Source organism: Amborella trichopoda, chromosome 12 (assembly GCF_054954075.1).
Source record: "Amborella trichopoda isolate Santa Cruz 75 chromosome 12, AtrichopodaSantaCruz75HAP2 v2.0, whole genome shotgun sequence".
NCBI classification, from domain to species: Eukaryota; Viridiplantae; Streptophyta; class Magnoliopsida; order Amborellales; family Amborellaceae; genus Amborella; species Amborella trichopoda.
This window is the reverse complement of record NC_142347.1, coordinates 28,716,627-28,788,715: the sequence shown is the minus strand read 5'-3', so window position 1 is coordinate 28,788,715 and position 72,089 is coordinate 28,716,627. Positions and strand designations below refer to the sequence as shown.

The window sequence follows — 72,089 nt, the reverse complement described above, 5'->3', positions numbered from 1 at the left end:
ATGGTAGGCTAGGATCAAACATCGCTTTGTAGCCATGGATGTTGGACTTTAAGGGCCAAGGTTAAAGCACATCTAAAGCAGCACTAAAGTCAACACTATAAATAACTCTTTTAAATCTTTACACTTGAATATATGAGTTCACTCTCTCTCTCCCTCTAAATGGCATGCCACTCTCTCTCTACCCATCAAAGTGGCACATCCCTAGGCCTTTTCCTCTTCCTTTCTCGTTTTAAAAAACTGATCTTTGCAAATTCTTTCATGGTTCAAGTATATATCAGTAGATTGATTTACTCTCTAATTGATTATTTTGGTAAGATTTTAAAAGGAAGACTTATATCTTAATTTCCATGCTCATGCTATTGATTTTTTCGCCAAATTGAGAAATATTCGGGCCTCCTTTCCTCCACTTTTTCCCATGGTTTTGAATCTATCGTATTAATCTCTCTCATATGTAATAATGTACCATGAAAGTGTAGATGTATAATGCTTATAGGCATCCTTATTTGATGATGCTATTGGCCTGTGCGATTGTACTATTGCAAGTCCTCCCATAATACATAGCTAAGACCTAAGCCGTAAATCGGGCCAAATGAGTCTATGATTGGCTTTCCATGATCAAACACTATGCACACATTAAATACTTGTTTTTTGGTGGATAAATGAGTTTGAATTTAAAGTATATAATGTAATTCTAACGTTATATATAATTTGACAATATAGTTATACATTTTTATATTTTTTATATCATGTGTATAATCATGCGCTTAATCAATCTCCTTGATGTATATTGTGTCATGGACTAAGGCAAGGGACCAATTAGAGTCTTATTTTGTTTTATAGTGTATTTGAGGCCAAGTTTAGTGGATAGAATTGCATTTGGTGGTGTAAAATTTAATGTAATTGAATTTTGTAGTATTCAAGAGAAATTTTATGTTGTGTCACTTGGACTTGGTATCTATACACCTTCATCTTTAAGGCTAATTTATACTCAAACTTTGACAGAACTTGGGGAAATGATAGAGCTAAGATATTAAACAATGGAGAGCTCCTTCAACTCTCACTCGATATGTTCTTAGGCTCTGGTAAGAATGAATACCACTTTGATAATATTCATATGCGTTTGAAGCTCATTCCAGTGAACTCTATTGCCATTGTTATTGCCTATTACGTATTCCTCCCCTCCCCCTCTCTCTCTCTCTAAATCAAGCAAGGCCTTCTACATGTAACTTCCATTTCTCTAAATGTGTTTTTGAGAGGGGGGGATTCTAAACAAATAGAGAGAGGGCAACGTGAATGGATTTTTAGAAAGAGAGAGGGGGCGTTGGTGGTGGGGAATGAGGTGGGTGAGTGGCCACATGTCTCTACCCCTTTTCCCAATACTTTTCATTTGTCAATATTATTTTTGGCTTTTAAATATATTTTTTTAATATTTTAGTTTAATTTTTTTATAGAATTTTTTTTTTCTTACAAATAAAATTTTTTGAAGAGAGATTTAAAAAAAGAAGAAGAAGAGGCTTCTAATTGGGCCGGGCCAGGCATATATTTGGGCCAGCCCACGCCCTGCCCAAAATGCCCTTTTCTGGGTTGGTGGACGGGAGGGTCAAGCCAAATATTTTCTGGACTTTTAATGGGCCCAGGCTAGCCTGAACTCGGCCTAGTGGTAGTCCTATGGTTATTGGTGTGCTTATGTGCTTGCATAGTTGTTGTTTACTTATATACGTATTTATAAAAATGTTTATTGCGTTACACTTTGGTTTATAAGGTGATTTGGCAACCATATAAGGAGCCTCGAGAAAGTATTACAACATATTAAACATTGTTAGTAAGGAAACCACACTTCACTAGACGTACTAAATCAGTTTCAACATCGTCGAGTATTACATGCTTGATCATGTGCTTCGACAGCTTAGGAAGGCACAATGGATTCCTGTTGAGCCTCCTGAGTGGGATATGAGAGAGAAATATGGCATACACCTTATAAATTGGATGGATGAATTGAGTGCATATATAATAAACTGGAGCCAACGGCAAAACAATATTGTTGAAGCTGATACATATATGAATGGTGGAGTGCTTACAACATAGTACATGGCATAGCACAACCGTTTTTCACATAGATACAGGGGTTCATAAGATTACTTGGGGTGTTTGCGCTTGAGTTCACCTAAATAATGCCCCATTGGCCATGATGATGATAGAAGATCGGTAAACAATTGTCCTTATGTATTTCATTATGTGATTATGTTTTAATATGTATATAATCTATTTTTTCATTCCACATTTATGTTGTCACTATATAACTGCTATTGTACATGAAGCAACATACTTGTATAGATATGCTCGATGCCGCACTTGATAGTGGAGAACTAACTAGGGAATCCTGGTGTTAACTACTCGCAGCTTGTGATTTAATAATGAAGAACACGTCGGTAGAGATAGGTATCGAGGATATAACGGATGGTGATGAGAGGGGTGGAAGAGAGGATGACAGTGAAAGTAGAAAATGTGAACTAGCATGGTTTATGCAATTTTAAAATTTTCTTTTTTCAAACTGGCTAGGACACTTACATAAGTCTAAAGATTACAATATTAACTCAAATAAAAATAAGACTCCAAAACAGATTATCACTTCTTGCCACTTTAACAACTTTTTATTTCATAAACAAAAATTATATAACCATTAACTTGGGAACAAGAAACATAGACTGCAATAACGTAAAAGAAGATACCAAAAAATTCCCTCAATTGGACTTAATATACCCCACTTCGAGTGTCCTCTACCTATAGCGCATGGGATCAAGGTCTTTTTTAGATCTCACAACTACAAGAAACCTTGGCTAGAAACCCCTCAAGAATATGAGAGCAAGTGGAACAATAACATAGGGCCTTCTCTTCTTTTCTATAAGTGGGGCGTGCCCCCTCCAATGATCTAGCAAGTATGGGGCATGCCCCTTTTTAGGTTTAGAGTGTATGAGAGATAGGGAGAGAATGATAGAGAGATGAGAGAGAGGATGGCTGCAACCTTGAGGAGAGGTAGAGAGTTAGGGTTAGGGTTTTTAGGGTTTAGCCATTAGTTGCGAAAATATGTGTTAGGGAAACATGCTTAAGATATTATAACTCCAATAGATAAATAAACTAGAGGAGTAACACAATCGAGGCCAAATTCTCCATTAAGTTTCATATCATGGAAACAAAAAGGGCTTTTTTTTTTACATTTATACTAGGTGCATGAGGAGTTCCAGGAACTTACAATTCCTGTTACAATTTACATCACACCATTATGATTCAAGCCTTGAAGCTTATACATTCACAGTTCTAAAAGGCAAAACTACAAACGAGTAGATTACATAAATACCAAGGGATATATGGGCTTGTATACCTGACTATATACAAGGGTATTGTCCACCGATTTTCTCTTTCTCTAGTTGAGGCTTCAAATGAGTCGAGATCAACAACTTTTTTCTCTCTCTCTTAATGATTTCTACACCACATATTAGAAGATGACAATATCTGAGCCTATTTATTGATTGTCGGTGCAATGGGTATAGGCACTCTCTTGTTTCTCTCTCTTGCTCTGTTACCCACAAAATGGGGAAATGGATGCATATCAATTTTTGTCCTCCCTTCTCTCAGTGAGAAGTGAGTTTAAATAGACCTCTTGGAATGATAAGGATGAGAATCCATAAAGTATATCCAAATCATTGACCATATCACCTGTCTCTCACTATTTGATTTGAAGTGCTAAACTTATATATTTGTTTAAAGGAGATATGTGATGTGAGAGATCTTAGTCATACAATCTATAGATCAACCATCATGATCTAATGAAAGGTACTCAAACTTTATCCCTCGGCTTCCTTAACCTAATCCTATTAAATATTTAATGTATGAAAAATATAATGCACATTTCTTTTATTTCCATTCATTCTCTACACATGCCTCTTTTGAAAAATAAATTAGCCTCTTTCAAAAGGTTTCCTACCTTGATTCAATCAAATATTGGCTCATGACAAGCCATTTTCAAAATAGAAAGAAAGGGAGAGATGTGGGGCGTGCCACCCATGGAGACATTAATAGGCCCCACAACCTCATTAAGAGAGTTAGATAAGTGGGGCCCATGAAGTATAATGGGCCCCCATTGTTTGAACACATTTTTCAGCACCTTGGTCTATGATGCAGAATAAAGAGAAAGTAGGTCAATAAAGCCTCGACATATAGTGGAAATTTTGACAGTCTCAGAATGACTCAAGAACTATATCTTCATAAGAACTTCAAAAAGCCACTTGTCAAGTTTCATCACAATCAGACATATTTAAGGCAATGAACACAAATAAATAATTTCGGCAAAATCGGCCTCTAGCACTCTGAAATAGAACATGTAACTAGAATTACATTTTTGGTGCATCAAACAGCTGTGGAACTACCGCCATTGAATAAAGCATGGTCAAAAACTCCTATGGGTCAAGTTTCGGCTTACTCGGGCATTCCAAAAAAACGTTATGGGTAAAATATCGAAAAGGGGTCCGTGTGACCACCCTGCACCAAAATACCATTAAAGGTGGTTGTTTTCACAGTTACATGCAGTGAATTTCAGAGCCCATATCTTACTCATTCCAAGTCGGATCGTGCTCAAATTTTGTGAGCGTGTTCATATCATCAAGACGAACGTTTCGATGTGTGGTACGCCTCGTACGATGCCCGAGCAGGGAGAAAAACTAGATAGAAATTGTTGATCTGTGAAGAAAATTACAGAAAAATCAGCACCATCATGCTTCATTCGAGCGGCCAAATCACGATGCGTGCATACCCATTCGACGCGAAACCAATTGCATTATGTGTGTAAGGTCCGAGTCCATCTCTGGTTTGAACCCCATGTACGATGAATGGTTGGGTTTCACACACAGGGGCAGCGAAGCTGCTGTAAATTCTAGTCGCCAAATTTCAAGATTCCGGCTAAAACTCAAGACGATGAAATCTTCGTTTGGATACAAAATCGAGCTGCGTTTGTTGCCACGCCATCGTGATGGCATGCTCAGTGCAGAACTACAACGAATAAATCAAGGAAAACGTCAAGGAAAGAGGGTACTATCGATCCGAAATTTTCAAGATTTATCCAAAATTCAAGTCTCAAGATCATGGCTTAAAAACATGATTCATGGCTCAAAGTTGGTATCAAATCGATCGCCATGCAGAGCCCTATAAGAAAACAATTATCTTTCAATCAAACGGGCATCAAAGCAACCCCAGATCAGTCATGGAAGATTACGTAAGTTCTTGAGCAGCAGTAGGGACTGTTTTGGAATTCCACATATTGTTAGGCTAGGACAAAATAGTCCTTTTGCACCCAATTTTAGAATTTCTTTGAATTTAATTAAATTATCGTTATCTTCAATTTTAGGTAATTTTTTAGAATCCACCCATGTTTGGGCCCAATTCGATATAAACATGCAAAGCCCAATTGTAAAAAGGGGGGATGAGTTCATTCTTCAATCATTCAATGAAGATTTCAATTTTTGCTTAAACTCAAGGGTGCCTCTTGAAGAGAGAGAGAGAGGAGAGAGAATAAAAGTGCCAGTACCCTTTGATAAGGTAAGTTTTTCTCTCCTCTTTTCACATCTCTATCTCTCTCCTCTTTTCTCATCTTTATCTCTCTCTCTCTCCTCCCCTCTTTCTCTCTCCTCTTTTCTCATCTCTCTCTCTCTTTCTCTCTCTTCTTGTCTCTCATCTCTCCCTTTCTCTTTCCTTCTTTCATCTTTATCTCTTTATCTCTCTTCCTCCTCTGATCTATCATGTCTCTCTTTCCCTACTTTTCTTTGTTTCTCCATTCACACATGACGGACCTATCGTATGGTGTGATGCCTTCCTATTCATGAGACATGAATAGTGAGCCGGGCCTTTATCATAGTTCTCTCTCTTTCTGCTCTTCTATCACAAATGAGGCAAGCCTATCACTGCATGTGCTTTCTCTCTCTTCTCTCTTCTATCACAGACGGTGCAAGCCTATCGATGTATGTGCTTTCTCTCTCTTCTCTCTTTTGTCATAGACAGTGTAAGCTTATCGCCGCCTGTGTTTTCTCTATCTTCTCTCTTCTGTCACAGACGATGTAAGCCTAGCGCCATCTGTGTTTTCCATTCTGGTTCTTCTATCACAGACAACGGAAACCTATTGCCGCCTGTGTTTTTTCTCCCTCCTCTTTCTTCTGACACAACCGGTGCAAGCCTATTGCCGTGTGTGTTCCTTCTTCTCTCTTTTGTCACAAACGACGGAAGCACATCGTCACCTGTGTTCTTTCTCTCTCTTCTCTTCTTATGTCATGGCCGACGGAAGCCTGTTGCCGCCTATGTTTCCTCCTCATTCTTCTTCCTCACGTCATAGTCGGCGGAAGCCATTGCCGTCTGAGCCATTGCCGCCCGTGTTTCCTCCTCATGCAATAGAAGCGGTTGAAAAAGACAGGCAGCTGGATTCTTAATGGATGTTGATGCCCTGGCAACTAAAGCAAAGGCAGAGCCACCTTATTCAAAGAAGCACAAAAAGTCAAAGCCAAAGAAATCCTAGTGGCCCCCTGAGCCCGACTTTGAGCAGAGACTGAAAGAAACAAGTGGGCAAAGCTTTTATTCTCAGGACGCTTGTCATATGGTACAAATATCTAGAGCATCACCCAGCACGAGGCAAATGAGCCTCAGATCGGGGAAGACGCTGCAATAACCACCACAGAAGTCAGGCATTTTGAAGTTTCCTGGTTCGCTACTTCACCCTAATCCAAATACTAGTTTGCATATCCTCCAGCTCCCTGGACTCCTTCCTAATCCAAATACCCCAAACAATCCACCTATTCTCTGATTCCCTGAGATACCGCTTACTTAATCGCTTCCAAAATTCAAACCTCCATCACCCAAACCATGCACGTTGTGCGGTCAAGTTAGCCAGTAGGCCAAAATAAACCTCTTCCACCCAAACCTTCTCCTCAACCCTACATACTACCCAAATCAGTGGCAAGATTAGAAGCACAAAACCTTAACCATGAAAGGGTGAAATATGATGTGATAGGGCATCTGAGGAAGCTTCCAGCCCTTCTCAGCATCTATGATGCCCTCATGCTTTCAAAGGATTACCGAATGGCATTGGTTCAGGCTCTCTCTAACCCAAAGGTGTACGAGACCGAAGTAGAACCTATTGGGTGGACCCGGCGATTTTAGGAGGATGTATGCCAATCACCTTTTAGAGGACGATCTGCAATGGGGAGAAATTTTCACAATCGCCTCTCTTTATGATTGGCGAATTACATGTGTACCCCATTAATCAAATTATGTTAGATGGAGGGTCGGCAATCAACCTTATTCATTCTAGCATCCCCACAATTATCCTTGAAAAACTCCATCTTCACTTAGAGATGAGTCCTCGCCCTTTGCCCCCAATTTTGAACCGCCTTGGCCAGAAGATGAACCAAATGTTATTCCTGAGATTGAGCAGGTCATGGGGATAGAATTCCCAGCTTCGAAGATTACCTATACGTCGGACCATCAAAAAGTCCTGCATATCCCTATTGTACTCTTGAAAGCAGAAGTGGTCCACCAACCGTTGCGAAAGATTTTTCAAAATCTGGTTGCTATAAGCATAGAGGATGCTCCACATCCCACAACAGGGTTAGTACATACCAGTTACTAGCCACAAGTTCTGCACTTCTCTAGCTTCGCGGGAGGACAACCGTTTGAGAAAGGACAGTCTTCTTCCCCTCAAGAGAAGGATCCCCTAGCAAAGTTAAGAAGCGAAGTTCGCAGTCTCTAGAGCCAATTGGAGGTTATGCATATTGCTTCAAAACATCTCAAGGAGTTCATGCCTGAGATCACAAGCTATGATGGATTTGAAGTGAATGCACCACTAATGGAAGCCAACGCCCCTCCTGAGTGGACTATCTATAATGAGCAGGCTCACAAAATGATGAGGAAAATGAATTATGAGCCCTTGGCCATTCAAATGTTAAGAGGAGAAAAAACAATGACTCCCCATTTCGAAGTCATTGAAGCCACAACAGCTCGTCACGGGATTAAACAAGGCCTTGGATATTAGTCCCTTTAGACAAAAAATATTTCGAGAGGCATTCAAGCCCAAAGAGAGCACATGAGGTGCATCAAAGTAAGAGGAGAATGAAATCATGCAGCAAAGTCAGCTAGAAAAGAAAAAGAAGCATTTTATTCATGAGTTCAAACTTTTTACAAGTGATGGTAGAAGAAAAGACATATTAAAAAATGATCAATTATCTTATTGATCTTTCCTCTGCATGCTGCAGAAGAAGTCTCGGTGTCTTGGACACGTTCCTTCAGTTCGGCAACCATTTGAGTCTCGTCCTCCATCGCCATAGCTTCGGAGTCAATGGTGCGAGTGAGTTCGGATAAATCCGCAATCAAAGAGGCCTCCATGGCCCTTCTCTAAATCATCGCCTTCTCAAGTTTAACGAATTTCTGCCTTAATATTCGCATCTCCTCTCTTATTTTGACCATCCTCTTGAAGCAAGCTTGAGCCTCCCTCTTAAGATCCAGCTGACGGCCAGTCATAGTCGCCTTCTACTCAATGCAGGAATCTATCTCCTCACGACGACACAAGATTGATGCCTCCAAGGAGGCCAGCCTGCTAGTTTCCATCTCATGTTGCAGTATTCCCGACCGCTAGCTCTCCAACTCATTTAGGGTTACATCAAAATGGGAAAGGACTTCTGGCGCACTCTCAACAACAGTAGTCGTGACAAAAAATTCCCTAAGCTTGGTCAAAGCCTCACCCAAATCATTGAAAGCAGCTCCCTTAAGCCTTGAAGGCCTGCACGAAACATGCTTACAATTATACCTGAAACCCCGCTAAAAATGGGCGTAGACGATGCTGCGCCATTGCTACAGCTGAAGATACTTTTGCTTCGAGGACTGAGCTTGCAGAAGTGATACCCATCTGAGCCACTGGCCTCCCTGAAACGATGGCAAAGTACAGAGCTTCTTGCGCCTCCGATCCAGAGGCAGCCCCAGCCTCAACCTGCCTGGATTCTTCAATATTAGTCTCGTCGCCTTGACCCTCGCGTATGGGGGCTACCACTTCTATTTCAACATTTTCTAAAGAAGCCTCCTCCCCTTGTTTCCCACCCTCCTGAACTGCCACATCAGCATTGGCAAGTTTAGGAACTGCCTCTTCCCTTTGGCCTTCGTCGATAACTGATTCAGCCTCAGCCATGGTTCCTTCCATCTGGCCTACACCCTCAACAGCCAGAACCTCAGCCACAAAATGCTCAACCCCTTCATCTTCATGATCTGTGCCCTCGGGGGCAGTAGCGTCTTGACACTCATAAGCATCATGAACCATATGCCCTTCCTCTTGAATCACCATCCCTGCCTCAGTCGGGGCACTAAACCCCTGAAGAACAGAGGCCACATCATTATCAGATTCCCTTCCTAGAGCAATTTCTCCTGGGGCTTCAGCCTCGTTGGTCTCCATGTGAGTTGGATCTGACTCAGGAATTACCCTTGGACTTAGGGGCTCCTCCCCAAGTACCGGAGTCATTTCCCAGTCAGAAGCAATAACAATGGGCTCGGAAGGGCCAAAGTTGCTCACCTTAGTCGCTAAAGAAGAAGAAGAAGACAATTCAGGAGAGACAAAAGATGGTGGAGAAAATGCAAAAGGAGACACTGAGGGGGTTGCTAAAGAATTAGTGGAGGAAGAGCTACCTCAGGGTTCTAAAATCACAGGAAGTTTGACACCCCTACGTGTTTGAGTATGCCCACCAACTTGCGGATCGGGGTAAATCATTTCCTTTTCTTTCCCCTTGCCGAAGGATGAGCAGCTACCTCAGAACTCCCTCCTTGAGAAGGACCCGCAGCCAGTCTACTATGAGGACCGCTCTCGATCAGTGCGTTCAAGTCCTAAATGGGAAACCCCTCATGACATAGAACCTTTCGGCCCTCACTCCATTCAAATACAGAACTAAGTTTATTAAAGATGCTCCCAGTTCTCTTCGTCATGGCGAGAAATTGCAACGAGGTATCATCAGCCGCTATCTTTTGAGGAATCCCTAAAGCTTGCCAGTTCGAGGGATATCCAAGACAAAGACCTCGCCAAGGGCAGGAGTATCCACCAGTCTCCTATGTCTAGTATCCTGACACCAATTACCATTTTCCTCTTTCCAGGGGTGATCAGCATCCAAGTATCACTGGTCAATAATTCTCCACCGAAGTGAGGTAACACATACTTGCTAATCTTGGTCATTTTGAGACATGTGGACCAAGTTATCTGTATGTGGCCTCGCAACCAACACTCACAAAGAGTCCCAAGCTCTTCTGTCTTCCCTACGTTTACTTTGCCCCGACGCTTTTTGAAAAATACAAAGAAGGGGTGGCTCTGATCAAGCCCATTCTGATGGGCGAAGTAGTGAGGGAAATACCCTTCCAATCTGGCACTGTGCGGGCTCCGATAGGGTAAAACTCCCCCTCTAACACTTAGGATGAACATGAGCTCCCTAATAGTAGTAGGAATGCCGTCCAACTCCTTCCCCAGTTTGTCAATAAAAGCACGATCGGTGAAGCTACCAACCGGAAATGGGACCCGTCGCATATTTAAGGAGTCATTCCCAAACAAGCCCCTGGCTTCCCCTGGGCTATGAAAGATAGCTTTTTGGCCAACAATCCTCATCAAGAAGGGCCATATCTTATCCCCCGTGCCTTGGCTTCTGACATAAGTAGTAGGGAAATATGCCCCTAGCCACCCATATACGTAATGGATGGGGAATGGAGTCTTAAAGTCCCCAGGAAATGCCTCTCCTCCGACAAGGCCATTCCCTCCCTCGTTGCCTTTGTAAGCCTTTCCACAAGAGATGGAAAAGGCATACTCATGCCCTCCTGCCATGTCGCAAGCTACATAGAAGGTACCTGGATGAATGTCATCTGCCCCTCCAGGGAGCACGAACTTGCATAAAAATAAGGCCAAATATGCAGCCAAGAAGACGTAGTCGTCGCTGATCTAGGGTTGATAGATGGGAGGCGTCCCCTTTACAACTGCCTTCCCTTTCCCTCTTGGAGTACCTTGAGTACCTTCAGGATAGTCCCCACAAAAGAATTTCACCCATTCAGTGAAGGTTACCCGACCATTACTAGATTGGGTATGGAGCAATTGGTAGACCTTGAAAACCTTTCAAAGACTAGTAGGTGCTCTTCTCTCCCCAACCTAGCACCACCAAAGATGACAGAGTTCTGCGATACGAACTTGTCATACATGGCCCCAATCAGCAGAAGGCCCCCGGTGAAATGAAGATCTAATAAGTAGATTTTTGCTTCCCCATGTCCGAGGAGCTAGATGTTGCTAACATGGCTCCATGTCTTGAGAAGTACCTTGACAGATAGTAGCTGGCCGAGCACTGAACCGCTGCTAGCAGAGAAGCACGTTCAAGAATGCTTCTATGTGACACCAACACCCTGGTGGTCCAAGAAGAGTATCCCTTCAAAAATTGGTGCTTCCACTATATTCAAAGGCCTTTCCCTGACCACATTAGCCCCTTTGTTTGCACCATTTGTTTTCTTAAGGTGGTCAAGTTCTCCCTAGAAGCTAGTTCCTGTGCATACAATGAAGGAGCGCCACCCCTTCTTCGATACTGACATTGCCGTCATTGCCCTCTCGGACTTCAAAACGAACCGGTTTAGTGATAAACGTAACACTGAGAGACCACTCTGGTTTACATGCTGGCTCTGTCAGCCAAATGGGCTCGCTCCTTACTACAGCCTCATCAGTAAATTCATTGGTACCGACCTCTCCTCCCCTTGGAAGGTTCTTTATGCCAAGAATTTGGTAAGAAGACTCAGCCATTATAAAGGGCTCAAGGATTCACCCCCGAATGAAAATTGCTAAATGCATTGGATAAGAGCCCGCTGTGTCTTCAGTGGCTAAAGTGCCGACTGTATTGTCAGAGGTCTAGCGCCTGCTATGTTTCCAGAAGCCTAGCACCGATTGCGTTTACGAAAGTCTAACGCCGACTGTGATTTCAAAAGCTTAGCGACAACTGTGTCTGCTAACACTTAGCGCCAGCTGTGCTTACGAATGCCTCCCACCGACCGTGTTCGCCAAGGCTTAGCGCCGGCTGTGTTTACCAATGTCTAACGCCGACTGTGTATTCAAAAGACAATTTTTGACTCGGGTTCAAATCTTTCGCACGTGTTACAGATTCTGCACACGCCTCATTGCATCGCTTGACAACTGCCCCCATGTCCTGGCCTCACATGTGTGGAATGACGCTCGTTCGCCTTGTGGCAACCGTCCGCCTTCAGTGACGGTTCATCTCCCTACGCCCTTTGGATTCCCGCTGAAAACCCCCTTCCGCAGTCAGAAACCCTCTTCGACTTCCTCCAAGTTGCCGGGAAACCACTCGCATCGACCGAAAAAACTACCAAAAGCTGCCGAAAAGCCTTGAGCAGCCCTCTGTGGCAATTTCTTCCCTCTCTTCCCTTCGCCAAAACTCACAAAACCACAGCTGGAGTTCCCTTGTTCCTCGAAAAACCCCCCGTGCAAGCCGGGAAACCCCTGCAAATCCAATGAAATCTTGCCTCATTTCTCCCGGGCATCTCCTTGCTCGACCGAAAGCTCCCCTACTTGCTGGCTAACCTCCTGCTAACCCTTGCTGGAACACCCTATGTTTGCCAAAGCTCCTTACCGTAAATCTCTTTCTCACTGTTAAAACCAAATTCACCTTAAGTCTTTTTATCCTTCGGTAAAAAATAGTAAAAGTGGAGTTTACCCCTTTTTATAGCCGATGCTTTCCTCGAATGCCCCTCACAAATTGGGAATCCTAGCCACATCCAAGAAGGCTAAACAGACCGGGTCGGGTTCTGAACCAAGGCCAGAGGCAAATTTTACCGCTGACCATGAAATCCTATGCAACAGACACCAAGACCAGGTTGAGCTCGAGTCAAGATCCGAATACTAACCCACACCTAGTGCCAGTTGTATTCTCAACTTAGCGCCGGTTGCATTTTTGATCCAGCGCTGACTGAGTGTTCAAGAGACAATGGTTGCCTGTCCTCAACGTCGGTTGCATTTTCGACCTAGCGCCGGCTGCGTTTTCAACGACCCAGTGTCGGCTACATTTTCAACGACCCAGCGTCGGCTGAGTGTTCAAGAGACAGTGGTTGGTCATTCTCAGCACCGGTTGCATTTTCAAAAGGCTCAGTGCTGGCTGAGTGTTCACGAAACAGTGTTGGTCGTTCTCAGTGCCGGCTGTGTTCTAAACAGTCCATTGCCGAACACCCCATGCTAAAAGCCGTGCACATCTTACTATTGTTATCTCCAATAGAGTTGCACCTTGACCGTGACCTATTATCCCCAACGGAGTGATACCCAGGTCGTTCTACTCAACCCATGACGTCTCATCCTCAGTAAGGAGTCATACTTGTACTGCAGCTTATTATCCCTAGTGGAGTTAGGGTCATTTGTGCCACTGCAACCTCTAGCGGGTCTGCCTCACACCTAGTTATTCTGTCCTTTAAGAGTCGAGTACCATTTTTCACCTATAAGGGACCCACACTTGTTCCCATTAGCCCCAATGAAGTCGGTCTTCCCATCTGAACCCCTTGTTGGCCTTAGCCATTTTATCCCCAGGGAGTCATATTCCCATCTACAGACTTATTCCTCATGCAGTTTCACCCGCATGGTGACCCACACCTTGGTCTTGGCTGCATGACCTTAAACTGCACAGCTTTGGTCCAGGTGCATGATCCTAAACTGCATGGTCCCAACTATACTACCTTAAACTATAACAGAAGTCTAGTTGCACGACCTTAAACTGCACGGTCCCGGTTGCATAACTCTAAACTGCATAACCACAGTCCAGTTGCATGACCTTAAACCATAGTGCATGTATTGGCTGCATGACGTTAAACTGCTTTGCACAAGTCCCGGAGGCATGACCTTAAACACTCCCCCACATACGTGCACACACCTTTTACATGCATTTTCACGCACGTCTTCCCTAACCAACCCGTTTGTGTGCGCGCACCACCTTCATTACCTCCCCAGTGAATCCATTCATTTCATCATGCTTCATCATTTCCCAGTGAGTCTCACCTGTGCTCACAAAATGATGAACCATTCCGCCACCCATACTCGTCCACCCACCTTTCATACATCATCCATCTTTAACATGTAGCTTCGTGCCATCTCCCCAAAGTGAGCTAAAACTATCACCATACTCACTCCATGGCCTCAACAGACTGTCATCCATCTCATTACGGTCCAGTTGTATGACCTTAAAATGTAGTGCACGTTTTGGCTGTATGACGTTAAAAGGCTTTGCGCAGGTCCCGAAGGCATGACTCTAAACACACCCTCACCAAACAAAAAGAAGAAAAATAATAACGGGCACGGTGTATACCTAGTCAAGGAAACGCCATGACTAAAAATGACAGACGGGCATGGTCATGAAATCATGATCAAAAGAGTTCTATAAGATTAAGAAAAAACAAGCACGATGAAAACGTAAAAGGGCACCGTGAGTAAAAATAAAAGAATAAGGGTAGACATGGCCGAAAGGTCATGGGTAAAAGAGCCCCAAATAAAGGAAGTTGGTGAAAACCGTCTCTACGGCACCACTTCTCAAGTTCAAGTGAAAATTCGTAAAGGGACGCTTGGACCAATAAACAGGTTGATCCAACACTCGCCTCAACAGGCTGCTTTAGCCCACAATCAAAAAGAAAAAACCCTGATGTCACAATACCAAGACTCAAAAATACGAGCTTCAAAGAAAAGATTCTGACCACCTGAGTCAATTTACAAAAAGGACTTGAAAGACAGAAAACTCGCTAAGACAAGTCTCATGAAGAAGAGCATCATTCCCATGAGTCTACTGAATGCACTCCAAAGATGCCAGAGACGCCCCAAGAAGGCTATGTCAGCCATGACTTTGGACCTGTTATGTGAGACTACTAACAGTGGGTAGGGGTTATACCCAAATCCGGTCACCTCGATAAACTGAGGAACCCTACCCGCCAAGGAATAACTGGTGCACGACGCAGACGAGTGCCGCTAAAAGGCTCTTCAGCAAACCATCCAAAACAAACAAACAAGAAAGTCATTCTGACAAACAAAAGACGCCCCAAGAAGGCTAAGTCAGCCATGACTTTGGACTTGTTACGCGAGACTGCGAACAGTGGGTAGGGGTTATACCCAGAGCTGGTCAACTAGATAAACTGAGGTACCCTACCCACCAAAGAATATCTGGTGCACAACGCAGATGAGCGCCGACCAAAGGCTCTTTTGTTGTCTATCCAAGACAAAGAAACCCATACCAAATGGCAACAATGTCCTTCACCATGGCACTCAATTGCCCGACGAGCTTGATTCTGACTAACGAGGTCCGTACAAAATCCACAGCTTCAGAATCACAAACAATCCCTTGAGGGTGACGACTTCGACAGGATCCCTAAAAAAAAGTCTCTTCTCCCCCTTAAGTCTCCACGGATGGACCTGTACATTTCATTCAAACGTCTGAGCATCCTAGTTGCAGCATTGCGCGAATCTCCTCGGCGTTCACGTGTCATGTGGCTAGGAAGCAAAAATAATAAATCCGAAGGGAAATTTTCTGAATGTTGTCCTTCTCGCTTCTCACGAAGCACAACATTCGGCGGGGCAAGCTGTTTGAACACATTTTTCAGCACCTTGGTCCCTGACGCGGAATAAAGAGGAAGCAAGTCAATAAAGCCTCGACATACAGTGGAAATCTTAACAGTCTCAAAATGGCCCAAAATTAGTCAAAATCTTCATAAGCAGTTCAAAAGGCTACCTGCAGAGTTTTATCTCAATCAGACATATCTAAGACAGTGAGCACAAAGAAACAATTTTGGCAAAATCGACTTCTAGCACCTTGAAAATAGACCTTATAACTAGAACTATAGTTTTGGTACATCAAACAGCTGTGGGACCACCGCCATTGGATCCAACATGGTCGAAAACCCCTATGGATCAAGTTTTGGCTTAATCAGGCACTCCAGGATAAAGTTATGGGTTAAATACCGAAAAGGGGTAGGTCGCACACTATTCCGGTGTGGCCACCCTGCACCAAAACACTATTAAAGCTGGTTGTTCTTATAGTTTTCAATGGTGACTTTCGGGGCTCATATCTCACTCGTTCCAAGTCGGATCGTACTCAAATTTTGTGAGTGTGTTCGTCTCATCAAGAGGAGCGTTTCGATATGTGGTACGCCCTGTGACGGTGCCCGTGTAGGGAGAAATACTAGAGAGAATTTGTTGCTCCGTGAAGAAAATTATAGAAAAATCAATAGCAACACGTCTTATTCGAGCGGCCAATTCACGACGCTCATGTAACCGATCGACGTGAAACCAATTTCATTATGTGCGTAAGGTCTGAGGCCATCATTGGTCTGAACCCCGTGTACAATGAACTGTTGGATTTCACACACAGGGGTGGCGAAGCTGCTGTAAATTCTGGCCACTGGATTTCAAGATTTCGGCCAAAAACTCAAGACGACGAAATCTTCGTTTGGACACGAAATCGAGCTGCATTTGTTGCCACGCGATTGTGACGACATGCTTAGTGCACTACAACGAAGAAATCATTGAACAACATCAAGGAACGATCGCACTATCGATTTGAAGTTTTCAAGATTCATCTAAAATTTAAGTCTCATGATCATGGCTTAAAAACATGATTCATGGCTTGAAGTTGGTATCAAATCGATCGCCATGCTAAGCCCTACAAGAAAACAATTATCTTTCGATCAAATGGACATCGGAGCAACCCCGTATCAGTCATGGAAGATTACGCAAGTTCTCGGGCAGCAGCAGGGACTGTTCTAGAATTCCACACATTGTTAGGAAGGGACAAAACTATCCTTTTGCACCCATTTTTAGAATTTCTTTTAATTCAATTAAATTGTAATTATCTTTAATTTTCGGTAGTTTTTAGGCATCTACCCATGTTTGGGCTCAATTCTATATAAACGTGCAATGCCCAATTGTAAAAAGGGGGTTGAATTCATTCTTCAATCATTCAATAAAGATTTCAATTCTTTCTTATTCGTGGGTGGCCCTTGGAGAGAGAGAGAGAGAGAGGAGAGAGAAGAAAAGGGTCGGTACCCCTTGGTAACGTAATTTTCTCTGTCCTCTTTTCTTGTCTCTATCTCTCTTTCCCTCTCATCTCTATCTCTCTCCTCTTTTTTCATCTCTATCTCTCTCTTCTTTTCTCTCTCATCTCTCCCTTTTTCTTTCATGCTTTCATCTTTATGTTTTTCTCTCTCTTCCTCCTCTGGTCTATCATGTCTCTCTTTCCCCGCTTTTCTTTCTTTTTCCATTCACACATGGCGTACCCATCGTATGGTATGATGCCTTCCTCTTCTTGTGACATGAATAGTGAGCCGAGCCTTAGCTAGAGTGCCAGGCCGGGCCTCTGTTAAAGTTCTCTCTCTTTCTGCTCTTCTGTCACAGAAGGTGCAAGCCTATCGCCGCTTGTGCTTTCTCTCTCTTCTCTCGTTTGTCACAGACGGCGCAAGCCTATCGCTGCCTGTGCTTTCTCTCTCTTCTCTATTTTGTCATAGATGGTGCAAGCCTATCGCTGCCTGTGTTTTCTCTCTCTTCTCTCTTTTGTCACAAACGACGCAAGCTTAGCGCCGCCATTGTTTTCCGTTCTGGTTCATCTATCACAGACACTGGAAACCTATCGCCGCCTGTGTTCTTTCTCTCTCCTCTTTCTTTTGATACAACCAGTGCAATTCAATTGCCACATGTGTTCCGTCTTTTCTCTTCTGATAGCAGAAGCACATCGTCGCCTATGTTCTTTCTCTCTCTTCTCTTCTTATGTCACGACCTACAGAAGCTTGTTGCCGCCCGTGTTTCCTCCTCATTTTTCTTCCTTACATCATAGCTGGTGGAAGTCATTGCAGTCTGAATCTTCTCTCTCCTCATCTCATTGCCGTCCGTATTCCTTCTCCCTCCCTTTCCTTCTCTTTCTTCTTATTCTCTGATCGTTTTCCCCCTTACTCTCTTCTTCTTCTATTTTCTCTTATGTTCTTTTTCGTCTTCTTTTCTCTCTATCTTCCTGTGTTTTTTCTTATTTCTCTAACCCTTTCGTTTGATCAAAAGAGGTCGAGACTAGCCTTCCATGATAGTCCTATTGTCTAGCCGTAATGTCGTTGTGTTAGTCAAAGTTACTGTGCCCACTTTATCGCCACGACAGACTAGCCATTGTGTTTAGCTAGTCGGTATTGATATTGTCGTCTAGTAGTAATTCTATTGAACCGGTTTGAGTTACCAAGCCCGTTTTACTGCCACGTTGGGTCAATTACTTACTAGTTTAGTCACTGTGTCGGTCTCACCACCTGGTCAAATTCATCTAACCCCATTCTTTCTTCTCCCATTCTTCTCTTCCTCTTTTTGAATATGCACGTGCGTGTATGTTCCCGAAAGGCAAGGTGGGGTCCCTTGACCCACTTGTCTTATAACATTTGCCATGTATGTGTGATTGCAGAAACAGGAGAATACAGGCTAAAGGAGGATATTTTGAACCAGTTTTACGACTAGGGGGCTTTCTTCATGACCTAAGAGGGTGCCCACGTGAGCCAGTCCAAGTAAGTCCCGAACCCACCTTAAATTCCTCTCTCATCGGTTGGTCTACCTGCCTTTGTTTTTTAGCAAGGTTCCCGAGAGAGCGATCTGAAAGTCCCGGGTTCCCTTGAAACCCGAGACGCGTACCGCCAGATCATCTAGATCCGGAGGACGAGATCGAGGCACCTAACCACCCATATGTGTTAATAATTTTAAAACCAATAAAATTCTTTTTAAAAATAATAAATAATTTTATTTTCTCTCCAAATAATTACATATTGAAATATGCAGTTTTAAGCCTATTTAAAAAACTGTTTTAAGAAAATAAAATATTTAGAGCCTTCTAAAAAGTTATTCTAATAATTTTAAAATAATTTATAATCGAATTAATTATTTTTAAATTAATTTGATGGGAATCATATCCAACTTCTTTAAGGAAAATCCAAAAATACTAAGGCATTCTAACTCTACTAAAGGGTATGTCCCACATTCCATTTCTCAAACTTGCCTAATAGTTCCCATGACCTGTAGTCCATCACATGATTTCATGATTGGGCTACCAAAGCCCGCCAATAAGTAATGGGAACACAATCTTAGTCTATGGACTACAGGTTCTCCTAAAGACAAGCCTAGGTCACATAAACATGTGCACACACATCGCAATTGGTGCATGGGTGACGTCTCGCACATGTGCATGCAACATCCTCAATAGTATCATCTTCCCAATATGTCTATCACATGTACATGTCATGTGATAGTTTATGATAACGGTTTGGCCATTGTCCCTTCAGGCCTACCAATCACACACAATGGTCACACAGTCCCTTGGCTAACTGCCCTGGGCATGTCTCCGACCTCATCAAAGGGTAACCCTGCTAACCGTTCTCGGTTGTGCTATATGCCTAGGTGTCTTAGAGTTATAGAACTCAACTGGCCTAGCTCATCAAGCCTAGTTTGAGTCTTAGCATCAATATTGCTAACTTTGGTCCCTCTGGATCGTACTCCCACTGGAGTTCATTGTTCCACTATTATAAATTTAGTTACATGCTCTCGAAAGGCCTTGAAATGGCCACAAAAGTCCAACAAGGAGGACGGTGAGGAGGGAAATGGAGGAAATAAGGGGAGAAAAAGCGATGAGGATGATGAGAGGAGAACAAAGCGAAGAGAAGACCGATGTTAGGTAGACATTCTCGCTTTACGTGAGGAATTGATGTGGAATTTTTGGCCACGAAGAGAAGGAGATACAAGGGGCACTTGGGTGGCCATGATGGAAGGTCTACAGAGTAATACCATTTGAAGGGGAAGGATCTACTGAGCTGGCCAAAAAATTTTGAGATGTAGAAATTGATGAACATTTTTTTCAAAGCTTCATTTGTATCTTGTTTTTTTTTTTTTTTCCTATTTCATGCGATTTTTAAGAACCTTGTCTCTTTTCAGTGGTTTGTAAATGAATGACACTAGTTGTTGTTTAGTTAACGATAATATTTTGTGAATGAAAATCTATGGCTCCTGACCAACATATTTAAAATCAACATTGAATTTCTGATTATCAACATTGAATTTCTGATTATCAGATAATCTTGATGTTGAACTTGTGTGCTCCTTGAGATTTTGAGTCTGTAGAAAGGTATGTTGATGTATTTAAGCCTTTATTTTTAGTGTCATGCCCAACTGTACAGTACTTGTAAGGAGTTAATTGAGATATTTTCAAGAGATGCTTATGTGAGGTCCTTCTTAAAATTATCGACAGTTGATAAAGAGGTAAATCAACTAACTCTACTACTGTTTTATTGGCTAAAGTCATTAGCTTGCTGGTTGGTTTTTGTTAATTTGGAAGTGAAAGAACTTGTCTACTTTGTGGCTCATGAGATGATCAATCATTGAAAGTCATGTGGCACATAGTCGCTAAGAAAATGTAAACTTATATAAACTAGGAAACTAAGGAATATATGTTGGATTGATCATAAGGCTTGAGTAGCCATCTCGTATCTATTTTTCTATATATTTCCATATTTTCATCATTGTATTGAATGTCAGAATCTTATTCAAAATTCCAATATGATAGTTCAACATCTAAGAAACGAGATAGAGAGAGAGAGAGAGGGGCTTCTGAGAGAGAGAACATCGTCCAGCACAAAACTGTGCCCGAACCAAAGCAGAACATGCAGTCCGGCACAAAAGTGTGCTGGAACCAAAGCAGAACATGCAGTTTGGCACGAAAGTGTGCAAAATTTGTACCGGGCCGGTAGTGAAGCTTCTGGAATTCTAGAACCTAGAAGCCAATCTAGCATACTCTTGTATTGGACCGAAAGGAGAAAGTGATGTGCGGCACAAAAGTGTGTCGGACTGGTAGTGAGGCTTCTGGAACTTTAGAAGCTAGAAGCTAGTCCGGCACAAAAAAATTAAGTAATAAATTTTCTTTTATGGTTAATAATTGCTTGTCATGTTCAATTGTATCAAGGTTTTTTGCACTAGATTGTTGAAGGATTGATTTAGATAAATTTCTTTATGCTGTTCTAGTGAAATTTTGATACATGTTGGAACTTTACTGATAATCTATGCAGAGAAGACCAAAGACCCTATTTACAAATTACTTAAGGTTAGTCAGTCGCATCCGTGCATGATAAGGATGGTATGCTGAGTATTAAATACAACGCCTCGTACTGACAAAAAATAGTCCCAACAAGGAGTACTTCCTTTGAGGCTCTAGTAGTCTTGGTCAACTGATGACACCCCCTCTTCATATATATATTTAAATCAGTCCAGTGAATCCCTTTTACCCTGTTTTCACCATTATGATCATCATCATCATTGTCAAAGTTTTTTTCCAACTAATTGGGGTCGGCTACATGAATGCCAGTTTTCCATTCTACAATAATAAGGGTCATACTCTCAAGGAGGCCATAAGTCCCCATATCTTTTCCCACTACTTCTACCCATGTCTTTTTGAGCGTACCCCTGCTATTATTCAGCCTTCCACTTGAATTAACTCACACTTCCTAATATGTGTTGTATTAGGTTTACGCCACACATGCCCCATAGAGCAAAATTGGTAACACAACTGTCCTATGGAATATTCCAGTAAAATTATAAGAGAGAGTCTCTCATCAAGGCTCTCTGGCAGATGAGAGAAGTTCTCTTCCCTGTAATCTATACCTCAAAGATATGTATCAAATACAAAATTCTCTTTTAGAAATATCTTCTAGACCCGTGACCACTTAAAACATAAGTCATGAGGCCTAAGCATAAGCACCATTATATGGTTCGGAAGAAACTAACCTTTAGATATGTGGCCCTACGATGGAATGCTATTTGTTGACTAACGAATACGTATGAACACACGATCTCTATAATTTATGACACTGTTACTGACAACGATATAAGCGTCTGGTACAAATGTTTATAATACAAACACCAAACATGATAAAAACAAGTATACAAAGCATACATGCATGCAAGGCAGAAGACAGTAAGCCTGCAAAGAATAGATTGAGATGAATGCAATATAAGGTCATTTTTATGTGGAGGATATATTTTGTAAACTTTGTTGTAGTCACCTAGAATTGATCAAAGTAACAAAGGTATTTTGCTCCTTCATCTGTTGAAGTGGTGAATGAAATTAATACTAAAAAAAAAAAAAGCTATGTCCAAGGATATATACCTAGCAAGGTGGGATATTTGAGAATTTATTGAGTCACAATTGCCTCTCCGAAATCGGCCAACATGTATTTTATGATGGTGGTTTGGATAACTATGGGCCATCACATCGTTCCTTTGGCTTTAGATTGTATTTTTGACTTTTAATATGATGTTGAAATTTAATGGATAATATGGATATTATCATTGAGATTTACGGTACTTATTATCTTGAAATAGTTATGTGACACTCAGATAGGAACCAAAATCTTGTTATTCACTTATCCATTCCTTCCACAAACTTGCTAGATTTGGATTTTAAGTTTTGAAACTTTTAGGCAAGCTTAACAAGTGAAATTAGACCCAGTATATAGCTGGTTCTACCACTCAGGCCGACTTTTTAAACCCTACTACGAATATGCGCTTAAGTGGTTAGTTGTTCACGATTGGAACACTTATGTTGGTATGATTCCTGAACTACTCTAAGAAAAAAAGGAAAAAGGATAAAAAGAGTAATTAGCACACATATCCCCTAAAGTACCGGTAGTTTAAAAGTCATTTTTTTTGAGTTATTACATTTATACCTACTTTATTCGCCTTCTAAAAAAATTAACAAAAACACCCATTATTCGGATTTCGAAGGTTTGAGGTTTATCAAAGCCCCATATATGTAAATTTTAGATTTTCAAAATTTGTTTTTTTTTTATGAAGGAACAACCTTGAATTTTCAAAAGGGATTGTATACTATGAGACTATCTTTGTTAAAAGGTTACAATTGTTATTGGTTATTAGATGTCAATTGGATGGTTGGGATTTTTTTTTGAACTTTGAGTCTCATAAGGATACACTTACCGTCGCCCAATTTAAAATTTGTGAGACAAGTGATTTGTGACCTCTTTGTTTAAAAAATGAATGGTCTCTTTGTATACGTTTTCTTTTCAAATTCTGAAGGTTTTGTTGAAAGACAATAGACAAAATGAGTTTGACAGTACATAAACATCTGATTTTCAAAATCCGAGTTTTGTTTGTTCAACAACGATATACAAACAACTTTGGATTTTAAAAACCCAGAAATTTTCTTTCAAAGGAAGGCCACTTTGAGTATTCCAACAAGGACAAGTTTTTGGTGAGTCAGCCGACTCACCTATTACCGTGTGATCCTTGTCTATCTAACTTCCGATGTAGAAAATTGTTATTAAAATAGATGGTGAAGAAAGGAATTCAAAAAGCAACATTTAAATTTTTTGAAAAAGAAAAATTTCAAATTTAGATCATTGTCACGGTTGAGATTATTGAACTTTAAAATTTTGGATCGAAAATACTCCTTTGAGACATTTTGTAGGGAGACCGTATAAGAATAGTGCAAGTCGGCCGACTCACCAAACACTTTTCGATCAAAGTTCAAAGTTAGGGCATTTGTGGAAAAAAAAAAGTACCAAATAAAATGGAGAAAAATGGGTATGAACCTAATATTTAGTAACATATAAGGGGAAATTTATAGTAACATTAAATAAAAAGAATTTACCAAAGGGGAGCGGTTTGTTTAGAGCCTACCTTCAAATAGTGTCAAAAAATGTGGTTTCAATATTGGAAATCTTTGTGATAACTTTAAAATATATTTTTCTTTTTATTTATAAAATTTTAAGGCTTAAAAAATAGTGTAGATCGATCGATCTATGAAAACTTAAAAATATTGAAAATTGACAGTCCAAAAATACGTTACAAAATATACTATTTTCAAAACTTGAAATTCGTTTTTTTCTCACGTATATGCATCTTGATGTCGAGATGATCAATTTGAGGATATTTGAGCATCAAGAACAACATCTTCTAGTGAAATTTTTGTAGTAGGCGCTTATTTGATTGTTTAGAGCCATTTTTGTAATTTTTGTAGTAGGCGCTCATTTGATTGTTTAGAGCCATTTTTGTAGTAGGAGCTCATTTGATTGTTTAGAGCGTCAGTTCTATATAAACTTTTCCCTTTATGTAACATTCTTAAAAAACACAGAGAAAAAAACATGTCATACTTATAGAAGATGTTTTGGTTCAGTTTGGAATGGGCTCAAAGGTCGTGAGTCGTGAGCGTCACTTGCAACCCGAATTATCGCCATTTTCTGCTATTGTATCGTCTGTATCGTTGAGACTCGTCTGAAAATATTTTCCGGCCACATCATAAAAAGGCCAGTGAACCCATTACAAATGCATTAACATAAGCAGACAATCTCATTTCTTCTCCCAATCCCCACGAACTGCCATAACCAGGGGTTGGCCTAGTCGCCGAAGAACTGACAAATTCAGGCCGAGCTGTCATTTTCTCCCGCAAAATGGAACCGGACGTGAGCATAGAGAGCGGGTGCATGATCCGCATTGCTGTTCTTCCTGTGGGTGATATGCCTCGATCCAATATGAGGGACTATGTATCCATGCTCCTTCGCCTTAATAAGATCGAGCTCTCGTCTATTAGTTCCTTTTACACAGAGCATCAAAAGAGCCCCTTTGCTCATCAGCCTTGGGAAAATGGTAGTCTGAGGTTCAAATTTTTGGTTGGAGGTGCTCAACCTAGTGCGTGGGAAGATTTTCAGTCGAATAGAAAGATCCTTGGAGTAATAGGACTATGCCATTGTCCTTCTTCACCTGATCTAGGAGCTGTTTACGAACAGTTTCAGGGAATTAGAAAGGCTTACTCTTCGGCTCTGGTTGAGAAGTGCTTTGCATTTTGTCCTAGTGATTCACAGGTTCAGGTCTCTCTGATCAATTTGGCTTTGGTTTTGATTCTGAATTCTCTGGATTGATTTGGCTTTGTGATTTGTTTCCATGACTCTGAGGAGGCATGGGTTTTTTTTGGTCAATTTTTCTTTTGTTTTGATTTTGAAGCCCAATCATTGATTTGATTGTCTGCCATATTTTTGTGATTGTTTACCATCATTATTGCTCATGTCCTCTTGGCTAGGTGCAAAAAATAACTTTTGCATTTGATGTCAAAGTTGTTTGCTTTGCTTGTGTATGAAAAATTGGGGTCTAGATTAATGGGGAGCAGGTATAAATGATACTTTGGAGTTTTTATGCTTCATGTCCACGGGGAATGAACATAGGTAGTGTTTTAGGGTCATCTTGGGAAATCCCCTTAAACTAGAGAGAGGATTTAGATTACTAGATTTTGCAGTTGTCTGAACCATGAATTACGTTTATTTGATGATTGTTGATTTAGTTAGTTCCAATAGGAAAAAATGCATGATTGAATATTTTTTGTTAGGCAAGTTAGGGGAATATTGATCGGTAACTAGGATAAAATGCAATTGCATTTGTTTGTTGTAATGATGCCAAGTACATATAGTTTTGTTAAGAGCAGATTGTGGGGGTGTGATTGCTAATTGTGGAGTTCATGGCTATTCCTGCTTTCTAATAACTTGCCCCGCAGCCTAGTTAGAAATGACTGTCAAGGTCAAAGGATAATGTAGCAGCAAATGATGTATGAAAAACCTACTTAATTAGTTGATTTAAAAATTTACAGGCAAGTTTCTTGAGGTGAAGATTGATATACTTATTGGGAGAAAATTCTCAAGTTAGACCAGCGCAAAGAAGTGGTCCTGGTTCTTTAGGGTCTTGATAGAGTTAACATTTGTGGAGGAATTGGATCCTATGGCTGTGAAGATGGAACATGTGTAATCTTTCACTGAGGTGACAGTCCACCCAAAAGCTATAGCTTTTGGAGGGAGCTGAGATACTCTAGGTGGAGCATTCTTGGAAATTTTTGTGGTCCTTCCTTAAGATTCCTCCTGAAGTGAGGAGACTAAATACAACTGCCTTTCCTTGTAAAATCCTTGACCAAAAGTATCTGGGTCGGTCTCCATTCCTGCCATGCATGCAAACCATTTCAAATAATAGTGCCTTGCCTTCCTACACTGATCCTTCATAAATTCAAACCCAGTAATAGTGACTGTCATGGTAGTCAATAAAGCCGATCTTCTAATCAAAGCATTTGCCACTCTGTTTTGATTGCATGACTTGTGCCGCATGACAAATGTGAACTCCTGCAAATAAGATAGTCACTGTCATGATGTTGGTTTAGTTTATATTGCACATTAATATCCTTGAGTACTTCATGATCTGAGAACAAACTAAACTCCCTCTGGATTAGATAATGCCACCAATGTCTTAAGCTTGAATAATAGCATAAAGCTCCACATCATCATACAGAATATCGCTGCTGGGTGTCATTTTACTTCTTATTGAAGGACGATGACCTTCTTGACTCAACACTGAACCAAACCTAACATGCAAAGCATCACAATATAACTCGAAGACCTTGTCAAAGTCTGGAAGAACCAACATAGGCGCCCCAGTCATCGTTTGCTCACCAACTGGAAACTCTTCTAGGTCTCATCAACCATACAAATGCCCAATTCTTTAGACAATCTATGATAGGTCCTACGATGGAATTGAAGCCTCTGATAAACCTCCTGTAGAAAGTAGCCCACCCATGAAAACTGCAAACACCATGCATTGTAGTAGGTGTATGCCAATCCCTGATAACTGCTGCCCGCTTTAGGTCAAATTTCATGCCCTTAGCTGAGGCAACATAACCAAGAAAGATTAAGTTGCCTATGTGAATTTATAGTTTTTAAGATTCACGTACAGGTACCGTTCTTGTAACAAGTCAAACACCATCCACAAGTGCTCTAGCTGCTGCTGCTCACCAATGCTGTGTATTCGAATATTGTCCAAGTAGATCATCGCAAATTTACCAATAAGAGGCTGAAACACCTGATTCATCACCAAGGTTAACGTTTATAAAAAAAAAAGCACCTGATTCATCACCCTCGTAAAAGTACTGAGAGCATTGGAGAGGGTAAGAGGCCAAATTACATCACCAACCACTCATAAGGGCCCTCTCGTATTTTAAATGTAGTCTTCCACTCATCCCCTAGCCGAATGCGTATATGATGGTACCCACTTCTCAAATTATCTTCGAAAACACAGTAGTAGCAGCCAACATATCCAACATATCATCAAGACACTGAATTGGGAAGCTGACTTGATCGTGATCTTGTTAATAGCGCTGCTGTCCACACACATGCGCCGAGTCTAATCCTCTTTGAGCATCAATAAGGCTGGGAAAACACATGGACTCGTGCTCTCTCGAATGAATCCCTTTTGTACAAGCTTTGGGACTTGACTATGCAATTCTTCATGCTCCTTCAAGCTCATTCTATATGCGGCCTTGTTCGGTAGGCTAGACCTAGAAACGACGTCTATGTGATGCTGGATGTCTCCCATGCGAGCTTACCCCTTGGTAAGCTCCCCCAGAATGACATCACTATATTCCCTCATTTAGGGCTCTAGCTGTGGTTGAACAAAACTATCGGCTGCTCCTTTACTTGGACCACTACAAACAACATCCTGGACTCCTCCCACCTCTCCATAAACGCCGTCAAAGAAAGAAGGTTAGTACATCAGGTATTTGATTTGGATGCATTTTCCTTCTTAGATGGACCTAAAACCACTTTTACCTCATATTTGACAAAGGAGTAAGCGTCTTTAAACCCGTCATGAATGGTACTCCTATCATACTGCCATGGTCTACCCAATAGTAAATGACACGCATAAATAGGCATGACGTCGCCCCATACCTCATCTTTGTAGTGCTTTCCAATAGAAAGTAAACTAGACAGCATTTAGAAACTGTTACCTCATTTTCTTTCTTGAACCAAGCTATCTTGTATGGCCTTGGGTGGTTTTCTGTCGGGTGGTTTTCTGTCATCTCTTTCTCCTAAGGAACAACATTTTCACAACTGCCTCCGTCAATGATAAGATTGCAATACCTCCCATATGCGGTGCATTGAGTGTGAAAAATATTAGTGCACAGCCAATCTGCCTTGTCTACTACTCGGGGTGTAATCATGCTGTGCTAGATCACCAAAGCCTCCCCATAATCACTAAATGACACTTCAGGCTCTTATGTCTCAATATTTCTCATCATAAACAGGGTCTCCATCGAATAATAGCTTGCTGTCTTCTTTAAGAAATTCCTCAAAGTTCACAAATTTTCTATACGGGCACTTAAAAGATTGTATCCGATTCCTAAACACTAAAAGTACTTAATAATGTTGCTGTTTGAGCGATTCGGGTGACTAACTGCCCTTAACACCCTCAATATCCTGCTGTTTGGACAGACCAGCAGGCCATAAGGTTTGTCCAACCACTATATTCTCATCTTTTCCTTTAAATTCATTTCCATGGTCACTTGTACTACCCTGAGCTGCGCCCCCACATTGATGATCGATGCTACTGCTGAGCTTCGACCTTATTTGCTAGGTTGTAAGCTTCATCTAAGGTCGAGCAATACCGTAAAACCGCCAGACCTTGCATAGATGTTCTTAGCTCACCAATAAAGTGAGCTAGGGAATGCTTCTCTCTTTCAACCACATCACAATGAGCTATCAACCAATAAAATTCATTGGTGTACTCTTCTACACTCTTTTCTCCTTGACAAATGTTATTCATCCTAAGATACCAAAATGATGTAGGTTGATAGAACAGAAAACTCGTCATTGATTCAAGCCAAACACATGCAACAAGTGGAAGAAATCTAGGGTTTCTTCCCCAAACCCTAACTAGGTCTTCAAAAGCCCAAGCTTTTCCTCTCTTCACTGGTTCAAAGATTATTCATAGTTAGAAGAAATCTTTAAGAAACAGATCCTGGTATGTATATTGATAAATCAATACAAATTTATCAAATTTGGCTGTTCTTGAACTCGCATTGAAAATCATGGAAACATCAAACTCAATTTTCTGGCCTTTTGAGGCTTTCTTGATGTTAATATTATTACTCTATGAATCCAGGGCCACAATTTGAGGTTTGAGTGGAGCACACTTTCGCTGTGCTATTCTGACCCCAATGCCCTAAGTATCATGAATGCTCCACCTCTTCGATATCCTTGAGATCTTCAAAGGCCATGATTTTGATCAGTCACCCTTTTGTCTTCTCTCCAAATTCTTCATAAGTGAGATGCTCTTCCAAAATGTCTTTATCTTAAAACTTATCATAGATTGGATCTCCTAAGAGATAGATATGGGTACTTATGGCCTCATTAAGGGTATGACCCCTTAATAGAGCAGAATGATATACCAGGATTCGTGTAGCCGACCCTAATTAATTGAGAAAAGACTATGATGATGATGAATCTCCTAAAAGATCTTGTTAATCTGGGGGGCATATATCAAAGATTGTTAGCGAATCCCAATCTACAATGTTGATTTTGGAAACGACTTACATCAAAATCAATAATGTCATCCTTTAAATCTAAAACTTCAAGTGATGTCCCCCACTTCTAGGTCTTCTATCACTTTTCTCGTTACTTGACTCTTCATGCGGAATGTGATGGTGAAAAGGGTTGTACTTGAGATTTTCTTAGGCCAAAAGATCACCGTCTTGTCCATGATTGATACTAGCAAACTACTACACTAGCTACTAAACTTTCCTTTTAAGGTCATCAATCTCTTCATCTATAGGATCATGAAGTGGGTCTATAAAAGCCCCCTTCCAAGGTCTCTTCCTGCTGCCGTGAGTTCATCAAAATCACAAATCATATGCAAATAATCAACAAAATCTCGCTGAAATTAGCAAGATCTAGGCTGAAACCAACAAACCTTGGTCAAAATCACCAAATCCTAGACTTACTTGTAGTTTATTGGCCTTATTGATGAAGAAAATCTGAGCTTTAATATCAAACTGATGTAGGAAAATTGAAGGAAAACGGAAAAACAACTATACTTCAGGCCAAAACAAGCACTTTTTAGACGAAACTTAGGGTTTCTCCCTCACCCAGAGCTAGGGTTTCAAGTTGGAGAACGCTCTCTCTCCTTCTTTGCTGGAAATCAGGTTGAATGCCTTTATCAAGGTTCCATGCCTAAAATAACATTAATTAATGTCCAAAAGACAAAAAGTGTCCATACCCGTAATAAATGGACCCATATGTCTTACTAAATACAGAAGTTATAATAGCCTTGTTTAAATAAGGATGACTCAATTAGTCCTAAAACTTTAAAATAAATGACCCTTATTATAAACAAAATGACTAGAAAAAATCCCCATCTGGTCCAGCAAATTAAAGCAATTAAAAATAACTGAAAATAATCCTAAACTAGCTAGAAAATTATCCCAAACAATGCTTGGTTTTCTTGTTCTTCTTGGTAGCCCTCTCCCATAGGAGATGCTCATTGGTCCGACCACTTGACATGCTATGTGCTTCATCATTAAGTGTTGCAAACTATGATGACAATTTGATAAAAAGTTGGATATGGATAGGAATGCTCTTTTCAAGATTATTGGGCATCTAGAATTAAGCTGTTTTGTGATGTTATTTCTTGTTTTTATCATATTTATTGCCATCAAGTTGAAATAGTAGAATTTGGGTTATGAGTATTTGACTGTGATGCTAACAATTTTTCCTCTTTGGCCCTCCCACCATTTCTCCCACACCAAAAAATTCCACCGCTTTCTCCCAACTCAACCGTAGTGAATCAAAATCTGACTTGTTGCTTTCAAAGAATTCCTAGAATCTAGGGTTTGAGTTTGTTGATTGAAAATGGAAAAGAAAAAAGTCATTTTTAATGAAATCGTTACTGTCTTGTGGTAATTGAACTAGATATCCTCTTTCTGTAGTCTTTCCAAACTTGGTTTGTGTTTGGCTAAATTCATATGTCTAATCGATGCAAGTGACAATATTGGAAAGATAAGATTTAGCCGATTATTTTTCGTGCAGCAAAGCTTGGTATTTCTTCTTCTATTTGTATTATGACCCTGTTTGTATTATGGTCCTATGCATTTTTGGAGTTTTCATCCCTATGTGTTTGCCTTTACTTTTTCTATGAAGCAACACTTTTAGATGCTCGTCTTTCCTGAATACCTTTTTACCTTTCTACGTTTATTTTGTAATGCAGCTAGAGGATGGTGGTAAAAAAGGCAATAATTTGATATTGTTCCCACCTGCAGATCGACAAACTCAAGAATTTCACATACAAACAATGATGCAAGATCTTGCTGCTGCGTTGTTGATGGAATTTGAGAAGTATGTTCTTCGTGCAGAATCTGCAGGAACTATTTTGAAGACACCTTTGGATTCTCAAACGAGTCTCGGTTCTGAGGAGGTCAGTTATAATGATATTGCTGATTTAGTAAACTCTACAACTGAACCTAAATTTTTCAAAGAAGAAAGTTTGAATGTAAACTAAGTGGAATATCATAAAGAGAATCATAATTGTTGTCTTGCGTAAGATTTAAGCTGTCTTGGTTTAACAGGTGATCAAGGCAAAGAAACGGAGACTTGGACGAGCTCAAAAAACAATTGGGGATTATTGTCTACTGGCAGGTTCACCTGTCGATGCTAATGATCATTATTCCACGGCAATAGAGTTGGCCAGATTAACTGGAGATGTTTTCTGGCATGCTGGAGCCTTGGAGGGTACTGTGTGTGCTTTACTGGTATGCACCTTTTTAATGAACAAGAATAATTTATGTTCTTCCTTCGTGCATATAAATCAAATTTTTTATTTCCTCGTATAAATTCCGCACTTACATTCTGAAGATATCTGTTATCCTTTTGAAATTGTCATTCCTTTTAGCTAATAATGTCATACAATCTGTGGGCTTGAAATATCTTTTGGTTTCATCTGTGATGGTTTTCTCTTTGGTCCCTTGATTGGATGCAGCTTGATCGGATGGGTCAGAAAGATCAAATTTTAGAGGAGGCGAAATACCGTTATTATGATGTCATTCAGCTTTACAGAAGGTCATTTATACAAGATAATGCCCAAAGGTCATTGCATTGCCATTGTTGTGTTCGATTTGAACATCTTTTCGGGAAATTTCTTTTCTTACAATTATTTTTTGACAAATGTTGACTATCTATCAAAGGGAAATAAAAAAAAATGATGCACATGAAATATGGTATTGTGATAGTTTCTTATTCATATAAAGTTTTGACATAATTTCCCCCGACTTATTTACTTAGTTCTCAGTAAAGGGCGGGAATTAGTTTCCAATGTTCATTATGGTATATAATTGTTTTTCTATATTTTCTGCTTCATTATGACTATCGTATACATTGTATAATATTTTTCATAGCTTGCAAGTTGGCTTCCTTGGCTTCTAGGCTTCAAAATTAGTGTAGCAATGAGTCAGTTGAGATGCAGTCATGTTTACCAATAACTTTGACCTGGAGGACAGCCGAATTGAATCATGTTCTGTTTAATTTCTTGAAAGGTGAATACCATATTTTCATTTCTGGGATGATATCTTCATATTCTTTTCCATCGGTTTCCATCAGAGATTATATATGTAGGGTGTTCTTATTGGTTATTAATTTCTAGGGTGGGATGATATCTTCATATTCTTTTCCATTGGTTTCCATCAGAGATTATATATGTTGGGTGTTCTTATTGGTTATTAATTTCTAGGGTATCATTGTGTGCTTCTTTGTGGGCATGAGATTGTGATGTCATACTTTGACTATCGGTGTATATATATCATGTATTGGGGTTCCAAGTTAATCCATTGAGAAACAACATGACTACAAAAGCCGCCTTGTCCCCAAGGCCTCTTCTTTAACATATATCATGTATTCAAAACTTAAACTTCTGGAGGATCTAACAAAAGGTAACACCAAAAGAGGATCTGACAAAACGTTGTACCATGTGAACACTAAATAACCAAGGGGATGAATGGAGCTAGCACAAGAAAATGAAGGAATGTTAGCCAGTGAATAGGCTTGAATTGAACTGCATAAAGTCTGATATCCACCTATTCAAGAGCTTACACCTAGAGAAATCCACTAGGCAGTAATTTGGATGGTAGTTTTGTTTGATCGTGGTATCTTTAGAGTTTTTTTTGCTGAAAGGGAAAGTGAATTGTTTAGTGATTGGATCACTGTTCCTGAGTAATGAACTGGATAAAGTCTGATAGCCACCTATTCAAGAACTTTCACCTAGAGAAACCCCCTAGGCAGTAATTTGGATGGTAGTTTTGTTTGATCGTGGTATCTTTAGAGTTTTTTTTCTTGAAAGGGAAAGTGAATTGTTTAGTGATTGGATCGCTGTTCCTGAGTAATGCAATTTCTGAGCGTGACTATTGGTTCTCTTTGTGAGATATTTAATTTTGATCAGTTTTTTGTAATTCTTACTGTTTGAATACCATGTGTAAGTCAACGTTGTGGTTGAAGGAATGCACCAAGTTGAGTCTGGCAGCCAACAATCATAATGAATTAGTTTTCTAGTATAAATTTCCTTTGACTTAAACTTGATTACATGAGTCCTATTTGATGGTTTTTGCACCTTGATCAGTAGTTTTACCAGTGATGATAGTCAATGATCAGGTCAAGCAGAATTAAATGCAGAACAAATAAAATTAACATCTAAAAAACTTAGAATTATAAACAAAGGAAGCAAGAACAAGATACATATATCAGGCTGAAAATACTCACATTACATAAGACAAACTAGCAATCTTAGCAATCCAGGCAACAGACTCTGTTTACTTCACCTTATGATACATACTCAGAGAGGAAAGACTGAAAGAAAAACTGGAAGATAGAAAGTTTAGCGAGAAACAAAGAGAGCTCAAAGAAACTTTTCTATGACCTGCATCTCTTCAAAGAGAGGGGTCCTTCTTATAGGCAACTGCGGACTTCAAATTCTATTAAGTCCAGTGTATTAGTAATGTCGGTCCTATCATTGTCTTCCACGTGGACGAGGTAAGGAATAGTTCCAGTTGGTGCTTTGACAGCTTTTTGAAAAAGGGAATGTTTAAACAGTTGATGGCAGTTAGCTTTTGTGTCTGCAGCATCTGGATCGTCTATAATGTCGGCAACATTTTGGCCGTAAGATAAGAGTAATTTTATCTTTTAGTGGGCCACGTGTCCTATAGTTGGTGGAGTCGTACCGGCCCATATTCTTTTTTCTTTTAATTTAGTGGTGGGAGAATCCCAACACTGTCATCGCCATTCTGGTTGCTTTCATCTTCATTTAATGACATGAAATCTCCTTCATCTTAAAAAATGGACAATAACTTACTTTTAAGTTCTTCTTGTGATAGGTTTGGATTTTCAAATTGCAGTAGCCTTAAATATGAGGCTGTTCCTGTAGGTTGGCCAAGTCTTGGCGCATTAACCTTAATTTTTAATATTTTAATGGTTTCGAGCACCAAGTCTTTAGTATCAAAACTATCCCACCATTTTATTTGTACAACTATTTCGAGGTGAGGGATAAAATCCCAACTGTCATCATCCTCAGTAACAGAATAGGACCACCTGAGGATCCAAGGGATCTCCCATAAGGTAGTAAATCGAATTAGTAGTTCCATTCTTGACCAATTCCTATTGGTTGCTTGGAATTTTGACAGAGAGCATTGTAATGGTTGAGGATAAATGTCTGGGGCAGAGCCCCAATACAGCATCCGCTTTTTAAACCATGTGGGTATTTCTGCAAGGGCTTGATTAAGCCTGAACATAGTGAATCAACTATGGGTATTCTGCTTATTTTGTAATAATAAAGCTTTCTCCCATGCTTCAATGTAGTTATAATAATTATAACTCTTGATTTTAGGGTAGTTTCTAAAATATCTGGGTTTGAGAGGATCAAATCCCCAATCTTTATAAGTTAGGACTTTTTTAATCCTCATTTTAGAATATGCAATAATATCATGTCCTCTATATCTTCGGACAACTTCAACAGATCCTGTTTCTTTAAGAATCGTTTCGTAAAACATCTGAGATTTGAATTCATCTCTGGGATGCATATGGTTAACTAAATAAATCTTTGCAATTTCTTCTGGATTAAGATGAAGATGGATATTATCGATTGGCAAAATTGGGAGATATGATTTTTCCCAATATTTTGAATTTTCAGTAGACTGAATTAAGTCTTTAGATGAATTAGGACTATTTTCTCTGATATTGACCTGGCTTGAGGTCTCACTGTGGGATTTTGCTTGTGCTCTTCCCTTGGATACCATGCAGAAATTCTCGTGTTAAGAAATCTGGTAGAGAATTAGTGTTTCCTAAAATGTGCTGTATATCAAAATCAAAAGTGGCTAGATTAGCCTGCCATCTGGCAAATATTTGTTTTGAAACTAAGATTTTGACATCTTTTTCTATTACATCTTTAGCTGCTTTACAATCTGTGCTTATTAAGAATTTTTGGTTAAATATATCACCTTCAAATTTTAAAACACAGCAGACAATAGAGATAATTTCTTTTTTTATTGTAGAATAAGTTTTTGGGTATCATTCCATTTTTTGGACATAAACCTTACTAATTGTTCTCTTTTTGAACTTGGCATTTTGTTTTAAAATTCCTCCAAGTCCTATTTCAGTGGCATCAGTTTCTATTATTTTAAAAGCTTCAGGATGAGGAATAGCTAAGCATGGTAATTCTTTTGCTTTTATTTTGATTTTCCGAACAGCTAGGGTATGTTCTTCTCCCCATTCTGGTAAATTCTTTTTCAAATGATCATAAAGAATAACACAATCTTTAGCAAGAGTTTTGTAAAAGTCGGCAATGTAATTAAGGCTTCCCAAAAATCGTTGAAGTTGAGTTTTGTCTTTGATTTCATCAGGAAAATGTTGAGCAAAACTTATGGCTCTATCAATGGGAATAATTGATTGATTGTGTAAATTGTATCCTAAAAATCAAATTTTTGTTTGAAATATTTACATTTTCTTTCCGGACAGAACCAGACCAGCGCCTTTTATTGCCTGTAAGAAGATCGTTAGATGTTTCCAGTGTTGTTCTATAGAATTAGAATAAACTAATACATCATCAATGTAGACTATCATGAATTGAGTATATGGTGTAAAAATATCATTCATGATGTGCTGGAGTTCAGAAGGGACATTTTTTATGCCGAATGACATCCCATTCCATTCATAATGCCCAAAAGGTACGGTAAAGGCAGTTTTATATCTATCTTTTTCTTAAATTTGAATTAGCCAGAATCCTGATTTCATATCAAACTTAGAAAATATTTGTGCTTTGAATAGTCGATTAAGCAAATCCCTTTTATTTGGAATTGGGTATCTTATCCATCTAAGAGCTTTGTTCAACGGTTTGTAATTAATAACAAGTCTAGGTACTCCTCTTTCTTTTTCTGAGGCCTTTTCCACATAAAAGGCTGGACAGCTCCAAGGGGAGTATGAAGTCCTAATTAACTTTTTATCAAGAAGGTTCTGTATCTCCCTTTTGCAGATTTCTAAAAGCTTACTATTCATCTGAATAGGTCGAGACTTAGTAGGAATAAATTTTTCATTAAAGTATGGCTTATAAGGTAACTCAACAATGTGTTTTTTTTCTTTGCCAAAAAGCATTTGGAATATCAACACAAACTTCTTTTTCAAGCTTATTTTTAAACTGAATAATTTTCTTTTGAGTTATGAATTCATTAATTTTCTCTTTTATTTGCCGAGTTACAATTTATTGTTTGAGTGTATGGAGCAGAGATTCTTTGTTTTTCTTTAAAACCATAATCTAATTAATTTCTTTTAGTTTAGGTTTTTCAATGAATTCAAACTTAACTTTATGTCCCTGAATTTCTGACTCTATTCCAGAAGAGTCTAAGGTTTTTATAGGATAGAGTAAACTCAGAAATAGTGTTCCTAAAATTATTTCTTGGGCTAATCCTTTTACCATTATAAAGGGCATTAGAAAACACTCCCCATTATTACAAACAGCTGCTTCAGACAGTTTATAATTGATCATGAGTCTTTTCCCATTAGCAGTGTTTAATATTTGGGTGGTTTTGTCCAAGAATTTTGAAGGTACTAGGCCTTCATTTATGCAATTAAGATCAGCTCCTGAGTCAATAAGGGCGATAGCAGTAAAGCTGTATTCTTTTGAAACCAAAATTGTTACTTTGGTATGCCATTTTTGGGCTATTACTTTATTTATCATATTAACATAATTCAATTGTTTAAGATCAGTATTTTCAAGAATATTAACGTTTTCTTCTTGGACTGGTATATTTCAGAAAATTCATTTAACATATTTTCATGCGTTTCTTGTGAATTATCTTGTGTATTTTCAAGGCTAGAATTTTCAAGCATAGTGACTCTGTTATTAAGAGTTTGTAATTCTTCTTTTAGATTTCGTATGTCAAACCTCAGTTCAGAAACAGTGGTTTCCCTTTCAGAGAGTACTTGTTTTTTGTTTACTCTGTCAATAATCTGTTTAAAATCATAACTGGGCTTAATGACCTGATTTTCAGTTTTTTCTTTAGCAAGATATTTGACTAAGGCATCTCTTTTCTCAAGTGGGTCAATAATCTTGTCAATGATATCTAAAACCAGGTTTGTTCCTCAGTAAGGACATTAAGGCTTAGGCCTTGCATATTTAATAGGGCCTTATTGTGATCACACTTACATTCTTTTTCAGTGTCACTATCATTATCAGAGGTTTCAGTATTAATTTCATAAATTTCATCTTCTGAATCAGTCTCAAGAAGGGATAGGTCTTGATTAGAGGAATCTCCTAAGAGAAGTACCTATTCTAATTGTTTTTTGAGACCTTCATCGGTTATTTTATTTATTTTCTGTTTTGTTCTACATCTGTTTGCATAGTGTCCATAACGATCACACTTTTTACAAACAAGTATTTTTCTTTTTACTTTCCTATCTTTAGGTTCAGAATTTTCCTTATTAGATTTAAAAGCCTATCTTTTGTATTTCCTGTAATATTTTCTATTTTTATAATAATCACTTCTCTTAGCATCACTCTTATGTTTTCTAGAGTGAGTTTTTTCAGGGAATGGGTAGTATCCAAATTGTTCACAGAAATCTCCCATTTCTCTTTTCCCAGTAATCTTTTGTTTTCCTAACTGTCTTTTAAGTTTGAGATCAGTACAGAGTTCTAGGCCTGTAACACATATTTCATTATCTAATTGGCCTAAATTATAACTTTCATGAGGGATTTCTTTCCCTCCATTAACATTCTTAAGTTTTGTTTTAACTTTTTCTCTAAATAAAGCAGGTAACCCATTAAGGAATTGAGATTTCCAATGCATATATCTAGCGTCATTTCTAGTCAGCAATTGGGTATCGAAAACATCCTTATACCATCTATAATGAGAGAGATCAAGACACTTTAGATTTTCTAAGAGTTCTCTGGTTTGCTCATTCCAGACAGACGTATCCCCTATAAAATGTAGAGCGATGGTGTAAATTAGAGTGTTGACACAATCATCTTGTTGAGAAGGTATTTCTTGTTTGATACCTTGATTGTAAACAGTGGTAAGAGTCTGTTCTTTAGCATTAAGGATAGTATTTTTTTCATCTTCTCGTAGATAAAAGTCCCACCATCCTTTCAATTTCCCTGTAAATCCATTGATTATGGATTTTGTGATGTCAGGATCTCTATTGCCTTGATTAGCAGAAGCTTCAGCATACATTACCATGTGTTTGATTAGATTCATTTTTTGATATTCCGAAAGGGCATCAATAATCCATTCAACGATAGATCTCCCATCATACTGTACTGCATTGGAAAATATGTCTTCTTCATATTGAAGGTGGACAAGAGAAGGACGAGAATAATACATTTTTGAAGTAGCAATACGCCTTGTTTTTGTTCCATAGCTTATTCTATTAAGCTGGTCAGGATTTTTGAACATTTCTTCAAGTTTAAGAATTTCATCTGTACTGATATCTTCAAGCATGTTAGCAGCATGCTCTTTCTCTCTACCCTTATCACTAATTCTAAGGGAAGCAAGCCTAGTGACTAATTCTTCATAGAACTCATTCTCTTCTTTAAGAGTTGGCCCTAATTTAAAGGTTTTATTTGAAAGAGGAATGGCAGGCTTAAATAGGACAGGTTTAAGTTTCTCTTTTTCCGTAACAGGTGAAATTTGTTCTGAAGTAGAAGGTTAATTCACCAAATTTTCTTCTATCCTTTTAGTTTGCTGGCCTATACTTTGAAGGAATAAGTTTGTATAATTGTTTTGTTCAATTATATGGTTAAGGCTTTCTAAATGTACAGGTTTTTGTAACATCCCTTCATCTTTAGGGGCATAGGTTTGTTTATAAGGTACGACCCTAGCTTTAGGGAGTTCTATAGTTGTTGCAGGAGGGTGAATACCCTCATGATCCCCGCTTGGGGTTTTATAAATTTTTGTAAGGACAGCTATTATAGCAGGATTCCTAACTTTAGGAACATACATACTATTAGGAAATTTTTTATTTTTCGAATTCATATAATATTTTAACCAGGTGAAAAATCTTATGTTGATTTTGTTTTTTTATCATTGTCCTAATATATTCATCATCAAGAAATTTATTTAGAGTTTTACTATGACTAAGAAACCATTCTCTTATTTCTTTATTTTCTTCAGAGTAGAAATCTTATCTCAGGAGCTTATAATTGATTTTAAATTCTTCAATTTCAAGCATATTAACATGACCTTCAGGGATGTTGGAACTATATCCCATATCCGAGAAGGTTGGTTCTTGGGATCCATCAGAATCCTTATCATTATGTGTTGGATGGTTTTCTACCTTATAAGTAGGTTTAATAACTTGCTGGTTTTTCAACTGATCTAGTCCTTCAATAACCACGCCTTTTCCATTATTCTTTTCTTTTTCATTTTCTGTCTGTGGAACAGAAGAAAAATAAATCCTTGGTGGTTCAGTAGTTCTTGGTGGTTCAGAACAGAACGACATCCTTGATGGTTGCCTAGGAATTCTATTTTGGTCAAGAAAAGTCTTGAGAAGAGGAGAGAATTGAATTTTTACCTTTCCCTCAACATATTGGGTTATTTGACTAATTTCTTGATTTTGGATTGGTTTAGGTGGGATAACACAAGGTAAAGTCCATTTTTCAGGTAAATTAACCTGATCCCAAGAAATAGTTCTAGGGGTAATTAAATTAGACTTCTCAACATTAGTTTGGAAAAGGATGGTTTGTCCTTTAGAATCAATTCTTCTGACATTAGGACAGATTATAGTCATAGCTTTGTAGCAAACTCTATGAGTTACTGTTATGTTTTTTGATCCTATATCCATATCAAAACCATTTGTCAAAAGCTTAAGAGTAAGGACCTTCATAATATGAGGATCTGTCAAGGAAACAGAAAAACCCGGGAAGCAGTTGAAATAAACTGGTCCTTCACAGAGACTGGATTCAACAGCTCCTACTAAGGAGTCCATAAACTGTCTATGCCTACTATCCCTTAAACATAAAAGGATAGCAGTCTGGAGTCCTGCCCTAGTTAAGGGCCTAATACCGACCTGACAAGACCAATATGAATATATTTATATTTTCTTTTTCTAAATTCTTCAATTCAATCCTTATTTAACAAATTTATAGTAGTTTCAGTATTTAACACAGATTCAGTTTTCTCTTCAGTTTTAATTGCATCGTCACTTCTGAATTAGAAGGCTCCTTTACTATAAATTTTAGAGGTTGAGACTTTGGGAATATTCCAGTTATCAAGGTCCTTTTCAAGCCAGGTCAATATAAGAGAAAATAGTTCTAATTCATCTGAAGACTTAATTCAGTTTACTGAAAATTCAGAATATTGGGAAAAATCATATCTCCCAATTTTGCCAATCGATAATATCCATCTTCATCTTAATTCAGAAGAAATTGCGAAGATTTATTTAGTTAACCATATGCATCTCAGAGATGAATTCAAATCTCAGATGTTTTACGAAACGATTCTTAAAGAAACAGGATCTGTTGAAGTTGTCCGAAGATATAGAGGAGATGATATTATTGGTTATTCTAAAATGAGGATTAAAAAAGTCCTGACTTATAAAGATTGGGGATTTGATCCTCTCAAACCCAGATATTTTAGAAACTACTCTAAAATCAAGAGTTATAATTATTATGACTACATTGAAGCGTGGGAGAAAGCTTTATTATTACAAAATACGCAGAATACCCATAGCTGGTTCATTATGTTCAGGCTTAATCAAGCCCTTGAAGAAATACCCACATGGTTTAAAAAGCGGATGCTGTATTGGGGCTCTGCCCCAGACATTTATCCTCAACCATTACAATGCTCTCTGTCAAAATTCCAAGCAACCAATAGGAATTGGTCAAGAATGGAACTACTAATTCGATTTACTACCTTATGGGAGATCCCTTGGATCCTCAGGTGGTCCTATTCTGTTACTGAGGATGATGACAGTTGGGATTTTATCCCTCACCTCGAAATAGTTGTACAAATAAAATGGTGGGATAGTTTTGATACTAAAGACTTGGTGCTCAAAACCATTAAAATATTAAAAATTAAGGTTAATGCGCCAAGACTTGGCCAACCTACAGGAACAGCCTCATATTTAAGGCTACTGCAATCTGAAAATCCAAACTTATCAAAAGAAGAACTTAAAAGTAAGTTATTGTCCATTTTTTAAGATGATGGGGATTTCATGTCATTAAATGAAGATGAAAGCAACTAGAATGGCGATGACAGTGTTGGGATTCTCCCACCACTAAATTAAAAGAAAAAAGAATATGGGCCGGTACGACTCCACCAACTATAGGACACGTGGCCCACTAAAAGATAAAATTACTCTTATCTTACGGCCAAAATGTTGCCGACATTATAGACAATCCAGATGCTGCCGACACAAAAGCTAATTGCCATCAACTGTTTAAAGATTCCCTTTTTCAAAAAGCTGTCAAAGCACCAACTGGAACTATTCCTTACCTCTTCCACGTGGAAGACAATGATATGACTGACGTTACTAATACACTGGACTTAATAGAATTTGAAGTCCGCAGTTGTCTATAAGAAGGACCCCTCTCTTTGAAGAGACGCAGGTCATAGAAAAGTTTCTTTGAGCTCTCTTTGTTTCTCGCTAAACTTTCTATCTTCCAGTTTTTCTTTCAGTCTTTCCTTTCTGAGTCTGTATCATAAGGTGAAGTAAACAGAGTCTGTTGCCTGGATTGCTAAGATTGCTAGTTTGTCTTATGTAATGTGAGTATTTTCAGCTTGATATATGTATCTTGTTCTTGCTTCTGATTTTTAGATTTTATTTATTTGTTCGGCTTTTAATTCTGCTTGACGTACTCTTAAATTGGTATCAGATCTTTTAAGTATATTAATGTGGAAAATCTTTAATGATTAAGCAAGCTGCTTTGGCTATAGCTTTCTATGAAACCATAAAGATTGCAGTACATCTTATGTCATTTTTAGGGTAAAATTATAGTGATGATTGACCACTTCATTGATGATAAAATTAGAGCTGGGTGGACAAAGTGGGGTTGTGGTTCTGGAGTTTTATGTGATTGTTGCATGTCAATGAAACTAGAGGGAAGTTCTATAGGATGATTGTAAGACCAGCCATGCTTTATGCGATAGTCAAGAATAGAATGACTGTAGCTGAGATGAGGATGTTGAGATGGATAAGTGAGAAGACAAGAAATAGTAAAATTCGGTATGATAAATCCAAAGAAACTTAGGGGTGGCTCCAATAGGTGATAAGATGAAGGAAAGTAGATTTAGGTGGTCCGGCCATGTGGTGCGTCGACCTAGAACAACATTGTTAGAAGAGACGATTTGGTTCAAGTGGAAAGCTGGCTCAAAAAGACATGGATAGAAGTAGTGAGAAGAGATATAGTGACTTATGGTTTGACCGAGGGTATGACCCTTGATAAAGCGGAATGGTAGAACAAGATTCCTGTAGCTGAACCCAAATAGTTGGGATAAGGCTCGGATGATGATGATGTGATAATTGACCATTTCAAAAGATATGTACTTTCGAAGTTTCTTGAAGCTCCATGTATATATTGTATTAATCAAATAAATGTAATTTAGTGACCAGCTTCTTTGCATAGATACTAGGATTGCCCACCTAAGGTGGCGATCCCACGCACGCCACGTTCCAAGAGTGGATCACGGTCCCTTGTTTGCATATGGGATCTGGCAATATCAATGCACCCCCATATGCATATTAATTTATCCAAAGGCTTCAAGAAAAGGCTTTCACGCTTTCAAAATTCCATGAATGAAGTAATGCCAGATTAGAATACTTTGTTGATTATGGGATTTCATGTCAATAATGAGCTCGACTCAGGGATGTTTTAATATTTTATATGCATAGAGGAGCGAATAATCTTTCTTCAATAAACCACATCATATCCACTGTGTGTGTGAGAGAGAGAGAGAGAGAGAGAGAGAGAGAGAGAGAGATTGCTATTTATTATAACTTACAAGGAAAGGTGAGAAGGGAAATTGTTTTGGGCTTCTATATTATCGAGTTTTTAGAGAGAGAGAGAACAGTCATAAAATAAGTGAATGTATACATTTACTAAATTGCATATTATTTTAAGGAGCCCTGAGCATGAGAGGATTTGGTCGTGTCAATTTAAAGTAAAATGACTATGGTGCTTAATCCAAAAGTTATTTTTAGTGTTATCAAGGAAGTCATGTTCAAAAGGTGCTAGTTGTTCATTTGTAAAATTTTAGTTGCTCTTCCCATATTTCAACACAATTTTAATGGATAATTCTCCCGACTTTCCATGATGATCACGAAGTTATTTTATCAATAAGATGTCCCAAGTGGCAAGACAAGGAGATAATATAAAACCTAGGTGGCAAGATAAGAAGATAATGAAGTTATTTCTAAAAAAAAGAAGATAAGAAGATAATGAAGAAAAACATAGCTACTATTATGACATATTTAGAGGGCAATATTCGAATTAATATTCTGACCCTCAAGGGCTCATGTGGCTCTACCATGGTTGTTGGGCCTGGGAGTGGGTCTTCATGGAAGGCTGAAAAATCCTTAGGATGGGAGCCCAAACCTTTACAATAAATATCAAAATTTTTAAAGCTAAATATTTTATAATATCTTTATTTCACCTAGCTTAGTGCATGTAATAGAATTCCACCATATAATTTTTTTTTTTTAAAAAAGTCAAATATGTTGAGGCACAAGAAGGGAATAAAATGGAGTAGACTTCTCATTGATAGAAATTGGATTGCTTTACAATTTACAATCTCTAAAAGCTTGAGAGAGAGATGGCTTTTGCCATGGGGGGGCAGCAACACACACACACATACACACAAAGAGAGAGAGAGAGAGAGAGAGAGAGAGAGAGAGAGAGAGAGAGAGAGAGAGAGAGAGAGAGTAAATATGGAAGTATGGATCCTCATGCCCCGTCTGGCGATGAGGAACTTTAGGTGGGTGGAGGTGGCGTAGTTGGCTCCCAAATGGGGTGTTGTCTTGCAAATCATTGGCTTCGTCCAGAGATTTAGGCTTAATAAAAGGTCGTAGTTGTGGAGTAGGCAGATGGGCATCATAGTCAGCATTGAAGTGCACATCCAATGCTGCCAAAGCCTCTACTTCATCCTTGCGGCAGTTGTCATTTGGCCGAACATCCCATCTCTTGTACTTGGCTTCATAATTTGACCACAGCCTACTCAGCGGCCTATCATTAGAGTGACAATATGTCACTGACTTGGGTCCATTAAAATTTAGCTTGTTTTGGTTGACTATATGGATGTAGCTATGAGTTCTCCAACATCTCTATGCTCATGAAGAATTGACTCTCTGGGACAACATTTTGATTGCAACAGAATACAGTTTGGGAACCGTGTTCCTCGTGGCCTTATAGGTCCCACCATGAAACAACTGTCATTGATCCTCTGGTAGAAATGGGGACTGAAAGGGAAAACAATCCTCCATTGCTGATAAAACTGTTGATATGTTGTAGCATTCATCCCCTCTCAATCTCATCCCGGACAAACACATCAAGAGCAGTAGGGTAACAAGCAAGCACATCTCCAATCTTGGGGCTTTACCCTTTTGCCGTCCCCAGGATTTGGTATATATAACAATTTTCGTGTGTTTACACTTAGAACTGGGAGCAAATGCCAGACAATGCAGAGGAAGGTTAGACCAGTTATCGTCCACAACTAACTTCTTCACTCTAGTAAAAAGCATAATCGTCATAAAGAGCCACCCTAATTTCACTCAGCATAGTATCCATGCTTGTACACATCCTTGCCACAACTGCTTAACGAACCTTGTCCATACTGATCTAGTGGACCTCGCCATGCTTTGTTTCTCTTGGGGTTTGTCTGAGACCCTCCAAATCATTGCTTAACACCATCGATGTCAAAACAGCCCTCAATGTGATATAGTGGTATTCGTATCTTGTCCTCCTAACTTTGAGGAGTCAAGGTTAGGTCCTGAATATGAACACACACTTGGGCTGTTTGGATCCCCGGAAAAAGATTACTGGGACATAAGTTTCCAAGGAGATTCCCCATTTCCGCCATTTGGATCCAAAATTTGAGGCGGAATTTTTTTTTCTGTCAAAAATTGTTTTCTCTATTTCGAGCCCTAAATAGAGAAATTGTCTTCTCCCCATAATCCAAATCTTTGTTAGATTTCCTTATAGAGTCAAACCAAAGAAATTAAAACAAGTGTATAGCTTATTGGGGCCCTGACAAAAAGGGCAATTACTTCCCATCTCTCTCCCTCTCCCTTCCCTAACTCTCTCTCTATCACTCCTATCTCTCTCTTTTATTGGGGCCCTGACAAAAAGGGCAATTACTTCCCATCTCTCTCCCTCTCCCTTCCCTAACTCTCTCTCTATCACTCCTATCTCTCTCTTTCTTCCCTCTCCCTTCCCTCTCCCTTCCCTAACTCTCTCTCTCTATTTCTTCCCTCTCCCATCTCTCTCTTTCTTCCCACTCCCTTCCCTAACTCTCTCTCTCTATCACTCCTATCTCTCTCTTTCTTCTCATTATTAGAAATCCTTATAACTTTTGTTTTTCCTGTCTCTCTATCTTTCTCCATTCATAGAGATCTCTTTCCATTTCCATCTTGCTCTAGTCATTTCCTTCTTCTCTATCTCTACCATGTTTTCCCTTGAGATTCCTTGCATTTATTCCCTTTTCCAGGTAAGAACTGCATTTTCCAGGTTGCATCCAGATGCAATCCAAATACCATTTTACATGACATGCGTTCCTAAAGAAATAGGAGAATGTTTTTTTTCCTCGCAATTTTTTTCTAGGGATCCAGATGGGGCCTTAGAGTGGGTCTGGATATGCTTCAACACCCTTTTTGCCTCTTTGCAATGAGTTTATCGAAAGCAAATGCTTTATTTTTTCTTTTTCTTTGTTAAACAAGTTAAAATTTATTAATATTGATATTTAGGTACATAGAGGGCAGCCCACATTTTAGGTTCTCAATACATATACTCCAAAATAGGGAACTGTACACTCCTTTTGTATAAAAATGGTGGGGTTAAGCTGTAGGCAGAAGCGGGTGGAGGGGTAGTAGGAGGTGGGCAAAGTGTAAGAAGATAGTGGGAGGAGCCCTCATAAGCAGCTGAGAATGAGAGGGTGCTACCTGATCCGTATGGGTTGCGGCAGCCCCTCCTTCTCTAGCATGTCATCCATGTGGTTGGCCTCCTGATGAACATGCTGGAAGACCATGTGGATGTTCTTATGCAGCCAATATGTGGTAAAAGAGCTGATCTAATCTCCAAGGGAAAAAGTGGGTGCCCAAGTGATAATATTTTTTGGATTAAACCTCCACCACTAGTGTAGAGAACTTCCATTCTTGCAGAGTCTGAGAAACCTTCCATAATTGCCATGGCTTCAGCTATAGTTGAGACTGAGATACTAATGTGACCTGAGAAAGTTAGTAAGGTATCTCAGTTGTGGTATCTATAGATGTTCTCACTGCTTGTTGGTCCCAGAAATTCCCAAGGGGAACATCCATCAACATTTAGTTTAATGGTCCAGGTTCTGTTAGGTGCCAAATGTCAGATTTTTGTATTTCAGTGTCCATAAGATATCGTGGCCTCCCAAGTCGGCAATGAAGCATGTCTCAAGTTCCTTAAGTTTTTTTGCCCAAAAAAATTGCCACTGATTTTATTGTCTTTGATGGACTAGTTAGAGATGCTTTTCCTTCAAATATGCGGCAAATTGCCATAGGATCCACATTATTGCCATAACTGAGGCCCTCCACGGAAATAGACCGGTAGAGAGATATTTGGGGGAGAAAAGGCCTGGAATTGCTGTATCACTGACTGTGGGAATACCCAACACCATTTGAAAGATTGCAGGAAGGAGGCCCAAAGGTTACCTGTGCGAGGGAAGTAAAGGAATGTGTAGTCAATGGTTTTTCAGCTGTCTTGCACATGGGCCAACAATTAGTGAGCTGGAGACCTTTTTTTTGCAACTGATCAGTTGTGAGTGCCCTATTGGATGGGACAATCCAACCGAAGGCTTGGATGTTGGGGGGAATTATGGAGAAAAACAAGCTTTGTTCATCATGGATGAGGCATTGGGTCTTATGGAAAGATGACACTGTGAAGAGCCCTCAGGTTGTTGGGGTCCACAATATCTTGTCATATGCAGTCTGAGGGAGGATAAAAGGTTGCAAGATCTGCTGCAATAGAAGGACATCTATAGTCTCTTCATTGTCTATAGCCCTTCTGAAAGCAGGTTCCACACTGTCTTTTATCTAATGGAGTCGTGGTAATTTGCTACCACTGCATCTGGATCAATGGCAATCACGAGTAACCCAAGCCATTGTGCACCTAGGGTTTGTTGGTTGACCTAGTGCTGGTTCCGAAAGCTGACCCTGTCACCTTTCCTCAGCCATGTTATGCATTAATTTTGAGTGGTTTTGGGTGGTGCATTTATAAATTGTGGAGGATCAAGCAGTAGTCAATGGCGTAGGGAACCACTCTGAAGTGTCAGTTCAGTATTTGCTTTGGATTAGCGAGACTGTCAGTTGGTCAGGTTGAGCGATGGAATGCGACCTCCATTTGGCTAGCAAGGCCAAATTGTTCACCAAAATGAGAACGAGGAAGAATGGGATGATCATGCATCATTCGCAATAATTGAAGAAAACGAACTGACAATTTGAAGCTGACCAGCCAGTGATTTGCTAGTCTAGAATGTTCTATAAGTGGCCTAACATTAGTCAACAAATCAACCAAACAAAGATGTTAGGAGGAACTTGAGGAGCTTAGGACCTTTCATAATTTTAACACTTGGCATCTCATTGAGATATCTTTGGTCACTGATCAACATTGGCTTTGCTTTGCCTAGCTTCTCCTTGCTGAGAGCCATCACTCCACCGACTGGACTTGATGGTTTCTACTTTGACCCTGTGACTGATCTTGTCGTCTGAGTGAAGAGTGCTTCTTCGTTGTCCTTCATATTGTGGCCATTTGTTTGGCCAAAGTATCCTGATTTGCCGATAAAGTCTATAGTTCCAGGAGACATAGCTGTGTTGGTCAATCCCTGATGGCCTTCATGAACCTGTTGTACTTGGGATCTCAATCGTCTCGTGATGATGTATCTCATCTTGGGCCCATCTATCTACAATTCTAGATCAAGTTTGGAGATCTTGTGGCGGACTTTCACTTTCATGAAGATGGTCAATTGTCATCAATCCGTAAGTGACCAATCTTAGCTCATTATTCAATAATTACACTCGAGCATCATTGGTCTTGGCAAACATTGCTTCTTGTGATCGAAGTTGCTTTTGGGGTGACAACCTCTCGAATATGATCCAACAGTTCATTGTAAACTGTCGTCATCAACATGTACATCGCCTTTTATACCTTAATGTGCCACTGAGACAGCACCTCTTCGTTCTCTCTTGTAGGTGTGATAATCTCGCTTCTACCACCAACCTCTTGCGAGTATGATTCAGGTAGGAATGCCAGTTATTGTAGTTGTGGTTATTCAATTTCTCAAGCACTCTGGTGGTTTTTGCTAAGCCTGCCATCGTGATTGGTGTAGTCACTTGTAGATCTCCACTGCCAAGAAACTTAGCTTTGTAGTGTCGCCCAGCTCACAATCAATGGTCCCTGACCAAACCCATTTTGATACCACTTGTAGAACTGCCAGCAACATTCACTCACCAAAGAGATAATAATTTCTTGCCAAAAGGGAGAGATCATTTATTTTATTTATGATATTGCATCACATCACATTGAACTCTCTTTGAATTCATAATAAGATGTGGCAAAGTTTTACACTGGCTGCCTACCTAATTCAATGCACCGCCTTTGCCCGGGCTTGGGACAGGTGAAGGGAAAGTTTAAGGTCCTGACCCTTATTAGACCATCACATTGAACTCTCTCCTCCTTTCTTTTTTAGTTCGTCAGTAGGAGTCGAACTTGATATGTAGTGTTGCTAAGTCAGCTTCTAATCACTCAAGCTCAAGCCTGGTTCGTAAATTACATTAAACTCATGCTACACTATATTACACTACGCACTCTTACACTGCACAACACTCCCTTACACGACCTCATTTTCTTACGCTACACTGCACAATACACTAAGAGAGAGAGAGAGAGCATAGGGTTCACTAAGGAATCACCTTAACGAAATTCGTGTCTAAATAAAAATGGTATATGTATCCCACAGTCTGTATAAGGGTGTTCTTAATTGATTATGTCACTCTGTTATCAGAGTCCACATAAAGATAAAGTTGGTCAATAGAATTGACCTTGAGGAGAGAGAGAGAGAGAGAGAGAGAGAGAGAGAGAGAGAGGGAGAGAGAGAGAGCCATATTTTGGTTTTTAACATTTGTTTAATTGCCTTGTTTGAGACTGATTTTTGGCAGAAGTTCAAAACCAAGGAGACTCAAGATCAATTTTGTCAGATTTGCTTCGAAGTCTTCTTCGATTTGGTGAGAAAAATGAAGCAATTCAATGCTTTGGGGGATTTGGGGGAAGATTTTGGATTTTTTTTAAATTTAATATAAATATTTATATATCAAAATATATACAAATAATGAAAAAAATAAAGATTTCAAATTTTTTTGAAAAATATAGTCTTTGCTTAGGCTGAAGTGGCCGATGTTTTGGCCGAATCGGCCCGAATCAGACCCAAATATGACCGAAGCGGCCCGAAGCGTCTTGAATTTTATTGAAGTGGCAACACCAGACTTCACTTCGCTTCGGTCTAGGCCTAAAATCCGTAGGCTTCAACCTCTTCAGCCGCAACAAAGCAAATTTTACAACACTGCTCGAGATGGAGATGTTGATTGGCCAAGTGAAACTGTCAAACTTGGTCCAGGGATCTAGGCCAGCTTCAGTGTATTCCACCAACTTCACCAAGAAGATCTGCCCGAGATGGTGTCCTCCACCCAATGACTCATGAGGATGCTCGACCAAACCAGTTAGAGGATAACCAAAACAACTGCAGCGATGAAACTAAATTCCAAATATGTTGACACTGCTTTGGTCGAGGAACTTGATGCACAGGAGCTCAACATGATAAGAATACAAACAGTTAAGAAAGGCCAATGTTGATGGGGAAAATGTTACAAGCCAACACACAGCTCTCTCTTTCTCTTTCTCTCATTTCTACTTTCCTCAAGGTTGGTTCTACTAATCAACTTTTCCTTTGAGGGTTACGTGGACTCTTATAAAAGAGTCACACATTCAATTGGACCCATATGAAAGAGCTACATGGATTATGGGCTACATGGCCCTTTTTTATTTAAACATGAAGTTTTGTTAGTGAAATCCATTCTCCTTGTCTCTTTCTTGATGTTTTGTAGAGTTTAGTGTAAGAAGGTGGTGTAGTGTAAGCGTGTTTTGTAAGGGAGGAGTACAATACAATGTGATATGAGTTCAATATGATGTATGCGTTATTGTAAATAAAATAAAGGTTCTCTCCTTTTTGGTAGACGATTACTATCTTCTCTTTGGTGTGTGATTGGTAAAAGCAATTTGAGTGGTATTACAACGGGTTTGCTCAGTGACCATTTGTTGTGAGCAGTGCTACATTGTGAAGCCGATCAATCAAGGACCGAGCTTCTTGGCTATGGAGATGGACAAGCTACCACACCAATAACGATGACAAGCCTAGCAAATTGCTCACAACTATGTTGACTGGAGTTTGTCCTTGAGAAATTGCTGACAACTATGATGACTGGCATTTGTGCCTAGAAATGTACTTGCTAGTCAGGACGTTTGGGAGGTTGTTGGTGGCAGTAAGAATGTTGGAAATACAAGAGAGAACATATAGGCGCTGTGTTGGTAGGATGTATGAAAGAGCGATGTCCCATCTTGCTACACATAAAAAACCAACTCCCTGGTCCTAGACTTGAAAAGGTTTGCTTGTGGTCCCACCCTTTCCTATTTTTTGCTCATCCCCAGGTCAAAGATTTGGATCACCTTATTCCTGTTGCCTTAGATTGGTGGTATGCCCTTTGGTTGTTGATGATGATCCTTGATCACGTAAGTCATTAGCGGTACTTCTTTCCAGTTTTTCTTCAACTTTTAGAGCAAATTGATAGGCCTCATTGGGTGTAGGATCAACTCACCCTGAATATGGAGTTTCAACCCACTTATGTAGAGCTGATCATCATTTTTATGGGGTTTGTTTATGATCATCATTTTTATCGATTTTGTTTCGGCTCATCAACATGTAAAAGTCCTCTATGTAGTCTTGTATTCTCTTCTCCTTTTGGTGCAAGTGATGAAACCTTTGATACGGTGCTTGTGTGCTATCAACTAGGATGAACTTTTCCTTTAACTCCTTCCTCCAAGTTACAATTTTATCCTTTCCTTGACTCAGATGATTTTCCTATAATTGCTGCCATCAAATTAGGGTCAACCATGTGGCCACAAACTTTACCTTCTTTTTTTTGGACTACTCCTTCCACTTGAAAAACATTCCAACCTTGGCAACCCAGTCTAAGTGATCTGGTTGTAGTCAACCAGAGTACTCAGGCACATTGACTCAGTTGCCTCTTTCTGCCTTTCTATCTCGCACAAGGTGCTATTCGAGAGGAAGATCAGACTTCCTCACCTGGTTAGGAAGCGAAGCTTCAGTCCTTCCCTGTTATGGAAAGGGTTCTCTTTTGCAGGTTTGGATTTGTCACCCTCATGAATGAATGAAGTCTGCATGAAACGAGCTTGGTGCACCTCGTGTGCCAGTTCCACAAATCACCTCAACAGGTTAGTGTCCCGATCCCTCAAATCATCAACAGGTCATCTAAATCAGAGAACTGAGGCACATCGACTTAGTTGCCTCGTTCGTCCTTTCTGTAGCTCGCACAAGGTGCTCACGTGGTTAGGATGCGAAGCTTCATCCCTTCCCTGTTATGGAAAGGGTTCTGCTTTGCAGATTTGGATTTGTCACCCTCATGAGTGAATGAACTCGGCCTTAAAACCTTGTGTGCCAGTTCCACAAATCGCCTCAACAGGTTAGCGTCCCAATCCCTCAAATCGCCTCAACAGGTCATCTAAATCCTCCTGTGTAGCTCCAAAATGATCGCCATGGCCACGGGCCCCTCAAGCCCCTCAAGTGGTCATTGGTCAGAGTTGCAACTCTGTTGACAGAAAAAAAGGAAAGGAAGCTTACAAGCCAAGCTTCACAGCTTTCTTTGGTTAAACCAGGATACCCTGAATAGACACCTAAAAAACTAATAATTTCATCCTTACATCACAAGCTGTTTATAGACCAAACCCTAGCCCCAGTGTAATCTAGACTGTCCATTACAAACATTAAATCTGAACCTTAAATAGAAAAAAAAAAAAAAGAATTTTGAAAAAGACAAATCTGTTGTTGACGCGAAAAAGACCAAACTAGCTCTATCTTGGCACTAAAAACTATCAGACTTGAAGTTCAGGCCTTTGGAGGATCTGCCAGCCAAAACCGGCAAGGCAGTTTTAGTATTGTAGAGCATAAAAGTCCATTTCTGAAAGGGCTAAATAATAATAATTCAGATACAAGAGCGAAAAGATATGCCCTCCACTAGATGGATGTTCAAAATTACCTGCATCATAATTAGTTTTTGTTCACTGCCTAACTGGTATTTCGCCCACTTTATTTTCTGTGATTCTTTGTTTTCTAGATTTTGATTGCCGTTCAGTTTTCAGTCGTATTCTTCTTCTGATATTTGTATATATAATTAGAATTGACTCAATACTACTCACTTTAGAGTTTGAAACCAAAATATTCTACAAGGATCATTTATCCAAAAAACATTGCTGAGTCTCTTCAATATATGCAGTTGTAGTTGATATAATGCTTCTATACTGGTCTTATCTTGATAGTTTATTTCTACCATTCTGCGTTCCATTAGTCTATAGTTAATTGTCTGAAGTTCTTTTTTCAATATATCAACTCAAACTGATTTACCTTGGATGGCACTTGCAGAGTTCCAACTGTAAGCTTTGAACTCCAGGCTGCTTTGAAATTGGCTAGATTTCTTTGCAGGTATCTTTTGTCATTTATTTGCCTATATTTTTTTAGCTCCCTTTCATGTGCTTGATTTTTGGACAAATAGCTCTTCATATGATTGTTTGAAATCAAATTAGAAAGATCATAGAAATAACAAGATTAACCTATCAAAACAGAAAGAGAAATGGTGCCACAATGATGAAACTGATTACTAGTACCAAATTGAATTACATGTTTAATGTGTAATATGTAATCACTTCTTATATAAGCATAGGCTGTTCCCTATATGCTTATTGATCATCATCCCAAAATATTTTTGTCAGTTATTTTTTTGACACAATTAACCGTGTTTTTTACATCAGTTATTTGTGTACGAAATTCTCATATCTGCTTGTTTTTTAATTATAATCTTCATTTTGAAATTTATACTGGTCCATTCTCAACTTCTAACTGAACAAGTTCCACCATTTATAGATCCTCCATTTGGAACCTAGGTTTGCTGTGATATTGATCTTGTTTGGTATTGTCTCTCTCTCTCTTCTTTGGATTATTGTTACATTGCATTTAGAGGAAACAAAATAAGTCACAAGTAGTTCAGGAACAACAAACATGATCTGATAAAATCCCAAACATTGTTCCAAACAACAGTCTACCCTAGGCGCTGTAAGGGCCTTTGGGTGCACGCCTAGGCCTGGGTGGCCCTCCCTGGGCACCAGTAGTGAGGTGCCTGCCCAGGCGGCCCAAGTGGGGGCCTAGTGCCTAGTCCAGGGAGGCACCCAGGTTCTGGGCCCCTTTTTTTGTAATTTAAGTGGCCTCTAAGGACATTTTGGGTCATTTTGACCCATGAGATTTTTATAAAGAACATTGGGGTATTCTAAACCGCCCAAAATGGATAAGGCAGAATATAGGGAGCGATAGAAGGAAAGAATAGCTTCTTCAATGTCAGCTGGTTGATCGAGAACAGAATTTTCGTCCTTAAGCGTCGAGATGGAGTTCTCTCTATGCTGGCAATTAGCTATTATGTGGAAATAACCAGTGTTATGGTCACCATGGCACAACCATTTGACCCTAGAACACTGAAACCAGAAAATCTCTTCTTTTTTGAGGGTAGAGAAGTAATCAAGTTTAAGTTGGGTCCTGAGGTTGGACTTGGCAGTGGAGAGGGGTAGGGACTCTTCAGACAGGTCTAATGCTTGAATGGCCGACAGAAGAGAGCTTTTGGTTTGACTAAAGTTCCCAGGAATAGTTCTGCTCCAGTTTTTAGGGCAAATTTTAGAAGTTGAATTTTCCTTTGGAGAATAAACCCTGCCCTACCCGAGACTAAGGGTGAGAAAGTGTCCCACCTTTGAGGGATTAGAGAGGACAGAGAAGGCTCTTCCTACCATGCCAGCTCGAACCGGAAAGGTTTAGGGCCCCTGTGAGCCGAATGGGTTTGGAGTAGAATAGGGCAACGGTCTGAAGTAGGTTTGGGGAGGGCCATTGCATGGGATCTTGGGAAGGCATCTTCCCATTGCAGAGAAGTTGGGAACCTATCGAGTTTGGATAGTGTGGGTTGGGAACAATGATCAGACTATGTGAACAGATTGCTCTGCAGAGGGCTGTCCTGGAGTTCATTATGAGAGATGAAGCCTAAAAAATCGAGCATTTCTTGTGAGATATTAGAGTTACTGTTGTGCTCGAAGGACCACCTTGTGATATTGAAATCTCCTCCAAGGCACCACGCCCGGTGGGGGAGATTGGCAATGAGATCCAGCTCCTCCCAAAACTCAGGTCTGAGGGACACTGAATTTGGCCCGTAAACTGCTGTGAATTTCCAAGGAAAATCGTCTGAGATCCTTGTGAGGATCGCAGTCACCGAGAAAGCCCCAAGGAGAGAAGAGATTAGGGCATGTTCAGCAAGGTTCCAAATGATCCAAATGCCTCCAAAGGCTCTGGCCACAGCGATAGAAATCCACTGGCAAGGGTGTCGACCCCAAACCTGGCAGATGAGATGCAGGGCAGCGGTCCGTTGTTTAGTTTCCGTGAGGGCTAGAATGGATGGGTTGTATTTGGCGCACAAATCCCTCGTTGCAGAGCGCTTGAGGTCTTGTCCTAACCCCCGAACATTCCATGAAAACAGCTTCATGAGGAATAGTGGCAGTATGACGAAGAATTAAGCCTAGGAGACCTCCTAGGGAGGGGTTCCTAATTAGTGGGTGGAGAGAGGACCATCGCAGTTGGCACCGAGTCTGGTTGTTTGTCATATTTGATGTTGGAGTAGAAGTTTAAGATCTCCCTATGGCCTTCGATCCTAACCTTTAGCCTACTCTCAGCCTCGTCCTTGAAAAATGCTGGAAAGGCCCCTCAAGACCATGCTGTGGGAAATCTCATAACCCTTAGGATGTCCTTGAAATCTCCTTGTCCTCGATCAACAGCATTGATGTTGTCTTAATCCACTGAAGGGGGCGATTGCGAGGTTTTGAGACTAAGAGGAGGAAGAGGCCGGAGAAGGCTGAGCACAGAGGTCAGTAGTAGGGGAGCAGGGTGTTTCAAAAGGTTGTAGGCGTAGAGGTCAGAAGGTAGCGTGGGGTAGGGATCCACAAGGGGAGAACCCATTTTTGATGCAGGGGAAGGGGATGGAGGTGGTTCCATCTCACTGGATACGTGATTTTTCCTTCTGTTACGGATCATGGGGGCCACATTTTCCTCCATATCTTTTGTGCGAAATCATTTTTTTTTACCCTTGATTTCCTGGATGAGATCTATGTGTTCAAAATTTTGGATCCAGCAGACCAAAATGGCTTACACTACAAATATATTCCTATTGACTTATATAATTTTTTCCTGTATTTATATTAAAAACCTACTGTTATTGTTCATGCAAAACAATTATGAAAATAATAAAAATAACGTTGATAAAGACTTGAGATTTTCTAAAAGAAATGTTATCCTAGCATCCGTAACAAATTGAGGTAACAGAGAGAGAGAGAGTCTGGGTCGTTGTGTTGGGTGGATTAATATGTCGGCTGCGCCTGTTCTGAGTACTGAGTTTTTAAACCATGGTGTATACATCTTTTTTTTCTGGACAACCATGATGTATGCATCTTGTATATGAATACTTAAATATGTGGATGCTTTTGTTGATTCATTTTCTTTCTGTGTATTTGTATGAATGTGAATGATATTTAGGTACATGGCTATGTAATATGTAGCATTTACATACATACAAATAGACTTGCATTCATGCATAAAAATAAATACATATGGTAACTGTATCCTACACATGCTTAAACATATATTCAAAGGTATGTTGATGTATACATTCATTTCTTACACAAGTTATTAAAAATGGCCTGGACACTGAATCTATAAGGTTGCCTGTCTGGTCAAATTCACCTGGTTTCCAAGTAAAGATTGGGTTCTGATCTCTTTTAAAAACATGATAATAATTTATTTTGTTGTTTATCTTTGGATATGCGTTAAGCAGATATTAGACGTTATAATGTAGCCAGAGCTGTTTACAATGGTTCCTGGGTTTGATTTGTCTTTAGTCCTTTCCGACTAGTTTCCACTTCTTTTTTTTTAAGAAAAAGGAAAAGTTAGCAACAGTAGGACTTGTCCTTAACAGTTGGTTGCAGTCTGGCCACGTAAACAGGCCAGTTGGTATACTTAACTGGCTATTTCATGGTTTATGATGCTGTTATATCCCCTTTTTTGGTTAGGATGAGGGTCTCGTTTGCCCAAAAGCTGATCTAATCATCCCATTCTGAATATGATACTACATTAGTGCATATTTTCATGTGTCCATATGTGCATCTTTATGGATGTGACGGCTTCCACTTCATCTTTAATCACCTGATTTTGGCTTTGGTAGAAATTTGTCCCTGAAAGGAAGTTGGACTGAGAAAGATGATGCTCAAACTTGGATATGACAGTGATGATATTGTAGTTAGCATGTATATGCAAAGGCATTGTTCCCTTTAATGATTTAAGGGTGATGATTTATGTGCCTTTCTGTTCTTTTCTTGTTCTACCATATCTAGGTTCTTTCCATACTAAGTAGAATGGAATGTTTGTCTTATCCTTTTATGTTTCTGCTGAGGATTTCATACTTGATTGTGAAGGATTAAATACATTTGTTCTTCTCTCAGTAGCATGTAATAGCCATCAGTCATGTGGACACCATCGTCCTATCTCTGCTTGTTGATCTGACAGGAGAGAGCTAGCTAAGGAGGTCGTGGATTTATTAATGAGTGCTGCTGATGGTGCAAAATCACTGATTGATGCTAGTGATCGCTTGGTATTATATGTGGAGATTGCTCGGTTATTTGGGAATCTTGGATATGAGCGTAAAGCTGCTTTTTTCTCAAGGCAAGTTGCTCAATTATATTTGCAACAAGACAACTGCTGGGCTGCAATTAGTGCATTGCAAGTACTGGCGATGACTTCAAAAGCCTATCGCGTTCAGAGTAAAGGAACCAATGCAAGATCACATTCATTCCCCAATGTGAGTTACGAGTATATTGTTTCTGCTAGCTTATTTTAACTGTTTAAAATGCAATGCCGTCCATAAGAAACTATTTAAATTGCAACGTGGCTGGCTATTGTATGCAGTTTCTATATGTCTAATTATGAATTTTGGATGCAATGGATCTACTGGTGGTCCAGTAAGCCTTAAGCTTTTTGATACAGCAACACAGATAAAATGTAAAAGGATTATTGATATGACAAATACAATAAAGCCTAGAAATGTGAGACCTGGCATGTTTCTGCTCTTGATGGGCTACTTTATGTGGATTGCTTCTTATTTCCTGTACATCTTTAAAAAAAAAAATTGAAAATCCTTGGACATAGAAGAAATAGATATTGGCCACTAATGCTGCTGCTCCGCTCCTAAAATATTCAAAGTTTCTTAGGGTCCTAATTATTTCACATTATGTATTTGCAGATGCACCTCAACGGCAACCCATATCTCTTGAATATTTTCATTCTGTAATATTTTGATTGACATTATGTCATTTTGAAATTTTTCAATGGGTAATTCACCCCCACAACCCTGAACATATTGTATTGTTATATGATAAAGTTGAAACCTCCTTTGTCCATCTTTTCTTTATAATGTGACACCCCAAATAACTAATGAACTGCTTGATATATTAGATTTTTCCATTGCTTCATATCTTCCCATTATTAATTTAGTTTATGTGGATTACTTTTTTTCTGTGATCAAATTTGACCTAATATCAGCTAGTCCTCCTCAGAGGCCTAAACAGCCTGTTTAACTGACCATACTCTTGTTTAGATTTAAATTGCCTGTGGTGACTATTTATTGATTGGTTCATTCCTTGGGTGGTTGTGGCTTTTAGGACACATTTGATTTCGGGACTCTGCGGCTTCCAGAGCACAGCTTCCCACAACTGCAGAACTTCCCATGTTTGATTTTGGGAAGTGCTACGGTATTTTGGAAGCTGCCGCTTCCTGCTGCTTCCAAAATAACATGAAAACTGGGAAGTGGCGGCTTCCTTGCCCCCGCATGGAAGCTGCAACTTGGCCACATCTTCTTGAAATCAAATGCACCTTTATAGTTCTTGTTTTCTGGGAATCTAGCAGATTGGATTGGAAGATGTGGTCCTGATAAAGGCTGATTTCTCCTGATCCATGAATCCATGTTGTCATAGTGATGATGGTTTCTTATAAAGAATGGAGCTTGTGCTTAGCTTTTCTAGTATTGGCTAAGGGCTAGATGCTTTCATGTGGTAGGTACTATTTATCCTCATGAAGCAGCCAACCTTATTTCCGAAGATTATGTTTTCTATGCATTTATCATCATTTGATTGTAACATGTTAGAAACAAATCTTCAAGATGAAAAGTTCTTACTTGTACGTCTTCAGGAGATACAAAACCTACATAAAAGTGCTTCTAAATCCTTATAAGTTGTGATTCATGACAACCGGAGACCTTATTGATGTGCACTGTGAGCATGATGTTTAAATATTGCGTTTTTCTCTGATTTGAGCCTCATGCTTTTATGTGGTTGTACTTAATCAATCACTTGCTCTATCTTATCAACTTTCTCAGCCTTAACAGTTTAGGCAACTGTGTTTTTCATTAGGTCGATATATTTTTCTTCAACTTGATGAGGATTGGAAAAAATTACCTTTCATATCTCCTTTCGTTTTAGCATGCAAGAAAAGAAACATAATTTACCTTTCATAGTCATCTCCCTTCGTTTTAGCATGCATGAAAAGAAACATAATTTGTAGAAAATCTGTGAAGGTTATTCAATCATTCTTGTTTCTGATCTTGAGCCATTTTTGCCTTTCTTTTGAGCATTAGAAGTAGGCAAGATATTCTAAGAGATCAATGCTTATTTGTCTCCCTTATACTTTGTCCTTAGGGTGCTGATGAGGCTGCTGAAAAAAATGTTAAAAGATCTATGAGATTAAGGACTCATAGAAGCAGGAGATCTATGAGATCTAGCTCATTTGTCTCTCTTATATTATGTCCTTAGGATGCTGATGAGGCTGCTGATTCATTGTTCAGGAAGGGGGTGGTTAGAAAGATGTTAACCCTGCAAGCAATATCCCTCTCCTTTGATTCTTGACCTTTTTGTATAGAATTTCATGTATCTGACAAGTACCTCAATGTTCTCATGTTCTCTTGAATAGCTAATAAAAAAATAATCATCAATAATAAAAAGAGACCAGATACTCATGCTTAGCTAACTTCATTCCTTTAAATCTATGTTCCCCTTATGCCATAGTTTAGTTTTATAATACTGATGGCATTGGTGGGTAACTGCTTCATGTTATCTGCCTAGCAAGATTTTAAGGTATCAAGGTGCTTTATTTGTCTTGGAATGTTTTATAGAGTTTTACACCCTTTGAAACTTGCAATATGTTGTCTCGTATTTCTTGTCTGTTGCTGAAAAAAAATTGATTGTGGTTTTTCTCGTTTGAATACCTTCATGGTTATCTCTTAAACCATATTTGATTCGACCTATCCGTGTTTATCTGGGGGTACTTTTTGTAGGACTGCCACACATCAATGACTACGACTAGTGTTTTAATTTTGTTGTATATTATCACTACTGGTGCGAATTGTTTCTCGAATGGAATGAGTGGCATAGCTGATATGTTATAGATTCATAAGTTTGAAATTTTGGTAACTCTTCAATGAGCACTACGCACAGCATGTCTTGCATAATGCTTTTATCTCTAGAGGCGCCTTAGTTCAGAGAGTGATAATGCTACTGTGGCACAGGGTTCCCACAGATAAATTTCCAAGTTTGCCTATGATTTTATATTCACCTAAATTGTTTTTGATCTTCCCTTAAAATTGCAGTGTGTAGGTCCTTGCTAATTACTTCTTGCAGTTTGTACCTGTGAATGGAGTTTGTTCCGATTAATCTTATGAATGAAATATACTCCTTTCCTAAACTTGAAATCTGTTTGTATACTGTGAATGGAACCTGTAATTTGTATGTCTGAATGGTGGTCGGGGATTTTTATTGCGTGAAAGTGATGGTGTTGGTTGTAGTTTGAAAGTCGTATGTTTCATATTCTTGAGGATTATGATGGTATGCATGGCTTGAACTGAATTGTTCTACATCTATTTCAATATTTTTCTTATAAGGAACTCCGGTTGAGTCATTTGGAAGGTGGGAAATTGAACTCTCAGTCTATAGTCTCATTATTTGAATGCCAATGGAGCACCTTACAAATGGTTGTGCTGAGAGAGATCCTATTATCTGCGGTCCGTGCTGGAGATCCCCTTGCTGCATGGAGTGCGGCAGCACGCCTGCTTAGATCTTACTATCCTCTTATCACTCCTGCTGGTCAAAGTGGTCTTGCAAGTGCACTTTCAAATTCAGCTGAGAGACTTCCTTCAGGAACTCGATGTGCAGATCCTGCTGTACCATTTGTAAGGTACCCCTTAATTCACTCAAATAGTAAATGATAAATATTGATCTATTTATCATTGTTTTTTTGTCAGAAATTTGCATCCCAAGATCATTGAGATGATTTGAGATCTTTTCTATTGGAATGTAATAGGTTTCCCTCTGCTTCTGTGATGATAACTTTGTATCCATGCTTGATGTGATGATTTCAATTTTGAATTTGAGTGAATGTTTGAGGACTGAACTTTTCTGTTTGATGCAAAAACATATTGACCACAGTCACCAGAATTTGATATTGGGTTGCACAAGTACAAGAACTTTGTAGAGGAAATCTTTTTATTATCTATATTTTAAGTAACTGAATGCCCAATTTTCCTAAAAAAACTTCTTTTCAAACAGAGGGTTTTCAAATTCTCTTGTGATGCATAGTGTCCCGCTTTAATGTATTCATGTATCATGTTCATGGATTTAATCTTTCCAATTGTAAGTAGGATTGAATATATGAGGACTCTTTGGGACCATTTGCCACACAATTGAGTCATGGATAAGTTTGTGCTGTGATGTTTTTTGAGGAAATCGTTGTACTTATTGTACTCCTTGACAAATGGATATTCCAATTTTCATGAAGAAAACCTTTCTTTAAATACAGAATCTATCAAATTTCCAAAGCCCATAGTTATCAATTTTCCTCTGTTTTGGCATCTGTGACGCGTGACAGTAAATAAGGTGTTCTGATGCATTTATGCAAGGGCAGATTTCTTCCAATTTCCCTTGTTATTAAAATACCCATGCTCCTCACATTTAATAAAAATAAAACCAAGATGGAGGGTATACCCTTATAGTAATTTGTCAAATATTCCAATAAAAAGTAAATCTCAAAAGTTCCCTCCATTTTATAAAAGCTGTGGGGCTAGTGAAATCATGCCACATAAGGTAGGTGGTTAATTGCGCATTTACTATATACCCTTAGGGTTGGCTTGTAATTACAAACCTTATACAAACCTTAAAACCAAGATGGAGGGTATACCCTTATAGTAATTTGTCAAATATTCCAATAAAAAGTAAATCTCAAAAGTTCCCTCCATTTTATAAAAGCTGTGGGGCTAGTGAAATCATGCCACATAAGGTAGGTGGTTAATTGCGCATTTACTATATACCCTTAGGGTTGGCTTGTAATTACAAACCTTATACCCCTTCTAGAATCCTCCACACATGCGCACAAACCCTTTGCTTTAAACATTAAACATGCACTAAAATAATTTTTCCAAAATCTCAATTTTTCATAAAATGCCATAAACCAACATCTGTAAGTTAAAATAACAAATAACATAAAGACATGGGGTCCCTTGTGGGGTTGATGTCACCCCCATGTCATCTCCACGTTGGGGGGGGATGTGGGACGCCCCAAGCCAACACGTGGACACCCATCGGTCATTTGGGTATCTCGTGTGGGTCTCAGGGGACTGTCCTTGTTTGTTATTACGTATAAACAATTCCATAAATCGAATTTTCTTTCCCAGAAAAATCCAAAATAATTACCAAAAATCGACAAAAATTATTTTAATGATTTTCCATTAAACTAGATCATTTTGGTATCATACATACACTTTTTGGAGTGTTTGAGAATTTTAAAAGCCCGCTAAACGCAAATAGGAGACCCGACAGTCTTATAGCCAAACCAATCTGAGCATCTCACTGACCTCGGCTAGGGTTGCCTTGCAAATTTTCCATTGTTGCACCTTATGCCCAAGGCTAAAGGGGTTTTGGAATGCATTCCTGGGCCTAGACTGTTTGACCCCCGAGTAAGTAATGGGCACTGCAAAGCATTCTTCTCTGGGGCGGGGGGAGGCGTAAAAATATAGCCAAAGACATAGCACTGCGAAGCATTCTTCTCTGGGGCAGGGGGGGGAGGAGTAAAAATATCACCTAAGACATGTTTTTACATGTTCTCAATGCCTTTAAAGGCCACAAAACTCCAACAATTTTTGGAATGCTTTCATTCCAACAGGATCATTGTTAAGATAACTCACTTAAGGGCTTATGTGAAAACCATATCCAGGGACTGACTATGATAGTGTTGCATCGGGCATTATTATTGAGAGATTGCATCCAAATTCAAATCAAGTTTTTCAATATGTTTATTGCTGTATCTGACTGGTTTGCTATCTGGAAATTTGTTTTGATTCATATTAGAGAATGACACATTCTTCATTCTCCTTGCCCTGGAAATATGGTTTAATGTTGCTATGATATTTTTGTTTCACATGGCTTCGAAATGTCCTCTCATGTTAAGTAGTAAACAAAATGATATCTGACAAAAAAATGGTGTCGATGCAATTATGAGGAATAGCTTAGCAGAAAATGTATAAATCTCCTGGTATTTACTTTCCTTCATACTTTTGTAGGTTGCATTCATTTCCTTTTTACCCATCACAAATGGATATTATTAAGCGCAATTCAGGAAAAGAGGAATGGTGGACAGGGTCCATACCATCAGGCCCTTTTATTTACACACCTTTTAGCAAGGGGGATCCAAATGAAAGCCACAAGCAGGATCTAATATGGATTGTTGGGGAACCAGTTCAAGTTCTAGTAGAATTGGCAAATCCATGTGGTTTTGACTTAACAGTTGACAGCATATATCTTTCAGTTTATTCTAACAACTTCAATGCTTTCCCAGTAAGTGTATGCCTTCCACCAAACACATCAAAGGTCATATCGTTGTCAGGGATACCGACTTCAGTTGGACCGTTAACAATTCCAGGATGCATAGTCCATTGTTTTGGTGTGATCACAGAACACCTTTTTAGGGATGTTGATAATTTGCTGATAGGAGCTGCTCAAGGCCTTGTTCTTTCTGATCCTTTTCGTTCCTGTGGATCAACCAAAATAAAGAATGTATTGGTTCCAAATATTAATGTTGTACCTCCACTTCCACTTCTAGTTTCTCATGTCGTAGGAGGAGATAGTGCTGCTATCTTGTATGAAGGTGAAATTCGTGATGTCTGGGTATGCTTGGCTAATGCAGGGTCTACTCCAGTGGAGCAGGCACATATTTCACTTTCGGGTAAAAATCAAGACTCTGTTATTTCAATTGGATCTGAAATACTGAAATCGGCCCTCCCATTGAAGCCTGGTGCAGAAGTGATGATTCCCGTGACTATAAAAGCATGGCAACTTGGCTTGGTGGATTCTGAGAATAGTACCAACAAGAATCTCACTGGAATTATAGGGAGGACATCCAAGGAAGGAAGCAGCCCAATGCTGGTCATTCATTATGCAGGTAAATGCATGTCTCACTCTTTTATGGGATTATATGCTGTATCATTAATGTGTGTTCTGTTTACACTTTTGGTAGTTCGTCATTTCTTCATGATGTCTACATTTTTGTTAATATTGATTAGAAAGAAAGATTCTTTTGCTACATGCTGAATAATCTTAGTCTATTTGTTGATTTATTTGGCTTCTATTTTCTTCCATTTTAAATTGTTTTTACATGGAAGGCTACCAGTTGTTCTGGTTTAATCCCATAACGGCATTGTAATGAAACAGTTGCATAATCCCTTTTGTTGGCATAACTTCCTTATCTCTGAGGGTTTATCATGAGATTCAATTTCTCCACATCCCCTTCATTTGAATATTTTACCAAATAGTATTGGAAACTTCTTGTGTTGGTTTGCTGTTCTTGTTAGTAATTCAAACCATCTTCTTAGCACTCTACAGGTGCAAATTTAATTACAAGGAAAATACCTAAATATGCAATTCCTAATATTAAATATTCATTTTCAGCCCAATTTCATTTTGTACAGCATGACTCAATTTTTTTTTTAACCATATGAAGTTTTAGCGCTTCATTGCACAATTGAAGCATGGCACTTAATCTTTTAATGACTAAAAATTATATATGTGGATTTGTTTTGCTTGTTTTTGTTCTACAACTCGCTCAACTCCTTTATTTGTTTATCAGGACCATCACAATATCAGGAAGAAGTTCAGACAATTGAGCCTATTTTACCCCCTGGCAGACGTGTGGTTGTGCCATTGCATGTGTGTGTATTGCAAGGCTTAAGTTTTGTGAGGGCTCGTCTGCTGTCAATGGAGATTCCTGCTCACATAAGAGAAACCCTTCCCATACCGGTCTATACAGATGAAGCTGTCAGTGATGAAGTTCCTGTCAATGAAACTAAGGCAGATTGCTTGGTCAAGATTGATCCATACAGGGGTAGCTGGGGACTACGTCTTTTAGAACTTGAATTGTCTAACCCAACAGATGTTGTGTTTGAGATTAGTGTATCTGTTCAGATGGAAGATCCAACAACCTCTGATGGTGAAACTTCTGATTTTCATTATCCCAAAACTAGGATTGATAGGGAGTACTCAGCCAGGGTATTAATACCTCTAGAGCACTTTAAGTTACCAGTTTTTGATAGATCTTTTCTTCCAAAAGAAACAAAAAGAGTGGAGTCTTCGTATGGTAAACATTCAAACTTCACTGAGAGGCATTCAAAGGCTGAGTTAAATGCTTCAATCAAGAACTTAACCTCTAGGATAAAAGTAAGATGGCAATCTGGACGAAATAGTTCCGGGGAATTAAACATCAAAGATGCAGTTCAAGCCGCCTTGCAGACTACTATAATGGACATATTACTGCCGGATCCATTGACCTTTGGATTTAGGCTTAGTAGAAATAAATTCTCAACTGGACCCTTAGATGCCCAGCAAAATGCTCGTAGTCATGGAAGGCATCACTCTGGTGAAGATGGAAGAACTAAAGTATTGAATTGCTCCATATTAGCACATGAAATGACCCCAATGGAAGTTCTTGTTCGTAATAATACCAAGGAGTTGGTTAAGATGAGCCTCAGTATCACTTGCAAAGATGTTGCTGGAGACAACTGCTTTGATGGTGATAAGGCAACTGTCCTTTGGGCTGGTATGTTTCTACTTCACAATCCTGACAAAGATTAGTAAAATAGTATACCGAATGCTGCTGTCTATTAAAGTACAGCTTCAATGATCGTGGTTTTGATCAAATTAAGTTGCCTATATCATACATTCTTCCTAATACCTTGGTTTCTAGTCCAATGGTTTTGCCAGCATCAGAATTACTCATTTTCTAGTTTGATTCTTATTTAGACCCTTTCAAATTTTATTATGAGAATCAACTGTAGGTTTCAGATAGATCAGCAGCATAAAAGAACTGACAACATGTAGATCAATAGTGGAGCATAGTAAATGCAGAATTTGGCTATACTTCTGGTTTTTTACCCTTTCGTTTTTTCTTTTTGGAGGGGTCTGCTTTGTTCATTTTTTGGCCGTATACTTCTGCAGAGTTTGACTATATTTCTGCTTTTATTCATTTTTGGTCCCCGTAGACGAAGGGACCCTATGCCAGATTCTCCCCTAGTGCTTGTAAATATTTATATTTCTCTGCTTCTGCTCCCCTTCTTTCTCTTGTCTTTGCTCTCAATTGATGCATCTGTAGTTACACTCAACTAGGGCATTCACCATCGAGTGTGTGCACTTATGTAAATGGTTTACAATAGTAACATTGATTTCCACTGACTGTTCAAAAGCCTCAATGAAGACTGTCCAACTATCAAGGGATACTACCACATCACTCGAATTTGTCTTGTTTCCTTCAATGATCATGGCTTAGACTTTCTCATTCCACATTTGCATCTCATTCGCATATTCTACAATGAACAGCTTTTCATAGTGGTCTAACAGTAGCATAAGCCAATTGGTAATTGATTCCGGGAGGCAGATTCAGAAGCAAAGGTAAACTTGTTCACTAGGAGAAAGATTTTCACCTACATTAAACTTTTGTCCAGTTATTTTCCTTAGCATGCAATCAAAATACATGCATAGCATCATTCACAAACCTGGACTCATACTCGACTTATTCAGTCATTCAGTCACTGGGTCTGTGTCAAACCGGTGATCCAGTGGGGTCAACTGGGTGGATATTCAAGAATTTTATGAATCCCATTATGTAAAAATATTATATACATCAAAGAGGAAAATACCAAATCTGGGCTGGATTTTACTCAAGTGGACCTTGCAATGGACCTGGTTGGTTGGACCCAGACAAGCTACAGGTCAACCCACAGGTTTTGCAAACTATGTTGCATATACAAAGGCCACGATCTGTAATTCTAAGAAGAAATGGGTATTACTGAACTTTGGGCAGTTAATAAAAATGAATATATCACGTCATTTAGGTATTTGGTTTTACTTCTTAGTATTATGGATCTAAGATCATAAGAACTAGCCAGAGTTTACCCATAGGACTCTTACTGGCTCATTATGTATTAAGAGATTTGGGCAGCAGGTTTATGGTTCTAGAGTTCTAATATGACATTTTCCAAAAGGATTGTTTACAAAGGGACTATTTACTTTTAGACACAGTTCCAAAAAAAAACTCTTGGACATCGTGGCTAACCCCAGCATCCAATTTGGCATCTAATGTGTGGGAACAGTTGTTACTTCCTTGTACAAAAAGTAAATGGTCTCTTTGTAGGCAATTTTTTTCCAAAATGCCTGCAAGTTTTATAAGAAAATGTGCTTTAGGTTGTTTAAAAGGATTAGGTGGTTTTTGATAGAATGATTTCCATTTAGCTGCTATCTCCTCAGTTATCCAATATCAACCTTCTACAGTTTAGCATGTTCTCCTGCTACATTGATTGTTAAAACTTGCAGAGACACATAAAGAGCAGATATGTAGCCCTTTTTCTTTGTGTTTTTTGAACCCTAATTGATTTTGTATTCGTGCAAGGTGTTCTGAGTGGGATACGTGTGGATGTTCCACCACTCCAAGAGATCACCCATTCGTTTGTCATGTATTTCTTAGTTCCAGGTGAATACACATTGATGGGCTCTGCTGTCATTGATGATGCCAGTGATTTCCTCAGGGATCGTGCAAGAACCGATTCTTCTAATGAGCCCATCTTCTGCAGTGGTCCACCTTTCCGTTTGCATGTGCTTGGAACAGCATGATTGTTTGTTTCTTAAGTTGTATTCGCAATTCCATTTTTCGTCTTTGATGCTGTAATATTTTTATTTTACGTGAGTCAATATTATTTGATTGATGTAGCTGAGGTATTTTAAGCAAATGTAAATCATGGACTCCCCTGCACTATATAAAGAGAGAATATTCTTAAAATGGTCAAGCCATATGTTGTCAAATGAATCGGTTTATCTATAAGGGGTCAATTTAGTAATATAATTTCATTCATGTACATCCACAATTACTTTTTTCTTAAAATTTCTGAAGTATATCCTCCAGAATTTTGTTAAAAAAATGCTGAAGATACGCTTGTTCATTGTTTGGGCTCAGTAACAAGGTATTTTTGGTAAATTGGCCCATAACAAAAGTGGTTCAAATTATCAAAATGCTCATTTGTTCCACATTCTGAACCCAGAACAAAATAATTTAACGAAAACTCTATTTTATTTTAAACTTTACAGGAAGCACGGAAGGATTTGCCATCTAACTCCGATCACTTTAGTTGAATCAAGTAACTTGTTTTGGGATCCAAACTCAAAATAAGAGATTTTAAAGGGAAAATCATGACTGGGGTTTAACATCAAGAGCAACGAGGAGTTATTATCTTATTTGGATGGGCCATGAGGCCAATTAAAGTTGGTAAAAATTACAAACGTGCCCTTGGATGTTCGTGATTCCAGGTCTTGGACAAGGGAATTTTAGCGAATTCCAACAAAAACATGGACGAATTACTTGAGTGAGATGATATTGTGGCATATATTGAAACAATGGTTGGTGTACGTTATTTTGACGTTGTTTGACCCTTTTCATCTATAGGCGGAATGAAGCGGTCCCATTCCTCTCATGTTATGGGGTACATCATGTGTTGGAAAAGACTTAGGGTCCGTTTGGACAAGAGGAAATAGGAATCTTGGATATTTGATATCAAAATATCCAATAAAATCTATGGATTTTCAGTATCAAGGATTTTTATCATGGATTCTTCAAATCTCTTGTTTGGATAAACTATACAAAATTTATGGATTCCTTACAATCACTTCTATCCATTGTTTGATAACAAAATTTATTATAGACTCCCTCTCTAAAACTTCCAACAAAGAACTTGCGTATGTTGTATTTGAGATAGAGCTAGCCGACCCTAAAGGACGCATCATGGTGTATTGACTCGTGATCTATGGTTCACGTGTTAAATACCAAGGATGATTTCCACACGTTCAAATCCATGGGGCCGGGTTAGGAGCACATTTATATCGGAAGGAATCAAAGGATCGAGGTTTTGGATGTTGGTGACTTTCTGCTAAAAAATAAAGAATAGAAAAGTCATGATCCTAAAACAAGCACTCTATGATATGAGGAAGTATTTGGTTTCAGTCCCAAGGAATGTAAGGCTGAGTTTATCACCTCTGAAAATAAGGTGATAGTGAAAGACCATGATGAGATTGTCATGACCGGTCTACTTATGTCTCGTCTTCAATTGAAATGAAAGAGGTGATTGCTTATGTCTCGTTTTTCAAATGTTGTTGATGTTTTCCTATGGAGAGATTAAGAAAATATGTAATTATAAAAGCGACCTATCAAAAGTGTGTGAGTCGTATGAGCAAGGAAAGCTAACAAGGAAAACTTTCTACCAGGGCACAAATGGCTTCTAGCATACTACAAATCATTCATAATGAAGGCTACCAAAAGCAGCAAGAGGTACTTTATCATGTTTATTGATAATCACTCTCAATATGGTTATATATACTTAATGCACACAAAATTTGAAGCCTTAGAAAAATTCGAAGAATACAAAGCTGAGATAAAGAAGTAAAAAAACCTGAAAATCAAAGTTTTTAGAACCGATGGGGCAGTGAGTACTCCTCACAAATTTTTAGGGACTTGTGTGCGGAGTATGGTAGTATTTATTAATACAACATGCCTTACACACCTGAGTAAAATAGAGTTGTCGAGAGACGGAATATAACCTTCATAGAAATGGTGAGACGCATGATGAGGCATGCAAAGCTTTCTCTAGATTTCTAGGGAGAAGCAGTATTGATGGCAGCTTATATCTTGAACCATGCACCCACTAAGGCTGCTTCTTTTATTCCTCACATGATTTTCACTAGTCGTACTCCGTCATTTGATCATCTAAGAGTGTGGGACTGTTCTGGCCATGTCCTAATCCATACCAAAATAGGACAAAATTATATCCCAAGAGAATCCAATGTATATTCATTGCCTACGTGACCATGGAAATAAGTATTCAACATTGAAAATGGGGTAGTTATAGAAAGTCGTGAAGCCCACTTTTTTTAAGGACGAGCTCCTCAAAAAAAAAGTAAGTCACAAGCAAGTTGATCTCTTTGAACTGGCTAGTGACAAGGTTGAGTATCGAGAATCCAAACAACCAATTGAGAGAAACACGTGAATTAGAAGTCAATCTGAATTATTCACCTACCTAGGGGAACACTATGAGAGGATTGGGGATGACCCAGATCATGAGACTTCCACTTACAAAGAAGCCATAACCTGTTTTAAAAAGAACTATTGGGTAGAAGTCATGAAAAACAAATACAAGCCCGTCACCCAAAACAAAGTTTGAGAACTAGTACCTCTACCTTAAAACTTAAGGCAATTGGATGTAAGTGAGTTTTAAAAAATAAGCTGAACTCAGAGGGAAAACTAGAGAAATACAAAGCGAAGGGATTCACCCAAAAAGAAATGGCAGATTATGAAGAAACTTTCTCTCTAGTTGCTAAGTTTCTATCTATTAGAATACTGATAGCCATAGCTGTCCATTTGACTTTGAAGTCCATCAAATGGATATAAAGACGACTTTTCTTGATGGGGATTTAAAAGAGAAAATTTTCATGAAATAACCTGAGGGATTTGAAAAGTAAGGAACGGAGAACTTTGTGTACAAACTTAAAAAATCCCTCTATGTCCTAAAATAAACATCACGTCAGTGGTACATCAAGTTTCAAGAGACGATGTCTCTGACATGGTTTATCTCAAATGAGAAAGACTATTGCACCTATAAAAAGATCAATGTGAGTAATATCGTCTTTATTTCTTTATATGTGGATGGTATGCTAATGTTTAGTAGCTCAATTGCCCTCGTGTTGGAAACAAAGAAATCTCTTGCATAAGGCCAGACTTGTCTCTACAGATTCTCTATACATAAAAATTTCCTTCTAAAAATCTCATCCTCCCTATTTTCTTTTCATATATCTCTCTCACGTATCATCCAGGTCTCTTTTTTTCTCTCTTTTCCATAAAGATGGGGATTGACCCTTTAGTTTTAGAATCTATCTCTCTCTACTAGAGATCCATAGTATGCATCTCTCTCTCTATCTCTACTTAATGTGGGATATGCATTTTTCTCTACCTGGAATGTCGCCTCTTAAAAATCTATTTTTGAGATGGATTTTTGGACTTAATTTTTAAGGACATATAATCTTATAACATGGAGATCATCATTATGAAAAAAAAATTAAAAATCTAAAAATAATAATTCTACTCAAAAAGAATTTGGACCGTTAGTATTCATTGTTTTTAGATGGGCCACCTACTTGCATCCATCTTTAGGATGATGCTTTACGCTCTTGGATAGCCCCTAAGAAACAATTTTTCTTTCCTACAATCTCTCAAAGTATATAGATTTTTTCTATAAGATTTAATTTTTTTTACTTTACTTAAAATATTTATTTAGAAATAAAATTCACTTTTATCCTTACAATATGTCCTATGCTTACAATAAGTCCCTGTCTTGAATCCGAAAGAAGAGCAGCCTTAAGAGATTATGACAAGAAAACTGTCTAAACAGTAAAATTTATA

At 39.0% G+C, this 72,089-nt stretch overlaps 1 protein-coding gene across 8 annotated transcripts; it reads left to right on the top strand.

Annotated features, from left to right (window-relative positions):
• Positions 1-24,207: 24,207 nt before the first annotated feature.
• Positions 24,208-68,426, top strand: TRS120 (transport protein TRS120). Of its 8 annotated transcripts, none has more exons than XM_088854260.1 (10): positions 24,208-24,945; positions 31,154-31,360; positions 31,512-31,694; positions 31,922-32,001; positions 53,358-53,417; positions 57,576-57,867; positions 60,997-61,289; positions 63,667-64,544; positions 65,229-66,194; positions 68,040-68,426. In XM_088854260.1, exons 1-10 carry the CDS (start codon positions 24,535-24,537, stop codon positions 68,258-68,260), a joined length of 3,591 nt encoding a protein of 1,196 aa, XP_088710386.1. In that variant the 5' UTR covers positions 24,208-24,534; the 3' UTR covers positions 68,261-68,426. The 8 variants fall into 8 exon arrangements, with proteins under 8 accessions (XP_088710386.1, XP_011625069.1, XP_020525711.1 ...); XM_011626767.3 differs by having other exon boundaries at positions 31,922-32,028; XM_020670052.2 differs by having other exon boundaries at positions 24,208-24,951; positions 31,922-32,028.
• The last annotated feature ends 3,663 nt before the right edge of the window (positions 68,427-72,089 follow it).

Coding starts and splice junctions, on each gene's coding strand:
- TRS120 (XM_020670052.2), top strand. CDS start 24,535: ATGGAACCGGACGTGAGCATAGAGAGCGGGTGCATGATCCGCATTGCT. Junction 24,952..31,153: donor CTAGTGATTCACAGGTTCAG/GTCTCTCTGATC, acceptor TTTGTAATGCAG/CTAGAGGATGGTGGTAAAAA. Junction 64,545..65,228: donor GCTGGTCATTCATTATGCAG/GTAAATGCATGT, acceptor TTTGTTTATCAG/GACCATCACAATATCAGGAA.